At 38.2% G+C, this 69,127-nt stretch overlaps 1 pseudogene across 1 annotated transcript; it reads left to right on the forward strand.

Moving 5' to 3' along the window:
• The first annotated feature begins 27,091 nt into the window (after nt 1-27,091).
• LOC309843268 (tubulin alpha-1A chain pseudogene) lies at nt 27,092-30,139 on the forward strand (annotated as a pseudogene). The gene has a single exon. The product of its transcript is annotated as a tubulin alpha-1A chain pseudogene (transcript).
• The last annotated feature ends 38,988 nt before the right edge of the window (nt 30,140-69,127 follow it).

Genomic DNA, 69,127 nt, shown 5'->3' on the forward strand with positions numbered 1-69,127 from the left:
ATAAGTAGCCTATGAATACCTCAAATATGCACAAAAAGAACTTTTAATTCCTTTGCCACAAATTGACCCATCTTGCTGTGCCCTCTACTTAGGTTCATTTCCCCTGTATGACAAGGCAAACACCAAAAGTCAGCTTTTCTCTGCACTCCATTATCTACCCTCTTCATCCAATGGCCAAGTCCTTTCAATCTGCCCCTACCCCTTGCTTGGTCTTCTTTTTGCCACTTCTACTGAATTAATTCAAGCATTCAATATATTTCTCCGATCCAATGTGATAAACTACTAAAAGGCTTCCTGCTTCCAGTGTTTTTAACCCAACTCCCATTATGCTGCAAATTACTTTCCTAAAATAAAGATAGACTTGTTTCATCAGTTCTCTGCTTAGAAAGTCACTGATGGCTCCACACTGATACAACTCCTCAGTCTGGGCCTAAGCCCCCAGCAGTCTCTCCTATTCCTGTCCATCTATTATTTTCTCATCCTTCTCCATACTAAGCACACACCCCACATACACTTCAAACCCCCTTTATGCCCTGTCCCCAAGGTCCTTGCTCAGGTTGTTCTACCTGGAAAGTCCTCTCTCACTTTTCTCCTCTTTATCCATGTCCCTGTCAATGTCCTACTCATATTCCTTTTTTTTTTTTTAAAAGATTTATTTATTTATTTAAGAGAGCCCACACAGGAGTGTGTGAGCAGGGGCAGGGGCAGACGGAGAGGGAGATAAGCAGACTTCCAGCTGACCTTGTGTCCCCACCCAGGGCTTGATCCCAGGATCCAGAGATCTTGATCTGAGTTAAAATCAGGAGTCAGATGCTTAACTGATTGAGCCACCCAGACACCCAAGTAAGCCTTACTCCTATTTCTAAGCCAGCATTTCTTAACCTATACTCTGGATCCTCAAAGGGGCCAGAGATGAAATTAAGGGAATTTATGGATTAAAGAAAAACTACATCTTGACTTTCACTAACTCCTAACTAAAATGTAGAGTTTGCTTCTATTATGAATTTAAGGAACAAACTACAGAAACATTAGGAGTACATGTGACTTTGTCACATGTAGAAATCAGATATATCCATATCACATTACAGTCACAGCAAATATCTTGGAATTATCACTTGTGCTCATCACTACTTCAAAATCCCTTCAAAATTACAATAGTTACTAGTTCTGCAACTGGAAATTTTTATTTAATCCCTTTAGGAAGAAGTATACTTACTATGATTTCATAATTTTTTTGATATTTCAACAAATGTATTTCAATAAAATTGGTTTCCATTAAAATCTTTTGTGTCTTTTTTACTAAGTTTCAAAACATTATTCTGAGAATGGGAAAATAAGCACAAGAAAAGGTTAAGGATACCCTTGTGGGTTTCTCCCAAACTCTACCTCCTTTAAGTTTTCCCTGATCCTTAAACAGAACAGCTAATTGAAACTCCCTCTGAGGCACTCATCACCCTGCCAGTTATTTATTGGTATTTACTAGGTTTTTAAGGTCCTGAGGATAGGAACATTTATTTCCTGTTTCTGAGTCTCTCCTGGTGTGTGTGTTCATGGTAGGTGATGAACCTGAATTCCGCTGGATGTGTTCCTTTTTCAATGAACATTTTAGGTTAAAGGAATTCAAAATGAGAAAATAGATATGTTGCTGATGTATTTCTGTGACTGATGTGAGCTTGCCAACGTGTAACTCGATCCGAATAGATCTGTCTCCCTACCTGATTTCTGCATCTCTGAGCAAAATGGGGAAGCATGGGCAAGGACAGAAAAGGTAACTCTAGAAATTCTCTTTTAGTAATCCAGACACATGGCAATGTATTATACATGTATATGTATATACAGAAATATAGACATATATAGTGTGTGTGTGTGTGTGTGTGTATACACACAATAGAAGGTTTTTTTACAACTCTATCATACAACTAACATTTTAAATGAGTTGGATTTGAACACCCACAAGATAACAAGAAAACATTTAGAATACTGACCATTCAGCAGCCATCTATACAGCAGGGTCAAAAAAGTATTTTTGGAACAATGATTTTTATTGTTACTTTCTATTGCATGGCCATAAGGTCTTTGTGTGAGGATATAAAATAGTTCCTCCCCAATGAAGGCATTTTACGTGCAGAGATACCCAAATCCATAACCTTAATCGTGTGGTTTAAAGAAATAATGTACCATAACACAGGCATGGGAACCTCAGCTCTCAACAACTAAATGAGAATGATAAAAATCAACACCAAATAAACACCCTTTTGACAATAGGCCACATTATATGACGCTTGAGAGAAACCAAAGATGCAAATAATAAAGAAGCTATTTTTTTTAAATGCTGTGAAGGATTTCAGTTTAACACAGAGATAAATATTACAACTATGCGTTTAACCAACTAATCAGGAATTTGGTCATTCTTTTAGTTTATTACTAGTACAGAGTCTAAGACATAACATATGGCCCCAAAACCATCTGCCAGGAATACACATTTGCATGCTGATATTTTATGATTCACAGTTTGTCCTTACTTGTGCAAATTTCCTGCTCATTTTCTTCTTCCAGTTTTATCTATTTTAGTGTTCCCTGACACATTCTTGCTTCTTTTGATGACTGACAAAGGAACTACTAATACTGGTAATGGCAATAGTAGTAGTAGTAGTAGTAGTAGTAGTAGTAAAAAATACGCCATGTTTGCATGATGTTTTATAGCTGTCAATGTTTTAGCTACTAATATTTCAGCTTAACTCTCATAAGAAAACTGTGAGGAAGACAAGATTATTATACCGAATATATAGATAAAGGGACCAAAACCCATGGAACACAAGTCAGTTGCCCCTGTTCTCACAGCTTCTGAGTAACATAGTCTAAGTAACACAGTCTTGGGCATGTATCCAGGCCTACTGAGTCCAAATTCAGTTCTCTTTCCATGTTTCCATTCTAACTTGGGGAAGCATTGAAAATCAAATAACTCTATGATAACTCTATGATTTCTCAAATAACTCTATGATTTCTGAATTGAATTTCAGCTCTTCATCAATCATTGTGGTTAAAGGTGTGATAGACCACAGGTAAACAGCAGGCACTTGATCATTTGTTCATCTACTTACACAATGAACCATTCGGTGGTGCCTCATATTTGCCAAGCATATAAAATCACTGGGCAATGGGGCACCCTCGGTGGCACAGTCAGTTAAGCATCTGCCCTCGGTTCAGGTCATAATCCCAGGAACCTGCAACTGAGCCTTGTGTCAGGCCCCTGCTCAGCGGAAAGTCTGCTTCTCCCTCTGCCTTGCCCCTCTGCCCTGCTTGATCTCTCTCACTCGCTCACTCAGTCTCGCTCTCTCAAAAAAACAAATAAAATCTTGGAAAAAAAAAAAAAAACACCTGGCAGGCCTAATTGTCCTTAAAGACTCAAGGTATTTACACTATAAGATTGGTATTTTTTAACCTTTCAGGATCACTTTCAAAAGGAAGTCAGCAGGATAACAAATTTTAGTCAGCTGCTTTGTTTCATGTTTGCTCTCAGACTGTAATAGGTAAAGGGTGGAGAAGGGCACCACATGGAAGATGAAAGGCTGTTGTAGTGAAGACCATGTTGTGCAATGGAGATGCCACAGTCTTCCCCACACCACTCCCAATGCACTCACTGACCCCGTTGCTAAGAGTAATGGTGACAGACAGCTTGATGCTGAGTGCAGTAGTGGCTGTCCTTGGTTGACCAGGGCTGATAGTAAGAGATTCAATTATAAATCCAGATCCCCTGATAGCAGCTGGGATGATAAGACACCAAAACAATAGAGGCCAGGTGGTCAAAGATACTCATCAAAAGTAAGGTGGACACAGCAGCAAGATTGGAATAGCAGCCTGGAGGGTTTGATGACCCACAGACCCAAAATAGACATAATTATTAGAACAAAATATTGCTAGGGGCAAGACAGATGGGCAACCAAGAAAGGCACTACTCAATCTGTACAGTCAAAACAACAACAACAACAACAAAAAAAAGAAAATCAGAGACAGGTGATCAGGAGGTTGATAGCACATAAAAAGTCCCAATCCTTTGCTCAATTTCTGAACCTAATCCAGGTAGGGGGTATTATCAAATATTTTGAAGATTTTTGGAGCCAGGCTCCAGGTTGACCTTTATACCAAGGACCCAAGACATCATTCACAGCCACCTGTTGAAGTAGGGGTGTCTGAAGAGTAGATCATTTAAAAAAAGAAAAGAAAGTCCAATTCACAGAAGATCTACTGGGTCACAGACCCATCAATAAGTCCTCTAATTGAAAGAAACTTCCGTGGTGGTTGGTACAACCCCAAGTTGTTTTCCTGACCAGCCAAAATAGTAAACCAAAAACAATATTACTTCCTGAGGAAACTGGCAGAAGTTGGTACCATGTTTAAAGACCTAAAGGACTTAATGGGGGTGGTCCTTACAACATCTCTATTTAATTTGCAAGTCTGGTTCCTGCAAAATCAGATCATCCTGGAGGCTTACCAATAGACCACCACAAACTCAACCAAGCAGTCTCAATTGTAGTCACTCTACCATGTATGTATGTATGAATCTTTGCTAGACCAGGTTAGCACAACCTCGGTTACTTGGCATGTGGCCATTGACCTGGCTTATGCATTCTTTTCCATCTCTATGAGAGGCAGTTCTCACAACAGTGAACAATTACAGTCTTGCCCCAGGGTTATGTTAACTCTTTCACCCTATGTCATACAGTGATCTGAAGGGACCTGAATCATCTGGGCAGGCCACAGAGCATCACATTTGGCCTGTCTTTTCAGTGATAACTAAATTGGGCTGGAATATTGAGAATCAGCAGTAAGTTGGAAGCTTTAGTAATTAGCAGTAAGTTGGAAGTTTAGTAATAAACATAACCCTCGGGTAGGTAAAGATAAACCCTACAGAGATTAAGAGATCTGCAATATCAGTAAAATGTTGGAGGCTCAGTAGTCTGGAAGCATGCCAGGACATTCTCTCACGATAAAGAAGAAATAATTGCATCTCCTACCTCCTACCACAAAGAAGAAAGCAAAATGTCTGGAAGGCATTTTTGAAGGCCTGGAAAAAGCATATTCCATACTTGCACTATTGTTCTGATCCATATACCAGGAAACGTGAAAGATTGCCAGCTTTGAGTATATCCCAGAGCTGCCAAAGGGTGTACAGCAGGTCCAGGTCATGATACAAGGAGTCTTAACACTTGGGCCAGAGGACACAGCAAACCTTGTGGGTTTACAGGTATCTGGTGGAGGGGCAGAGGGAGACACTATACAGAATTTACAACAAACTCCAATATGAGGGTCACCATGAAGAATCCTGGGATTCTGAAGCAAAGCCACACCACTAACAGTAGATAATTAGACACCTTTCAAAAAACAAACAAACAAACAAACAAACAACAACAACAAAAAAAAAAAAAACACAGCTCTGGGGCACCTGGGTGTCTCAGTGGGTTAAGCCTCTGCCTTCAGCTCAGGTCATGATCTCAGGGTTCTGGGATTGAGCCCCACATGAGGCTCCCTGCTCTCTGCTCAGCAGGGACCCTGCTTCTCCCTCTCTCTGTCTGCCTCTCTGCCTAATTGTGATCTCTGTCAAATAAATAAATAAAGTCTTAAAAAAAAAAAAAAAAAACCACCACAGCTCTTAGTGTGCTACAGGGCTTTGGTAGAAATGGAAAGCAGACTGTAGGACCATAGTAATCACACTGTCAGGACTGTCCACCATGAGATGGGCTCTATCCTCTATCCAGCTGCAACAGTGGGAGTTCTGGTTCATTCCATTAACCTCCCTCTTAAAGGGTTCCACTCATGAAAAGAGGCCCACCAAAACCCTGAAAGAGCTATCTTTAGAACTTCTGCAAGGCAAATGGACCTGAGTGCACAAGAAAGGGACTTCAGCTTGCATTTATCGACTGGTCAAAGAAGGTATAAAAGCTCAGTCCCCTTGGCTCACAGCCATTTCAGATCCAGAATTCCTATAGGGTCAGCTGAGGTCTAGTTTTGACATCAGAGCTTCATTTTCCCTCTTCCCCATCCTGCATTCTTCACTCCCCTACAGGTGTTAATCCAAGAATGCTTGGTTTAAGTAAACTTTCTGCATGCTAATCTCAAGAATTTTCTTCCCAGGGAATCTGACTTGGAACAGCTGTAGTTAGAGTGGCAATCTTTCCTTGATATACATCCTTTAACAAGAAAATCTTTTTTTACACTATGGTATTTAAGGAGAGTCTTGAAAATCAAAACTCACATAGCTACCCCTAATGCGTCAATCCACAATTCAAGAATTTAACCTTTCTAGTTATCTTTACAAAACTAAAGTTAAAATTAGGTCATATAGAACATATAAATACCTATACTTTATGTTTTTGTAGCTTTTTATTTAAACAGCTATTTCATTACTTTATACACGTTTTTTCTCGTTGTATGAAATCAACATCATTGCTACATTTTCTTACCTTTATTCTTCCATAAAAATGTAAAACCAAAGCCTTTTATTTCATTCAGCCTCTAAATCTTTCTACTGGGAAATAACTACAAATGCCTAAAACTCCATTACCAATATTACCAGCCCACTAGAGCTAATAATGAAGGTAGACATTACACAAATAATGACATAAATGATCATTTGAATAACAATTGTGATAAGTGATCTAAAAAAAAGAAAAGAAAAGAAAAGCCAAGGTGTATGCACAAGCAACAGCTGACCCTTACATAGCCTGAGGTAGCTAGGTTTGTTTCCTTGAGGCTATGGTATCTAAATTGATCCAAAGAATGGATGAGATTAGCAAGATGGAAGCAAAGTACACCAGAGACAAGAGAATAAGATATAACAGAATTTCAAGATGGGTGGAGAAGATTAATATCTTCCTTGGTGCTTCTTTCTTAGCCTTTCACAGTATGTGTCAAAATGCTGAACACTTAGGCTTAAGGGGCCTCATGAAACTAGTGACCGAGTATTCTTCAGTCTTTGGCTCCATGTGCAAAATGATATGAGTCACCGTTTCCTTTTGAAACACAGGAAATATCCCCATCTTCTTGGGTTTTAGAATATCACTGCCACAGACCACTTTGACCATGTTATTGTTTTGCAACCACAGGCTTTAACTGCTTAATAGAAGAGCCCATTTTCTATACTCTAGTATTTTAAATGCCAAGGAACAAAGAATGTGCATTATACAGATGTGGAGATGTTCCATCATATTTGCATTAAGCAGAATTCCATTCCACGCCCTCTATACACTTTATTTCTTAAGGACAAGAATCACAGAAAAACCAGGCTTTCCCCATCTCTCTATCACCAGGACTTGGCACAGTACCTGAAACATAGTAGATGTTACACCACCACACCTTTAAACCAGCTCTTTCTCATTTTTGTTGAAGTATGGAAACAACTGCTATGTGATTTCAATCATTGTCCTGTCATCACATTCTCAGCAATTTACTCAGGGGCCCACGTGGCCTTTTGTACCACTATATTTTGGCCAAGTGTAATTCTCCCTTTTAGGGACCGCATAATATAAAAAAGTACCACAGAAGATAGCGGTATGACATTATGATTAAAGAGGTTTTTATTTTAAGGGAAAAGAGAAAAATCACTGTGAAAGTGAATACAAACTTTCTTGAGAACAAAACCAAAAGTAGTTATGACAATGAAAACATGGTATATTGACGATGACTTCAGGCCGGACAATTCCACAGAGAAAAAAAAAATCCTATATTAAAATTAACCCTAAATGTGTGTGTCCTTCTTAACCAGTAATCTGGTAAGCAAGCAAGGTCAATTTCTTGCTCTTATGGCTCTTAGAATAGACTATGAAACATCTTTAAAGTTAAATGGTGCTGTAGAGCATAGATCTATGAATGTGTATTAGCACTAAAATCATGGATGGGAAAAACCCAAGTATAGGAATTACCGTGGATGGTCTGTGGCCTACTTAACAAAACAACTGAAAAACATTATTTCTTTTTCTCACTCAACTATAGAATTATATACATAGTAAAACATATAATGTATTGTACGTACATGTGTAATATATACATACTGATTTAATAATTAATGCACAACTTAAAAACATATTGGAAATTGATTTAAGGCGATCTGTTTCAAAACTTTAACATAACATACTTTTAAGACGGGGGCATTTACTCTCACATAGCAATACATATTGAAACACACATTTTTAACACCAGGGCAGAGCAGACAGCTTCGATTAGGAAACCTAGTGGATATTTCATTTGATTGAACCAAAAGATGAAAAGGCAAGAAAGAAAAAGGATGAAACAATTTCAGATGCTTTCAATGCATTTATCAAATCAGAATGAACTGCTTTTGACTGTGGGTGTAATAAGTCAGAAGGTATTCACTAAATCAAAAGGCAAGAACTTCTGTTTCACTGTGACTAATTCAACTTAATGAAATTACTTTTAAAAAAAACTATACATATGAGCTATAAGAAGAAAAGGGAAGATGATCGAAGGGCAAGCAGCAGCGAGTATATTTCATAAGAAGACAATGACCACAATTTTGAACCGATTAATGTTAGAATTTCTGCCTGACCTTGAATTTGACAAAACTCAATATAAAGGCCAAGCTTATAAAAGGACTTCAATTATAAGAGGTTATCTAAAAAGTGCTTAAACTGGTTTTCAAGATGAAATACTCACTGAAGTTTGTATTTATTTCGTAAACAACCATGTTAACCTTGCTATTTGCACTGCCAATGACATCTTCCCAAGACTATAGAATCCCTATACTATAAATCTTTATAGATAAGCAGCTCATTCCTTGTTTGTCAAAGTGTGAAAGGAAGTTGTACAAAGAAAATAATATAGAAATGAATCAAATGCAATACTGTATATTACAAAAACAAAATATATTATAGCACATGCCATATACTTTGTAATAATCCCTTATTACCTAGAGACAAAATTGACACCATCATAACCAACACTTAAACCTCTGAGATGGTCTTAAGAGCTAATAAAAGATAAGAGTATTAATAATCCCTTGCATGTGTTTATTGCTTTACAGTTTACAAATCTCTTTGGCCAGTGTTCTGTGAGTTGTTCTTTACAATGGTCTTGTGAGACAGGTAAGGATCTAAGACTTAGAGAGGTGACTTAATTTGTCCAAGGTCATATGGCTAGTAAGACGCAATCTTCGAATTCAAATAGTCAGTTTTTTCCAAGACAACTGAACTGTTTCTCTGAAGTTATTGTGCCTTTTCTGGGATAGGAGATATGCAAAAAGAGAATTTTACAATGTCAACACTCACAAGATTTTATGTGATCTATTATAAAGAAACAGAAAACCACAATTCTTTCAGGATTTAACAATTCCTCAAATTATCTTCTATAGATTTAAGGTTTCAACCAGGCAATATTGCATAGAATTTCTTATATAGTAGGAGCCTTCTTATCAATTGTAATGGGGACAGTATTAAGTTGTTAATTGAAGGAATCAGTGAAAGTATGAAATCATTAAAAGATAATAAATACTTTAAATATTTTATTTTGTTAAAACATATAAATGTTTTACATGTTTTATATAAAACATGATATAAAATATTTATTCACCAACTTATTAAAATGTAGAACCAAAGACTTTTGTTTGAGAATGCGCCCAGGGATTGTCATTCTACATATCTGTCTTATAATAATCCCATCTATAATTTATCATATATAATTTTCAGTTTCAATTTATTCAATTTGAAGCAAGAACTTAATTATTTGAGGAAAAACTAGATTTGCCCAGCCTCAAAGTGTCTCTCCTGAAAAAGATATTAATTAGAAAGGGAAAGATAGAAACTTTATTGAAATCCAGCAGATACCACCTTATACCACCTTAACCAAGTGATAACATCACCAGCAATAATATACCAACATCATGAACCCTTTGACATGATGCCCTGAGAATGGCAGAACATTATTTTGTGGTATTTTTACCCCAAATGCATAACCTCACTCCATCCTGAGAAAACATGAGACAAACCCAAATTGAAGGGCTTTCTATGAAATAACTGATCGTTTCTTCTTAAAAGAATCAGGGTTACAAAAGACAAGGACAGATTGTGGAGCAGTTATAGATTGGAGAAGATTAAGAAGAAATAACAGCTAAATACAATGTGGGATCCTGGATTGCATGCCAGAACAGAAAAAGGAAATTAGTGGAAAAACTGTTAAAATTCAAATAGAGTCTGTAGTTTAGCTAGTAGTGTTGTGCCAACATAAGCTTCCTGATTTTATAGAATGTGGTATGGTTATATAAGAGTAACACACTAGAGGAAGGTGGTAAAGTTTATACAGGAACTCTCTCTATATTGTTATAAACTTATAAATCTAAAAACAATACACAAAAAACACTTCCAAACACTTATGATGGCGGACCAGTAAGAAGGCAGCCAAAACCTCAGGAGAAGAAGGAAGCAGAGTAGGCAAAGAAAAGGAAATGAACAGCCAACAGTAAACAGGTTCTAAAGAAAAAAGAAAAGAGGTTTTAACTCAGTAGTTAATCAAAGAAACGAAACCTAGAACAATGAGACATTAGCTTTACATATAAAATTCATGTTTCATATGTACTATTCAGTATATAAAGATATGGTGAGAAAGGTATTCACAACCACTACAGGTGAACATTCAAAGTGGCAAAAAATTTTCTGAGAAAATTTTAAAATTTAAATGTATATATCCTGAGGATCAACATTCTGTTTCCTAATATTTTATTTTGAAGGAATAAATGTCAAAAATACAAAATATGTCCATTGCAGTGTTATTTATAATCATGAGAATTGTTAAACAACCTAAATACTCATCAATCAGATGAGATTAAATTATTACAATGCACCATATAATAGAGTATTATGCAATAAATTTTAAATATCTAGACTTATATTCATTGACATAGAGATAGTCATGAATTATTATTATGTGAAATATGGTTATAAAAGAACATTTCTCATAATCAGCAATTATAGTAAAATTTACAGTATAAAACATTTATAGACTATACGACCACATAAAAAATGTGAGCATGTATATGTATGTGTATGTATATGTATACACAAATACATATATAATGTATATATACCTGCTTTTTCTTATTTTTTCTTTTATAGTTATTTCTTTTATATTTTCTATAATCACATGTATTAATTTTACAATAAATTTTTTTTAATTCATGGCCCATCCAAGCTGCAATTACTTTTTAAGGACCTCTGTGTGGGAAGGCTCACTATCTGCATTCAGGGAAGGGATGAAAAACCACCTACGGGGTGCTAGGTGGTACACTGTTCCTCTAGTAGCTATTCAAGACTTTATGTTTTAAGATTTTATTATTTTTTTTAAGTAATCTCTACCCCCAGTGTGGGACTCAAACCTATAACCCCGAGATCAAGAGTTGCACGCCCAACCAAATGAGCCAGCCAGGTGCCCCCAAGACATTTTAATTTAAGGTTGCTATACAGACGTACTGCTGTAATGTGATCCCAGAGAAAATAACCAAGTTCTAAGTTTTTTTATTTCATTTAAAAATTATTTTATCTTCTTCTAAAAACTATTAATTTAATAGTCAATTAAATTCACTTATAGTAAGTACTCCGTTGCCTTAAAGGAGGCACTCAAGAATTTATTGTTGGAAAAATAAGACATAATGAAAAATGTAAATGACAGATACATGAACAATTGAAGAGCCTCTTTGCATCATTTTGTCCTCTTTCTAAAAAAGTTGAACTGGTTTCATGAGGCCTTTAAAATGATACTCTGCATTGTGAATCCAAGGAGAGGATCAGCATTTCCCAAATGTATTTCGATTCCTTTTTTTATAAAGCATCTCTGAAGCAATGGCATTCCAAGGAATACAATTAGGGAAGTCCTGTCCTCAACAGTTGTCTGTCTGGTTTAATGTAATCACCCTAGCATCAACGCAGCTGAAGTTTCAATCTTCCTCCCTCCTTGTTATGTACTTGATCTTGGCGGCATTCATATTCCCCACAGCTATCACATCCCATATTGGAATTGGTGTTATGTTGCTAGCCAGGTGCTGAAGTCTGTCAAATACAAACTCTTTGTACTAAAAGCACTTTTCTGTCACTAGGCTCCTTGCAGATGCTGATTAAGTAGATCCCTTTCCTATCCATACCTGATTTCCGGTCTAAACTAAACTCAATTTAAAAGCAAAAACATGCCTATTCCCCAGTATCTAGTTCATATGAGATACTGAAATCTCATTTCTCTGGAATGCCTTTGAAATAGAACTAAGTAAGGAGCTACCGCTCATCAAGGCACATGTTGAGAATGTTCTCATTATCTAAAGAAAAGAAAAAGTCAACCAGGAAGATAAGCATCCAACATTATACAGAGTAAATGCTAGTGTTATCACTACTAAGTAATGGTTTGCGGAAGCAATTATTATTGCCTAGCTACTTGTGTGTCTCTTCCACTAGACTGCGAGCTTGTTGGGAATAGGAAATATGGGTGGCTCATCTCAATCCCCCCAATAGTTAGCATGGCATCTAGAACATTGTAGGCTTTACTAGATATTTGAAGAATGAATAAAGTAATAAATGAGTAAATGAGCACAAAGAGTGATGTTTGTTAATAAATTTCAAAGGAGCAGCTTAGTTCTAATAATAGCAAAATTAAAAATCTATATGCTAACATTAAAACGGTTTTCTCATTCATTCATTCATTCATTCAAAAAATGCTTATTATGTTCATACTGTATTTCAGACTCTGGGCTAAGGATACAAAGATGGATAAGAATTAATCTTAGCTTCAGGAAGTACACAGTGTAGTGAATAGAAATAACTTGCATTTATCAAATGCTTTTTCAAATACTTTCATGTTTGTTATTCATAACAAACCAATGAGACTATTATCTTCTATAATGCATTTTAAAGCTTTTAAAAGTCATATGTAGATACAAAAGAATCTTTATAAAAATGTGTAAGGCAAAAGGCATAATGATATAAAAGCTTCTTTGTAGACACCGCCCAATTTAGGAATAAGAATATTTAGGACTTCTCTGTCCCCTTGCATTTCCCCTTGGAGGAAAGATAATCCTGAATTTTCTCTTTATCTTTGTCTTATTTTTATTTATACTTAACCATGTTTGTATTATTAAGAAATGTATTATGTCGTTTTGCATGGTTTTTTTACTTTGCTCAAGTGGAAACATACTGGAAACTTACTATTTCCGCTCAATATTATACATTTTGCCTTGTACATGTAAGTTTTAATCCACATAGATTTGATTTTTTTATATGCGGTGTGAGATAGGGTTCCAATTTCATCTTTTCACATTCAGATAACCAATTGTTCCAGTGCCATATATTGAAAAGTGTATATTTTTCTAAATAATTTGCAATGTTATCTCAGTCATAAATAAAATTTCCATTTTTGTATTGGTCTGTTTCTGGACTCTCTTTGCTGTTTCATTGGCCAGCCTACATAGGTCTACACCTAATCCCAGGCCATCTGAAAAAATAGAATTTTATAATAAATTTCTAATTTCTGATAAGGAAGTTTTTCTACCCTGTACTTCTTCATTAGAAACGTCTTTTTATTTGTAATCATCTGCTCTTACATACACATTTTAAGCTCAGTTTGCCATATCACTTTTTTAAAAAGATTTTATTTATTTATTTGACAGAGAGAGAGAGAGATCACAAGTAGGCAGAGAGAAGAGGAAGCAGGTTCCCTGCTGAGCAGAGAACCTGATGCAGGGCTTGATCCCAGGACCTTGAGATCATGGCCTGAGCTGAAGGCAGAGACTTAACCCACTGAGCCACCCAGGCACCCCTACCATATCACTTTTAAATGTAATTAAGTTGAACCTCAAAGTAGCACACAGTGAATTGTGGTAATGTCAAAATTTGAACCAATTCCAGGGCTCCTCCTATATAATACCCAGAATTTCAGAGAAAAACTACTCTTAAATATCCCTATAAAAAATAAAGTCATAAAGATACTTCAGAATGTTATCATGCAACTAACTCATCAGGAGACCCATCAAAATGCAATATTCTTGAAAGTAAGATGTTCCGTGGCCCATTCTGAGGTTCTTTAACGGATAGTATGGCAAAACAACTAGATGTTTATTCAAATCCATTAATTCTCCCATTGTTCCTTACTGGCAGAACATTTATTTTGTTGGACAATGAGGGCAGAGTGCCCAGATAATGAAAACTAAATTCCCCAGCCTCCATTGAAGATAGTCATATACATGGACAGAGGTATCCATATGTCAGGATTTCTGGTCAAGGAGATGTGAGCAGGTATTTGAAGGCAGGAAAAAGAAAAGAGCATTAAAGAAGAGGGGACAGACTCAGTTGAGCTTCCCTTTCTGCCCTTTGTGCCCTTTTTAATTTCTCCTTCACACACCCTCAAGTGCAGGCATGATGGCAAGTACCACAGCGGCCACTTGTATTTTAGCACAAAGGAAAGGCTAAGAAGACCTGCAAGAATCTTAGAGACCTGATGTCCTTGAGCCTCTGTACCATCCCTACCTTTCTCTAGATCTTTTGTTTGATGAAAGAAAAATAAATCCCTGTCTCACTTAAGCCACTAAATACTTGGGTTTTCTATTACACATAGCCAAAGGTAATCCCTACTTGATGAGAGAGTAATCAAATTGTACGTTCACTCAAAATTATATTGGCTTCCAGTTATATCTTCCATAGTATATAGTACAGAGCTTTAAGGTTTCATCCACCCATTATATAAAAGCTCTTTTCCAGAACCCAAAGGAGGCTCTACCTACCAGCCCTCCTACTACTCAGCCTTCATGCTCAGATGGGTTAGCCACCTACCAGAGTGAGAATAGCTGCTGCATGGAAACTTCCACTGCTACTCCCTTTCAATTTCTCTTATGTTGGGGTTTGATACATATGATTATTTTAGCAAGCTCATATCAATACTTCAAATACTTTTCAAAAAATAGACCCTTAGAGGGAGGCAGAATGGTAGAAAGCATTTAGCCTAACTTCCCTAGCACAGATGTCTGTCACTACAGACACTGACCATCTGGCCGAGTGTCATGCTAAAGGATGTAAGGATTCAGATACTAAGATATAGCTCCTATTCAGAAAGACTCTGTAATAAATGTAATAAAGAAAACAGACTTACTTGAAGATTCAGGCTTCTGGCGTTAGGACTCAAATACTTGGGATAAGAGATTGAGTGCCAAAGTTGACGGGAACATGTTTGGTTCAACCAGCTGCCCTGGGCCCAGAAAAAAAAAAAATAACTGTGGCAACATTTTGCTCATCTCAAGTGTCAGAGAGGGCCTATTTCCTTAACTTTATATACAAGTTCTCTGCATATAAATAAAATTGCCCTATTTTGCATAATGAATACCCCCCATGGAACCTATGAGTCCTTGTGAAAAAAAGAACATAAAGGAATTTATGTGATATAATAGAAAGACCATTTGTTTTTGAATCACAAATATTGGTTTCAAGACTCATTAGCTATGTGATCTTTAGCAAGTCATTTAACCTTTCTGAACTGCATGTTTTCCCCCCACAACCTGAGGTTAATGCCACTTACCATGCAGTGTTCTTATGAGGTCAAATGATGAAAATATGAATTCAACAAAAAAAAAAAAACAACTCATTGTGAGTCTATCATGAACAAGCACTATTCAAAATACAGTGAACAACAGCAACAAAAAGTCCCTACACACATGTAGTTAGAATATAGTAGGTGCATAAACAATGAATTCTGTTACGCTGAAAATAAAAATAAAAGAATATAGTGGGTGAAAAATGTATATATAATAGTGTCAGTAGCGAAAGTGTTCATAAGAAAAAGTAGGGTGTGTGATTATCATTATAATTGAAGATAAGGCATTAGGAGGTTAGGAGGTACCTTTTCAGTAGGCTCAACAGAGAGGAGCATTATCTGAGCAAAGTCCTGAATGAACTGAGGGAGGAGAGAATGGGCAAGTGTCTGGAGGAAGGCAGTTTCAAGCAGAGACCAAGAAAGGCAAAGGCCTAGAGGCTGGAATGTGTTAGGTCTGTCAAATCCAGTAGGTATCCAGAACATTAACTCCTTCTCAGAAATGATACTTTCAATGGCCAGAGCTGTACCGCCTCTCAGCTCCTGAATTCTAGATTCTGTGGAGCATGTCACAAGCTCTCTCTTTCTTCTAGAGTCCTGTAACACACACTCTCTCCTTCCTTCTCTTACTTTTAGTCCAAGGCTAGATTCCCCCTACACATGCTTAAAGTGTCCTCTTTTTAAGTTAACATGTCCTGAAAGCTACATGTCAAGCACCTTGCTAAATAGCTTGTGTACTCTAATTTGATTCTCACAGAAATCCACCCATATAGTTATTATAGTACTCCAAATGTGGAAACAGCTTTGAGAGGTTAATATGGTCAAGTGCGCATGGCTAATGAGAGGCTGAGATGGACCTGGGACCCAAACCATGTTATATCATGGCTAACAGACTCACCACAATCCACTGTCCCTTCCTTGTTAATTGGAGAAGGACCCAACAAGCCTACTGATGAATAGGTTCAACAGAGTCTCTTCCAGGGAAAATCAATTTTTTTAAAGGGATGATTCCCAACCTCATTCTTCCAGAACTTCTAGATATTCCTATTCATTCGTTCATTCATTCATTCACTCAACATTTGCTGAGCACCAATTATATGCAGGGGTTATGCTAAGCTCTGGGTATACAGCAAGTTGGAAAAAAAAAAAGACCTCTGTCTAATGAGTTAAAAGGTTAAATTTAAAAAGTTAAAATGTCAAGACCCTAAAAATGAAATTTATTTGCTCTGTTTTAAGAGCACATGCCATTATACAAATAGAATAACAAAATAATTATAAATAAACCATTATCACCAGGATATCTCTGTTGCAAAGAGAGGTTGAAAATCGGATCTCTGAAGAGGCAGAGTCTAATGTATTCTGCCTCTGTTGTAATCAGGTACTATCTACTATCCTCCTGAGAGTTCTTTCTACAATAGATTTTCAGTTATCCCATCCTAACAATGAAGAGTCATTAGGTCCAATGTGTTATTTAACCAACTGAGCCACCCAGGCGCCCCCAAATGTGTTATTTATAAAAGGTTTCCATCTATGTGTATTTTTGCTACTTGGAGGTTGAGACGCTACAAACTAAATTCTTAAACTTAAAAACTTAAAATGCAACTAACTTACAGAGAATTTACTCTTTCATTTCCTGCCTCCTCCACCCTTACTGGAGTTTTACTTTTCCTGTCCTCTGTGCATACTGGGCTCTGCGTGCCTATGAGTGAGTGGCTAGCAATCACGAGGACTAGATAAGTTTTTATGCTCCACAGAGGATTAAGCCCTTCGACTATAGACTAAAGGCTGGCAAAACCAAGAAGCATTCAGAATATCACACTTTGTGAAGCTGCAAAAAATTTTATGAAGTTTAAATGATCTCTAATGACTATGGAGGAGAAAATCCCAGCTAACACCATCAGCCTTGTAGAATAGAATTTTCTGGGATGATAGAAACATTCTATGTCTGTACTGTTCAATACAGTAGCCACTAACAATGGCAGTAGAGCATTTGAAATGTGGCTAGAGTGACTGAGGAACTGATTTTTTAATTCCATTTAATTTTAATTAGTTTAAATGTTAAAGCTCACATTTGGCTGGTGGCTCTCATAATGGTCAGTACAGACACATCAGAGAAAGATTTTTCATTATTTTTAAATATACTTAATGGCATTAAGACTGCTAAATTCCTAAACTGATTTTTTTCATGAAACAGTAATTTCATAATCCCATCTTGGGGCTTCTATTGCTAATAAAAAGGTGGCAGTAATTTGATTTATTATAAAATTACATTTTCTTCTTGAATGGCAATTGCAGATTTTATCTCTTGTTCATTAATGTCACAGAATTAAATGCCCTACTTTAAAGTGTTTACATTTACCAGTGTAAGTTTGGTGGGGGGGGGGGCATTCAGAATTTATTATTCAAGATGAGATTCCACCTAAAAAGCAGAAGAAAAGCATTTCAGTCCATCAATGAATGAATGGCTAAACAAAATGTAGGCTATACATATAATAGAATATTATTCACCCTTAAAAAGGAAAAACATCCTGACAGAGGCTATAATGTGGATGAACCTTGAAAACATTATGCTGAGGGAAATAAGCCAGTCATAAAAGGGCCATATGATTTCACATATAGGCAGTCCCTAGATTCATAAAGACAGAAGGTAAAATGGTGGTTGCTGAGGGCTGGATTGAACAGGTGATAGGTAACTATTGTTCAATGAGTACAGAGTTTCTGTTAAGGAGATGAAAAACTCTGGAGATGGTTGGTGGTGATAACTGAGAAACAGTGTGAATGTAATTATTGTACACTTAAAAATGGTTAAAATGATAAATCCTATGTTATTTTATCACAATAAAACTTTTTTAACAATTCTAAAAAATAAGAAGCTACACAACTATAGCTTTCAGATTTCAACTCTTGCAGAATTTGCACAATGTAGTTACCCCTCAGTCTGACTAAAGCTTGTGAGGAAAAAGAACAACTAGATTCAGCAAACACTAAACCAAGATTCCTGACAATTCAAGATTCCTGCTTGACTTGAGAGCACGTGACTGAATAATTTCTACTTTTTACCTCAGAAAAATCTTCACTAGTAGGATGACATACACAACTATTGAGTTGCCTGCATACAGACCACTGGCAGCACTGGTAGCAGAAAGATTCTGAGCTAACTTACAAAGTTCTGATGAAAGACCACACAAAATATACAATTCACAAATTGATAATGTGGAGGAGGAAAGAGCTCTCACCCATAGTATCTGTTAGATATCATGTAAGTAAGGGTCATGTCAGAGGTGCTCACAGTTGTAACTCTAAGACCCAGAACATACCTTTATGTAGTAGACATTCAAGAAATGTATTTATTGGATAAATAAGAGAAAATAATGAATGATTGAAATCTATGACAGAATCAATAAATAGCAAAGTGTTTTAGTTTGAGCCTAAACTGGATCTTCACATGTTTGGCCTATCAGGAAAACTTATGGGATATAACACATGAAATCTCTTTACACGTGAAACTGAGAAATAGTTCAGGGAAATAGTTCTTCTAAGTGTTAAACATATAAGCTTGATTCAATAACCATGTTTCAGTCAACAGAACAGAAGGATTTTGAGAACATCTAGGTTTACGTTACTCAGAATTGTCTTCCATCCCAACACTCACAATCTTTCTGTGAGTTCTAAGGAGAGAAGAAGCCATGTTGAAAAGTCAGATTTACTTAAATGTCTATAACATGTTGGACATCCTCATCAGTACATCATCAAGACCAAAGAGTGGGGGTAGGAAGAGATTTAGAATGCAGTAGGATGGCTGGTAGCTTCAGTTGATGCCAATGGCTTCAGCAGTAATGGCAGGCATAAGGGTACACTAACAGTTTAGGAGAGAAAGCTTTGAGAGTTACTAGAAATTGCATATGACACAGACTGTAGTGCCCTCAAAACGGACATGAGTGGAAATATTATTTGTAAGACACCTGCATATAATCAAAAGGATTTAAAGTTTCCATTGTCATAGTCTCAAAGAATGTTCACAATTAAGAAACACATCCAAAGAGTTTCAGAAATATTTCAGGGAATTTTTGTGGATTCCTAAAAGTGGATGAAGGTAAAGGTTCAATAATTATTCTCCATTATCATATTGTGCTCCATGATTGAGATTTACAAAGAATGGCATACTTATACTTGAAAACTGACAAAGAATGTCAGTGGTCCCATTTTTGATGACACATAGCCATCAAGGAAAAAGAAAAGGACCACACTTCTCAGTCTCCCGTGCAACTATGAATGACCATATAACTCAATTCTAGTCAAAGAATGTAAGCAGAAGTAAAATATGCCCCCAGCCAGGGAATAATTAGCAGATCTAGAGTTATTTTGGTTGTCACAGCTTGAGGTGGGGGAGGGGAAAGGAAGATGCTGCTGACATCTAGTAGGTAGAGGCCAAGGATATTGCTAAACATCCTACAACACACAGGACATCCTCCCTTCCAACAAAGAATAATCTTGCTCAAAATGTCAATAGTGCCAATGTTGAGAAAGTCTGAATTAAAGGGAAGAGATGTATCTTCCCCTTCTTTACCCCTGTCAGGTTAGCATTGGGTCATAGCAGTGATCCATGTTGGACCACAGGGATGGAAGCCACATGCTGGAGGTGACAAAACAAAGCAAGTGTCTGGGTCTTTAGCGTTTTGCAATGCAAAGTCACCACACCATCCCGGACTTTAAATGAGAGTGGAGGAAACCATCAGTCTTCTTTAATATAGTGTTGAGTCCCTATTTCACACACCAAAAACTATATTCTAACCAATACAGATGCTAAACTCTACTGAGAGTCCTTCAAGGTGGAATGTCAAAAAAGAAAGAAAAAATCAAGGGGAGCAAAAATCTCTTCTTTGCTACTTAGCATCCATTCCCCCATTCATCTAGTAGCAGAACTCTCTTTGGGGAAATCCTCTCATGCCCAATTCTCTGCCAACTCCATTGGGTGGGAGTGATCCCACTTCTCACCTCCATGGAGGACCTTGATTAACTTAAGTAAAATTTCACAACCCAAGCTCCCTGGCCATAGTGATGTTCCACTGGATTTTGTAGCTGAAAATATGCAGCTCAGGAATGCTGCCACCATCTCCTCTTAGTAAAGAAGCAACTCAAAGATGAAGTTAGCACACAAAGGAAGAAAAAGTTGAGAGGTGATAAGATAACCATCATTTGATTCCCCCAGATCAAAATGCATCTATGACAAGTCCTATCTCTAGCCCTTTAAATGTATGAACCGATCAAGGTGATGGTTACACAAATTTGAGTTAGGTATTCTATTACCTAGCAACTGAAAGTTTTGGTTTTTTTTTTAAAGATTTCATTTATTTGACAGAGAGAGATCACAAGTAGGCAGAGGCAGGCAGAGAGAGAGGAAGTGAAGCAGGCTCCCCACCAAGGAGAGAGCCCGATGCGGGACTCGATCCCAGGACTCTGGGATCATGACCTGAGCTGAAAGCAGAGGCTCTAAACCACTGAGCCACCCAGGCGCCCCGCAACTGAAAGTTTTATGGTAGAAAAAGTTCTGATAAGAGAGGGTTCTCTTTTGATTTCACTCAAGGGTTAAGACATCATCTGCAAAGTTTCCTGTGGCAGGAAAACAATTACAACAGAAGCTTTGCTGCTGCCTGATATATATTTACTAGGGGAAGTGTGTGTGAAGAAATTGAATCATTAATGTTTCTTGGTGTGATACACATCTCTTAGACAAAAAATAGCACTACTACCTTCACACAGGACAGACCAGCTTCTCTTCACCATGTCTAACTACAAACAAATTCAAATAATGAGAGGGACTGTTTTCCTGTGCTTTGTCATCCTTGTGATTAATCATTGGTCAAGACTGGAGATTTTGGGTGCCTGGGTGGGTCAGTGGGTTAAAGCCTCTGCCTTCGGCTCAGGTCATGATCCCAGGGTCCTGAGATCGAGTTCCGCATCGGGCTCTCTGCTCAGCAGGGAGCCTGCTTCCTCCTCTCTCTCTCTCTCTCTCTGCCTGCCTCTCTGCCTACTTGTGATCTCTGTCAAATAAAAATTTTAAAAAATCTTAAAAAAAAAAAAGACTGGAGATCTTTAGCAAGTATTCTGATTATGTTTACTCAGTCTCCCTAGGAATCATAAACTGTCAGCCCCAGGTAAATGGAAGTTTGCATGGGGTTTCTTATACTTCCACTTCATTTGCCTTTTCCTTATTTCACAGTTCCAGGTTTCCAGCCATTGCTTGGGGCCTTTTTTATGCTCCACTAGCTGTCGACTTCAAGGGAACACTTGGAAACAATTCAGGCTTTCAAGTCTCAACTCCTCTAATAACGGGATATTAGGAAAGAGCCCTGGCAGGTAACCTTGGCAATGTTTTCAGACTAGAAGACTTGATCCATCAAATGAGATGAAGAATGTGCTTTTGTCCATGATAAGAGTTTGAGTAGCCTTGTTATCCTGTATTGTTAAAGGCAGTAGTCAGCCCATGTGGTTTTTCTTGATCTTCACATGTTCCTGTGGTCATGTTCCTCCTGATTCTAATATGTAGAGACCACTGTTATCCCAGGTCTAGCCTGTATTTGCTTTAGCAACTGCAATTTAATAGCTAGGGAACCTAGGAAAAGGTAACTAGCCTCTCTGCCACGCAGTTTCCTCCTCTTCAAAATGGGAAGAGATGGGAAGTTTTTTTACTGAGTCCTCTGACAATGGCAGGGTTTCAATTCAAAATGCCATGCCTTAAAAACCAAAAGTTTTAGTCTTAACAATCTACTTTTCAGAGGTTGGGGTAAGAAAAAAAAAGACAAAGAGAGCTGCCAGGGGTAGTACAATTCAATCTAAAACTTGAGGCCAAAGGACAGCTGCAAATGGATAAATGGCACACCTTTCACACATCAGATATTCTATGGAACTAGCTACTACTCTGTTCATAAATAATTCAAATGAAGATTTCTCACCTGGCAGAACTGTTACCTTGAAATTTTTGTTGAACTAAATTGACTCTTGCCTCAGGGCCTTTGCACATCGTGTTCTTTCTGCTTGGAACATTCTACTACCTCTCTTTGTCCTGCTACTACCCATACTTCCCATGACACTTAACAACATTTCCCATATTTTCTCATGAAAGCTAAAAGGTCAGACAATCTAGGCATCATTTTTATGGAAAACCTTTCCCAACCACAACCCTACTTGCTCCAACCATCCCAAGGTTCCCTTTTCAAGTATAGTTTTTATCAATTTGAATTTAAGTTGTCTGTGTACTATTTATACAAGCATGTAAGTTCCATGAGGACTGGGACCACCGTAGTCATCATATGCAAACATTAAGTACTTGATAAATACTTGTTGAAAGAAGGATGTGTAAGAGAGATGGATAGTTGAATAGTGGGAAGGATGAACAGATTAGTACAATGAATCTCCTCATTTTTGCCCTTTGCAAATTTAAAAGATGACAGGTCCATCTACGATTGGAAAGCTTTTTTCATTTTCAAAGTATTTTCACACCTATTACTTTATCTTACCTTTCTTTTTTTAATTTAAATTCAATTAGCCAACATGTACATCATTAGTTTCAGATGTAGAGTTCAATAATTCATCAGTTGCCTATTAACATCCAATGTTCATCACATCATGAGCCCTCCTTAATGCCCATCTCCCAATCACCCCATCCACACACCCACTCCTCCTCCAGCAATGAGAAAGAAAACAAGGGAAGATCTCTCTTTTAAAATGTAAGTGTATGATACCGTCCTCAGTGCCTCAGGCACCATGGCTTCTTCTTCCCTCTCTGTCAAAAAGCAAGAAAAGACCCTCTAGACTTAATGCTGTCCACTTCAGATTTCCTGACCAGTGTCTCAGGAGACCAATGAGCAAATTAATGTGCCTTCTTACTCCCATGGACCTCTAGACCTCAAACTCTTCTTCAAAAAATAATGAAGTGTCTCTCTGCTTGGTGCTGAGACTCCATCATTACGATCACTTCACTACAACAAACGATCCTATCTACTCCAGGAGGTTCATACATGGTGACCACATTAGATTCAGCTGTCTCTACCTTTTGTAACGCCCCTTCATGTTCCCCAGCTGACCAATATTGACCAGTTGGTAGAGACATCTCTACACTCCTATTCAGCAGGAATAAGTTACAGAAGATAAGACCCCTGCCTTCCCCAACCTTAAAAAATTAAGGGCCAGATTCTTCAGGGGGGAAATGATGAGGAAGCAGAAGACAAACTGAGGACAAAGCACAACCTGACACCTGGCAACTCCCCTCCCCACTTCTGGGTGGGATATGTGTGACATTCCTCTAGGAAACTTCCAAGTATCATAATGTGAATGCTTTGCTAGAGGGAAAAACAATCTTAGCATGATAATCACAAGGCCTCTAGTATCCTGAGGGTCTTCTTTAGTTTATGAAAGTCCTTTTGGACACCTCCCTTTTTCCTTATCTCCCTCAACCCCATAGTTTAAATCAGCCATTCCTCACAACTCCAGTGCAGCAGCTCTTTCTGCCCAGGGTCCTGTCCCTGTAATTTAATAAAACCATCTTTTTGCACCAAAATAATAATAATAACAACAACATCAACATATAATAATATGTTAATAATATTAATAATAATAATAACAATAACATAACAATAAAATGTGAGTGTAGGGGCACCTGGCTGGCTCAGTCAGAAGAACACATGGCTCTTGTTGGGTGTAAAGATTATTAAAAATAGGGGCGCCTGGGTGGCTCAGTGGATTGGGCCACTGCCTTCAGCTCAGGTCATGATTCAGGGTCCTGGGATCGAGCTCCGCATCGGGCTCTCTGCTCAGCAGGAGCCTGCTTCCCTCTCTCTCTCTGCCTGCCTCTCAGCCTACTTGTGATCTCTCTCTCTCTCTCTCTCTCTCTGTCAAATAAATAAATTAATTAATTAAAAAAATTATTAAAAATAAAATCTTTTCAAAAAATAAATAAAATAAAATAAAATGTGATTGTAAAGATTGTTTAAAAAGTTAAAGAATGCAGAGAGTTTAAAACAACTTAAGAAGGGTGCCTGGGTGGCTCAGTGGGTTACGCTTCTGCCTTCAGCTCATATCATGATCTCAGGGCCCTGGGATGGAGGCCCACATTGGGTTCTTTCCCTCTCTCTCTGCCTGCCTCTCTGCCTACTTGTGATCTCTCTTTCTCTGTTAAATAAATTTTAAAGATCTTTTAAAAATAAAATGAAATAAAAGACTTAAGAAAATATAGCTAGCTATATATATGGAAGTCGGGTTTATGAACTCCAACTCTGTATTTGTTTTGATAATCCACACTCCTCTCAAGTCTTTGAAGCTCAAGTGTCCTAGCACTAAGGAAGGCCACTGAAAAACCCGAGTAGTGTGACTCTCCACATACAACATAAAGTTATTCTACTGCCATCTTAAAATCTTCAATCATTTGCATTAGTAAAAAATGTAGATATATTCAATGATGTTATCAAGAAATAAACTAGGTTAATTGAATTGAATATTACCTACCTGTACATGTACATGTTTGGACTGCACACAATGGCCATGTGTTTTGCATATTGTTGTTTTCTAGGGGAAGATGAATTGCAGTTTTGATTAATTGTACTAATTCTCAGACTCAGACTGAGGACTATGTAATTTTTTAGGCCCCTTTCATATCCTATATAAGCCTTCTTTGGAGATCTTGAAAATGACTTTCAAAAACTGAAATTAGTTTTCTTTCTAATCCCCTAGAGACCAATGCAGTGAATTTTATCATACTATGATGATTAAAAATGCTAAAATGAGTCATGATATAATTAGGAATTTCTTTGTTCAAATCAAACCTCATGAACTACATCTAACACCAGTTCCATTTATAAAAGCAGTCCATCCTTCTTGATGCTGAAGACAAATTTTGGCAAGGGAAAAATATTATAACTTTAGGTGTATTTATTAGTCAGTCAAATCTTTCTTCCTTTCCTTTTTTTTTTTAAGTAAATGGTGATATAGTATCTCAGGTGATTTGGCAACCTATACAAAGACACAGTAGAAGAGAACAAGAAAAATTATGAGAACTAGAGGGAAGCCATTATAGCTGAAAAACAGGTGACAAAAGGAAGAAACTTTTACTGTCTTAACAGCTGGCAAAACAATTTCTCTAAGAGGGTAACACCACATTTTTCAAGAAGTATTTTAACAACCCACTTGGGATGAGAGATGAGACCCCACCAGACATGTCAAGTTAAAAATGATGGCACTGAGCAGGAATGGAATCTCAAAATAGAAGGACACTTTGTTTTGTTGAACCCTTAGATGGAGTTGGGAATGTACATTTATAAAGAGGATCTAGGGCAAAGCCAAATCACTCAGGATAATAAAGAGATGAGTGTAAAGAGATTGGGGAAGGGACACAGGAAGGGGGGGTATAGATCCAGGAAGGCTGTATACCTTGGAAGAAAAGTAGAGACAAAGGAAAAAAGAAATCTTAGAGGAGTGTCAGAGCTGAGAAGGAACTTTGGAGAAGAAATGTCAAATAGTGAGTTGGGGCGTTGCTGCTATACCACACATGCTAGGAGATCCCTTTCATCTTCTCTGTGAATTCTGTGTTTCTTACCAAGACTTTTGTAGAGATGGGCTCAACATAGAGAATGTGAAGATATGCAAAAGTTCTATGTCCATGTGGGTGTAAAATAAAAACAAAGGTTGCTTTCATAGAGGAGACAGCTGGTATCTGGGCTCATATGCAGTGTAACAACAAAGTGAGAAGGGATGAGCCTGAAAGAATAAACAGGATGATTTCATGAGAGGTCATGTGAGACATTTTAAAACATAAGCCCCTTGGAGCACTGGCGTGGCTTAGTCTTAATCTCAGGGTTGCGAATTCAGGCACCACATTGGGCTCCACACTGGGCATGGAGCCTACTTAAAAAAAAAAAAAAGTGTGCCCCTTATCGTAGGGCAAATAAAGAACAGTCACAGAGATTTCAAAAGAAAAATGATACAATCAAAGGTTATAGTTTAGAAAGATGGCTCTAGCAGCAATTCAGAGAATGGGTTGGAGGAAGAAATGCTAGAGGCAAAGGAAAGTTGCAAAACTTTGCAGCAGTCAAGGCAAGACATGTCAATGACCTATGCTGGTTAGAGTAACAGTGAAGATGGGGAGAACTGGACAACCCGGACACATTAAAGTTTAAATCAGTAGGTCTTGATGATTGATTGGATAGAGGCAAAAGGATTATCAACCTTATGGATTGTCCAGGACTAAAGAGGTTCCCAAGACATGAGACTTTCAGTTTTAAAATTAAGACAGCTCCAGGCAAGCCATTCCAGTTTTTATGGAACTGTGGGGGTTCCACAGATGTGAAATTTTTCATACAAACACCAAAAAATATCTGGGAAAACAGGGGTGAATTTGTCACTTTAATGGGGGGTGAAGTTGTGGGTGAGTGAGGTGACACCTAATTTCTGGCTGGGGAATGGAGATACCAGGCAAGGCAGGAAAAAAAAAAAAAAAAAAGGGAAAAAGAAAAAAAAATAGATTCAGGTGGGAAGAAAATGTTGAGTTTTATTTTTGGACATGTCCAGTTTCAAGGACTTACAGAACACCAAAGAAGAAATATCTAGAGGGCAATTAAGTCCTTTTAAGTATCTGGCACTTGGCAGGTTCTCTTATGTCGACCACCTAAGAGTTGTTCTGTAAGAAACAACAACATCTCCCCTTCCTCTCTGCCATCTGCTTGGCAGTCACAAAGCAGCAACCATGCATGAATGCATCTCCATCCATGTTGGTCAGGCTCACGTCCAGATTGGCAATGCCTGCTGGGAACTCTATTACCTAGAACATGGCATTCAGCCCAATGGCCAGATTCCAAGTGACAAGACCATTAGGGGAGGAGATGACTCCTTCAACACCTTCTCCAGTGAGACAGGAGGTAGGAAGCATGTGCCCAGGGAAGTGTTTGTAAACCTGGTACCCACAGTCACTGATGGCATTCACACTGGCACCTACTACCAGCTCATCCACCCTGAGCAGCTCATCACAGAAGAGGAAGATGCTGCCAATAACTATGCCAGAGAGCTCTACACCATTGGTAAAGAAATCATTGACCTTGTCTTGAACTGAATTCGGAAACTGGCTGACCAGTGCAGGTCTTCAGGGCTTCTTGGTTTTCCACAGCTTTGGAGGGGGAACTGGTTCCGGGTTTACCTCTCTGCTGATGGAATGTCTCTAAGTTGATTATGGCAAGAAGTCCAAGCTGGAGTTCTCCATTTACCCAGCTATCCAAGTTTCCACAGCTGTAGTCAAGCCCTACAACTCCACCTTTACTACCCATACCACCTTGGAGCAGTCTGATTGTGCTTTCAGGGTAGACAATGAGGTCATCTGTGACATCTGTTGTAGAAACCTCGATATTGAATGCCAAACAACACTAATCAAAAAAGGTTGATAGGTCAGATTGTGTCCTCCATCACTACTACTCTTAGATTTGAGAGAGCCCTGAATGTTGATCTGAGAGAATTCCAGACCAACCTCATGCCCTATCCTCACATCTACTTCCCTCTGGACACTATGCCCCTGTCACCTCTACTGAGAAAGCCTACCATGAACAGCTTTCTGTAGCAGAGATCACCAATGCATGCTTTTGAGCCAGTGAACCAGGTGGTGAAGTGTGAGCCTCACCACAGTAAATACATGTCTTGCTGCCTGTTATACCATGAAATGTGGTTCCCAAAGATATCAATGCTGCCATTGCCACCATCAAGACCAAGTATACTATCCAGGTTGTGCACTGGTTCCCCTCTGGTTTTCCAGTTGGCATTAATTACCAGCCTCCTGGTGGAGACCTGGCCAAAGTACAGCGCGCTGTGTGCCTGCTGAACACAACCACAGCCATCACTGAGGCCTAGGCTTGCCTGGACTGCAAGTTTGACCTGATGTATGCCAAGTGTGCCTTTGTTCACTGGTATGTGGGGGAGGGCATGGAGGAAGGACAGTGGTTTTTTTTTTGAGGCCCATGAGGACATGGCTGTCGTTCAGAGGATTATGAAGAAGCTGATGTGGATTCTGTTGAAGGAGAGGGTGAAAAAGGAGAAGACTACTAAAGTTAAAAATATCACAAAGGTGCTTCTTTTACAGGGAAGCTTGTTCTGTTTTAAACTTGAAAAGTTGTGCTCTGATGAGCTGATTTGTGCGTAGCAGTGTATAGTCTCATATACAATGCTAACCTATGCTTTAAAACACATGCTCTGTTATAGACCCAAGCTGTCCATTTCTCTGATGGGCTTGAATAAAGTATTCCCAGTCTTAAATGAATAAAAGGAAAAAAGAAAGAGAAAAAATTAGATTTAAAATATAGTGTGGAAGTTACTGGCATATAGATGGCTCCTGAAGCTATGTGAATAAGTAAGACTGCCCAGGGATGGTTTATACCAGAGAAAAGGAGAGAAGAAAGAAAGAGAAGAGAATAATGGAAAATGGGGGGAGGGAAGGAAAGGGATCTGAGGATAGAGTCCTGTGAAATACCAATAGTTTCAAGATATATAAAGGTGACTGAGATGGAGCAGCTATAATGTGAGATAAAAATTAAGACTACATGGTCTAGAATTCAGGGAAAGAAAATGCTGGAAGGATGTGAGGTCAGCGTCAAGTGCTGCACACAGATCAGGTAAGATAAAGGCTGAAAATTATCTTTTGGATTTAACAACATGGTCATTATTGATCTTGGTGAAGGCAGCTTTAAGACAAATGGGAGAGAGGAGCTAGACTGAAGAATGAATGGCAGATAAGAAACAGAGTTAAAGGGTAAAAAACCCAAAAACAAACTCCTTCAAAAAGTTTCCAAGGAAGGAGCTATAAATGGAATAGATGAAGGGAGATATAGGGTTAAGGAAAATGTTTTTATAATGGGTACCTTAGTCGAAGTCTTCCAGGAAACACACCTGAAGTGAGGATTAAAACACTATTCTTCATGGAGCACCCAGATGGCACAAACAGCCAATTCTTGGTTTCAGCTCAGGTCATAGTCTCAGGGTCATGGGATCAAGCCCCATATTGGGCTCAGTACTCAGCACTGAGTCTGCTTGAGATTTTTCTCTCCCTTTCCCTCTGTCCCTCCTACTTGTGCTCTCTCTCTAAAATAAATAAATAAATAAATCTTAAAACAACAAACAAACAGACAAAAACTATTCTTCTTTTGTGAGATGCTAGCCCAGGGAAATGAGGATAAGGAAAGGAGGAACAAAGCAAGGAGAGATGCAAACCAATGTGATGAGTTGCACCGAGCACTGATGGCCACTTCATAATGATCTGTGAAGACGCACAGTAGGATGTTCAGCAGGTGTGTCTGCAGGCCCTGTCAGAGGGCTGTACAAAGCAAGCACACCTCAGAGCAGTCTGCGTTGGGTAAGCAGGAACATTGGGAATTCATCCTTTGCTACTCTTTAATCTCATTGGTCAATATTCATCCTACAAGAAACTTTCTCCTCCACACTTCCAGGCTATGTCATCCAATCCCCTAGCAGTCATCAAGAAGTCAGATTCCATGCCCTGAGTCTAGTCATTAATCCAATCTGAATGAAACAGTCAATGCACCCTGGAACAGAGAGCTCAGTGTGTGGGCCATGGGAACAAGGCAGGCTCAAGGCTCTAACTCAGACTGCAGCAAAGATGCAGTCTGATGGCAGTGGTGACAGACAACACAGTCCAGGGTCAAGCAATATCTTTATTTTTTTTTAAGTGATCAAGAGAGTCTAAGAAGATGCCCAAAATTTGTGTTCAAAATAGTAGAAAAGGTTCAACATACTTAAATGTCACTGGAATTGAATCAATAGAGTAGAAGCTGAAGGTACAGGAGAGAAGGAGTCTTGTTGACAGAAAGGTTTGGTACTAAGAAAGAAAATAGGTAGATAAAAGTAATTTTATAGAAGAGGTGAAAGAGGTTGTAAAATCCCCACATAAACTCTTAAATATCCTCAGTGCTGGAACATATTTATTTCATTTTCATGTCTTGGGCTGGGCATCATGAGAAAATCTACACTGTAGTTCACTAACCTTGATCTAGCCTTCCTCTGCCTTTAGGATTCATATGATGCAAGTTAAAGCCCTGTGCTTTAAGGGGCAGAGAGAGATATAAAAGGTAATAAGCTATAATAATGAAATGGTATCAGTTGAGTCACTATATTGCACACCTGAAACTAATATAACAATATTAGTCAACTATACTAAAAAAAAGGTTTTTTAGATAAATAAAAGCTATGGTACAGAACAAATGGAGCTCTTAGAGTTTTGGCAAAAGCAAACTTGAAACTTTTCACAGGAATATTCCTAGTATCAAGGACTCCCATGAAAAATGGCACACAGGAAAAAGCAATCCATATTGAAGAAAAAAAATTATATTTTTATCTTTAAGAACCAGTGAAAAAGAAAACTCTGAAAGAAACTTTCAAATAAACATATTTAAAATGTTCAAAATAATAAAAGAAGAATAAAATAGGGGAATAAAAGAACTAGTTTTTTAAAAACAGATAATAGAATTTCTGGAAATGAAGAATACAATCATGAAAATTAAATGCAAAATGGATGAGTGGAATTAAGACACTACTGAAAAGAAAACTGACGAATTAAAAGATGGAACCTAGAAAATCAGTCAAAATACAGCTTAGAGAAAAAAGAAACAGAATACATGAAAGCATAATGAAAAGAAATCATGGATAGAAGAAGAAGTTCCAACAGTTAATAGGATTTCAAAACATCAAGAATCAGAAAGACATAATATTTGAAGACATAATGGCAGAAAATGTTCTTGAATTGAAGGAAGATCCATGTACGAAGCATGGTGTTATATGATGCTGGTGTGAATCTCAGTTTTAGCTATCTGTCCTACTTACTCTTGTTTGAGCTAGTGCTACACTCATTAACTTCATGTAGGCAAAAACTTGCTTGTACCTGATCTCATGCCCATGCTGCTCACTTCTCACTTGTTGCCCTGGGGTTTCTGGATTGATATCAAGGCACAGATGCTATGGTACCCATATATGAAAACCTCATGAGTGAAAGGGAATTAACCTTCTATGGGGTGGATCTTTGACATCATTTTGCCTCCACTATCCACAAACTTTCAGTGCCAGGTGCTAAACAACACTCAGAGTGATAGATAACGGGGCATAGGTCCTCAGCCACATTATCAAGTGAGCTGGTACAGTGGGCAGGGGGATAAAGCTAGAAGCCAATTCTATGCCAGGCTAGCTTGTTGCACACAGAAGTGACTGCAAACTATATAAATATACTCAACTAAGTGATTCCCCAATTAAATTTCTTCTTAAATCCCCAAAACATTTCCAATAGCACCCAACTCAAGAGTAATTTTGAAAGAAAGATATTCATCAGGGTTCTCCAGAGAAACAGGTCCAAAAGGATATATATCTGTATAAAAGATTTATTTTAAGAAATTGGTTCACAGCATTGTGGGGGTAATCTCAAGACCCGCAGTCAGAAAACTGGAGATCCAGGAGAAGAGATGGTGTAGTTTCAGTCCAAAAGCCAAGGTTGAAGACCCAAGAGGAGCCCATGTTTCAGACAGCAAGAATGAAGTCTCAGCTCAACACTCAAGCAGGAGCTCCCCCTTACTCATGGGAGGGTGATAATCAGCCTTCAACCAATTGGATGAGGGCCACCTACATTAGAGAGGGCAATCTGCTTTACTCAGTCTACCAACTCAAATGTTAATCTCATCCAAAAACACTCTCACAGACACCCAGAAATATTTAAGAAACTATCTAAGCACTCCATCACCCAGTAAAGTCGACACATAAAATTAACCATCACAGGAAGTCAAAGTTGAATGGTCTAGTGATTTTAACAAATTGCAGGTAAAGTATCCTACTTCTCCAAACTTCACAAAAGCATATGACCATATGAGCATTTTGAAAGGCCAATGCAAGTGAGGAGCCTGAGTCGAAGCTTCATTAGTTTCAACCACTGTTGAGTGAACTAGATAGTGAGTTTACATAAATATATACTCCCAATAGTGTCAAAAGAACACAACCAGAGAGCAGCTTTTCTTCTAAAATTTAGGCTTTGTCTAGTATTTTTACTTTTTAAAAAATATTTTATTTATTTATTTGACAGATAGAGATGACAAGTAGGCAGAGAGGCAGGCAGAGGGGGTTGGGGGAGCAGGCTCACCGCTGAGCAGAGAGCCCGATGTGGGGCTCAATCCCAGGACCTTGGAATCATGACCAGAGCTGAGGACAGAGGCTTTAACCCACTGAGCCACCCAGGCACCCCATTGTCTAGTATTTTCAATACTTGGACTAGAACATTCCAGGAATCTTTGCTCCCACCCAGAGCCTAGGGCTACAATACCCATCTGATCATGTAAGAAAACATTTAACTATCCAAAGTTTTCTTCATTTCATTTCGTTCATCACAATAATTGCTAAAACCCTTCCATTCCACTTGAAACAAATAGCACCTCTTGGGTGTTTGGACAATACTAGATTCCTGATCTTTATCAGAAAAAAAATAACCCCATTGTCATTTGAGATTGTAATTGGTTGAAGGATTTTATGCTACACTACAGGATACAATATAGTCCTTCTGGATTTTTAGTTAAACTTGATTTTATTCTTAAAGGAAAAATCAATTATAATTTTATATTTTCTTTTTCAAGAAACAAGTTTATACTGTTTCCACAAGATCCGCTATCAAGCTAGCTCTGATAGCCAGGATACAAATTCCCATGTGAATCAGCACCACATACAGCATTGAGCTAGGAAAGTCACTTTCTGGGTTTCCAGGGTCCTAACTTTACAAGTCCTCTCAAGGAAGAGGTAGGGAAAGGGATATGTTTACTCTTTGTGTACATTAGGGAGAACTAGAAGGAAGGTTTCTTCCTCTTGCTCTTTCTCTCCTCTTCCTCCCCCCACTCCCGCCCTCACCACCAGTTCTACAAGATGGAGATGTTGGTGATCTGGTAATCCCAAAAGTTCTATTAAAAAAAAAAAAAAAACAGACAAAAACTCTGAATTACACCCCATTATACTCTCAGTGGAAAGTGTATCCTCGGAAAAAGGGTTACAAGTCAAAATCTACTGAGAGGATTCCAAACCAAGACACAAAACAATCCTACTTTTAATTCTCTACAATCTCAGGAACAAGAAGGCCTCCTCCCTTTCTCAAGAATATCCCAGAAGAGGGTACTATCTAGGCTACTGAAATATTTCCATCCAGTTCTGCCCTTGTGATAGAATCTCAGGGAAATTGAAGGAAAAAATTAATATGCAGAAGACACAAAGACATGGGTGGGAAGTTTAGTATGTTAAAGGAAGTATAATAAATCTATGTAAGGACACAAAAAAATAAAATTTGATTTTCTGGTGAAAGACTCAAAACTAAATTCTAGGCTGGTTTTTTGTTTTGTTTTGTTTTGTTTGCCGCTTTCCCTAAACTCTCTTAGCTGGCACAGCAGATTAATCTATGTTCTCTTTCTTCCAAAATACAAGCCTTATGTCCAAGTATGCCTAATATTCCAGGTTAAGACTATATTTTAGCATACCTATACTTTCTTTTCTCACCAGTCAAGTTGTATGCTTATCAGAAAATCAGTTTGTGATGTGTTTTCATTATTTTAATTTCTTTATTGAGTTAAAAATTTTATAAACTGATGAAATATGTGTGAGAAAAGAGAGGTAGATTTTTCATGAAAAACTGAATGCTTTGGTAAAAACGAGATAAAGGCATTTGTTTAAAAAAAACTGCTGTGAAATTAAGTGTGAGTGAGATAAAAAAGAATGGTGAAAAAAATTAAAATCTTAAGGGACACTGCACTAAGATTGCTCTGCAAACAAATGTCTTTAAACTTTTGTGCAGCTTTCAAGAAACTAAAACTGAAAATCATAGACAATGAATTATGATCAAGATTAAAGCAAAAATAAAAACAACTTACAACACTGAGTGGATTCACATCTAAAAAATAAAACAAGGCATTAGCCCAATATCAAAACATTGGTATATGTATGTACATCGTGAAGCTTAATATAAAATAGAATGTCAATCCTAAATGTGTCTGATTTTGAATAAGTCCCCTGCTTTGAGTCTTTAAACTGATCCCCATTCTCTAGAGTCTTCCACTGTGCAACACTTCCATGCTTATCTTCCAAATGCTGTGTGTTCATTGGTTTCCCAGTGCTTGCCCTACAAACCAAACTCTGTGGTCTTAACAAATTCTACATAATTTTACTGAACTTAATTTTCTAATTTTATTATCTAGTCATATAATTTACCGGTAGCCCAACTGGACTCACAATTCTCTGAACCTATGTTGTAATTTTACTCTCATCCTAGTCTCTTTAATTGGAAGAAAGAGAGGAAGGGAGAGAGGGAGGGAAGGAGGGGGAAAGCAGGAAGACAGGCAGGGAGGGAGGGAGGGAAAGAGAGAGGAAGAATTAACTTCTTAATGAGGTTACTCCAGTGACAGGTGTGAGGCAGTGATGGTTTTATCCCATCACAGATGGTCCCAGAGCATTTGACCTCCCACTCAGTTCTAGCTAGCCCACTTAGTACATGGATTCACAGTGATGTGTTCAAGTGCTGTTAAATGTGGCAAGTTTGGGGAACACATCAACATTCATAAATGATATCAATCATGTGGAAGAAAGCAGAATTCAAAAATTCTATAAGCAGAATGTAGGTAGCAAACCTTAAAAAGAACAGATGTAAATTTTGAGTGATGTAGAGAAATAATGTTCATTTGACTGTCTTGGTCTATAAATTTGCTTAAGTTCACAATGAAAAGAAATTTATAAACATATACAAAATGGGGGCACCTGAGTGGCTCAGCTGGTTAAGCATCTGCCTTCAGTTCAGATCATGATCCCAGGGTCCCAGGATTGACCCCAACATTGGGCTCCCTGCTCTGTGGGAAGCCTGCTTCTCCCTCTCCCACTCCCTGTGCTTGTGTTCCCTCTCTCGCTGTGTCTCTCTCTGTCAAATAAATAAATAAAATCTTAATATATATATATATACACACACACACACACACACACACACAATGTTCTACAAGCAGAAGAAGTACACACACACACACACACACACACACACAAAATGTTCTACAAGCAGAAGAAGTTAGTTACAAAGTGAATCAGGGGAAATTAAAGTACTCTGGGCTGGAAGGAAAAGACAGGACCATTGGTTAGCAACCAGTTAAGTCCCAACCTGGGAGTTCTTAAACAATTAACAGACTATGTGACTTCAAAATAATTTCTAAAATAACACATATTGAATTTTTTTAGTCCCTTAGTTTCTTCCTCATTCCTGAACCAAGAGGGAATTAATAATTCAATTATTTTTCTATCCTTTTACATTCCTTTTCTGGCTGTAATTTTATTTTTCACTGGTTCAATTAAGTTTTTCTTTAAAAAAATGACAGAATTATGAAAACTCTAAGCTAGAAAAGACCTTGAGCAATTATCTTCCATTTCCATACTTAGCTAGCATCACAATAATGCTATCCCAGGCAGATGATGTGCTGTGTTATTTTTTAAACCTCCAGAGGAAAAGATTCTACAATCTCCCAACATTAACTACTCTCACCATCAGGATATTCTTCCATATATAATCTCAGTCTCTCATGCTGCTGTTCAAATCAGTTTCCACTTGGCAGAGCTGAGTTGATATTGAGAACAGCTGGTCTTCAGCCTCCATGTAGCAATTCCTCATTTGCTGCCCCTGTAATGTAATAAGATTGAATTTCCTGTATAACTTTGATTTAGTCCTTAGCTTATATCCTTCTCCAAGCTGATTAACCTCAGCTCCCAACCTATCCAGAGAGTTCATTAGTACTCTTATCTGTACTCCCACATCACTTTGTAAGTATCTCTACCAGAACATTTTCACAATTTAGTGTGATTATATGTTTGCCTGACTGTCTCTCTACGCCTTCTTCTGTCTTATTTGCTTACCTAGCTCTGTGACTGGCATATAATAGGTCCTCAATAAATGACTATTGAATGACTCAGTGAACTGATGAAATGGCATCCAGATAAACCACTTTCTTCTAACCATTCAATTGTGGTTGTCTTCTGTTAGTTACGTTTCTTTTGACGACAAGGAGCAGAGATCAACTGCAGTAGTTTGAGCAAAAACAGGGAATTTAGTGCAAGATTAGTGGAATACCTTACCAAATCTAAGGGAGAACTAAACCAAGACTCAGAAAGGGTAAGAACTAGTGCAATTCCATGTATTTCTTAAGCAGGAGGTGGTGGGTCTTCCTTCCAGAGCAACTTCCAATAACAATGATACTCCTTGGGCAACATTTCCAATTGACGACAGTGGCAAACTGATTGGCTTATCTTAGATCAGATGATAGGCCTAAGCCTGTAAGCCATGGTCCAGGAGACTCTTTCCTAACACTGAGATGGCAGTCAGGGTAGGGGTAAGGAGAGCACATACCTGTGCACATCGCAGCTCCTTGGAGAAGGGAAACTTTGCAACGTGGAGCCATCGTATGAGGTGCCTCCTGCAAATACTCACAGATCCTTCAGGCCAACTGTCTCTGTTGAGTTCTTGTGAGGGTGTCAGAATGCTGAATAAACGAGGTCATTCAACCTTACTTTTTTTCTGCCTGACTATTTTTCTCCCAGCCTCCAGTACCATGATTTAAGAAGATAAAAACCTGTCTTACTCAGTTGAAGTGTAAATTTCCTTTGAACTATGGATCAGTGCTTGAGCTAATGACAAATATTATCACAAGATTTATGGCACACAGAAAAGTCCTTCTTTCTGAAATTCAGTGCACTTTGTATGTCACTGAATTGGTAGCAGACTCATACAGGAGAGACTGAAAAGCCACGGATAAACAGGTGGTGGCCAAGACCCCACACACCCTTCCAGTCGGCTCAGCAAGGTTTCAGCAGTTTATCTTGAGCTTCCTCATAAGAATATCTGCCCCAAAAAACGATCCTGGAGAAGGAGGGAAGGAACAGTGGGCCAGCTACGTACTAATAACTCTTGGCAATAATTTAGCAGTTTTCAATTGAGGTCTCTTATCTCATATCTCCTTTTATAGTTGAGTTAAACACCTACAGTAGCTGAGAAATAACCACAAATTCTCTGTAGCTCCTCCTATGAAGAAGAGTCCATTCCCAGCCCTTGAACGGTGGCTGACCTTGAGATTTGGTTTGACTGAAAAAGGAAGATTTGACATTGTGTGAATTCCAAGTCTAGGCCTCAAAAAACCACATAAGAGGACAAAACCATGCAAGAACTTCTAAGTTTGGGGGCGTTCGCTGCAAAGAAATACATAATCTATGCATCATCACGACACAGCTAATTTCAAACTATAGTAGAAGAACAGGGATCCAATAAGGCATTTATAATAAATACATATTTTAAAGTGACTCTTGCCTTTTATTGGTATGACATAAATCTCTAATCTTCCTCAAAAATTTTATTATTTAAATATATACATACACACATCTATATACATATTTTTATAGACCATCAAATTTATAAGCATGTCAACCTTGATTTCCTAACATTTTTGAAATAATGTTCATACTTAGAATTTGGCCAATCCAGGATCATTCTTCTCCAGGTTTTTTTTAAGACATTCAGGCAGTCTATAAAATCTCCTTCCAAATGTTAGACCATTTTCAAAATTCTCACTACTCTTTTTGCATCATTTACTGAGAGAATTAAACTTATGTTTTATATGTTTCCAGTTCTGTTCTCCTGAGTGAGTTGTCTGAAAGTTAACTGGGTAGTGGGAATCTATGGACTATCTCCCTGGTTGTGGAGATTTGGCTTTGTTCCACTTCATCTTCCCTGACTTCTTGATTTGGAGATCTGTCACAAGCCCCTGCTGTGAGATCTTTATTCTGTTTTCCTTTTATCTTTACCCAGAGACTTTCAAGAATTCTTCTTTGTTCTTCCTATTTCCATAGTTACTCTGGTATTTGAATATCTTCCTAGGTCTCATCCTGCTAGATAGAGAAGTTTATGGATGCTTAGTTTTGAATATGGAATGAGAGCTGGGATACTTAATAAGTAGCACAGAAGACAGACTAGAAATTCCTGCAGCTGGCCATATCGTATACCCTTCTGTACTCATTACTTTACTACATTTTTAATAATACTCTGCTTCTCAAAGATGAAACAAGTCACCATTTCTTGCCTTAAAAAATGATATTCACTTTGTATGCGTCCACCTTTTATTTGTTTTTAATCCAAAGCTTTATTGCCCTATGTCGGTTTCCAGTTTCTGATTTTCTTTTCTCCCATTACAATTATTTGCTTTCTATTCCCCACTCACTCTACTCCCATTCCTCCAAGACTGGTATCTCCTTTTACCTCAGAAAAGAAATAGTAATCACCCTGATAAAACATAGACCAAACAAACAAACAAACAGACAAAAACAAAAACAAACAAACAAAACCTAAACTCTATGGAACAAGTGTTAGAACATTATTTTAGGAGACTTCTTCAAATCCTACCATTCCTCCAGCGATGGGTATACCACAGAACTAGCTGCCTCCATCCACATTCATAACTTGCCTTTTTTTTTTTTTTTAAGATTTTATTTATTTATCAGAGAGTGAGAGGGGGAGAGAACGAGCACAGGCAGACGGAATGGCAGGCAGAGACAGAGGGAGAAGCAGGCTCCCTGCTGAGCAAGGAGCCTGATGTGGGACTCGATCCCAGGACGCTGGGATCATGACCTGAGCCAAAGGCAGCTGCTTAACCAACTGAGCCACCCAGGCGTCCCAATAACTTGCCTTTCTAAAAAAAAAAATAATGCTTCTCTGGAAGAGGAAATGGGAGAGTGCTCCATGAGAGGATGGAGATACTATTGACTAAAAACTTCAAAAAAGAATTCTTCTAATTCTTTTTATATGGAGCTTAGATGGCAGGGGGGAGGGGAGAGAAGGAAAGACAAGCATTTGATCCCATTCATCAAAAGGCATGACGGAGCACCTGGCTAATACACTTGACATCCACATGCCTCAGTTTCCAACATGCTTTGCATAAACTACCCCATGCAAAGAGAGTAGGTAGATAATAAATGAACGCTGTATATGAAAAATGACTTATAATACACTATACAAATATAAGGAAAATTATTTCCATTTTACAACTAAGCAAAAGGGAGTCTGGAAGTTGAAGATTTGCCTAATCTCATACTTCTGATCTCCTGACCACTGTGAACTTTTGTATCACACTTTCTTCCTGCAAGGCAAGGATTTATGGAAATCTCTGACTTGAAAGAGCTTACAAATCAGTTATGGAAAAATGTCATACACACAAAAGAGCAAATTACATCGTCATCATCATCGTCACTGCTATTATTTAGAGCTTAGATTGTGTCAAACATTGTTTTACACACAGTGATTCATTTAATCCTCTCTGTAGTCTTGCCAGACAGGCATTATTTTATCTACAATGTAGAGTAGAAGTAACTTCAGCACAGAAAGGTTTAGTGACTTGACGGAGGTCAGCAGGAAGGCAAATGGTACTACCAGGATTTGAAGTCAGTTGCCTAGTTCCGGAGTCTATGTATTGGACTACTGTATTCTCCTGCCTTTCTACTTAACAGTATACAGAATGCATTCCATATTCATGATTTAGTAAGTGTGGTAGAGTGTCAGGGAAATTCATAATGAGGGAAAGAGAGAAGAAAGAAAGAAAGAAAGAAAGAAAGAAAGAAAGAAAGAAAGAAAGAAAGAAAGAAAGAAATAGGAGTGTATTCATCTCACCAAAAACAAAAACAAAAACAAACTAGTATAGAACAAGAAACTGGGATAAGATTTATTTAACTGGAAGAAGCAAAGAAAAAGATCATGGGAGAAAAGGAAAAGAAAGTCTGTGCTTGGAATTTTCGGGAACTGCCAATGGAACCATTCTGACCAAAGCTGAAGATTTGGGTAGAGGCGGAAGAACAGAGTGTTAGGTATGAATATGTTGCAGCTGATCTACAATGAAAAATTAGGTTTAGACACAGTAATAAACAATGGGAAACCACAAAGGCTTTTTAGTAAGGAGCTAAAGTCCAAAAATTTGTTTGCTGCAATAAACAGACTAGATTAGGGAGGCGAGGACACAAGATCTGCAGGAAGAAGTTAAGCAACTCTTGCAATTGTCCCAGTGGCATGAGGTAACAAGGACTTGAACCAGAGTGATGTGCAGGGGGAGGGGAGGACAGAGAGGCCATAGCTGAAATTATTCACAAAAAATCCATAGGTCCTGGTGACAGGATGGGGGAAAATGCCAGATTTCCAAGATATGACCCATAGCCTCACACAACAAATACTCTTCTCTATATGGCTCCTGTAGCATTAGAATTTGCAAACTCTCAAACATGTAGCAAAGCCATTTGCCCATAGGAGATGGAAGACCAAAGAACTGTAGCCCTACCCTAAACTGACATGCTATAAGAAATAAAAAACGAAGGGCATGGGTGCCTGGGTGGTTCAGTGGGTTAAGCCTCTGCCTTCCACTCAGGTCATGATCCCAGGGTCCTGGGATCAAGCCCCGCATCAGGCTCTCTTCTCAGCAGGGAGCCTGCTTCCTCCTCTTTCCCTGCCTGCCTCTCTGACTACTTGTAATCTCTGTCTATCAAATAAATAAATAAAATCTTTTAAAAAAAAAAAATGAAGGACATGCCCAACAACTGAGAGAGGACTTTTTCAAGAGAAAGGAGCTTTAGCCACAGTGACACCTCGGACAAACAATTTATATTTTCTGAAACTCAGCTTCCTGGTTTGTAAAATGAAATGAAATTGTTGCTGCCATTTAATGAGTCATGCTATATAAAACCCTTAGGACAGTGCCTTGCACTGAATTGCTATAAAGTAAATGACAATAATTATAATTGTAGGTATTCTTTTCTGAGGCAATCACAAACTTGAGGTGCAGATGCGAGCTAGTATTTCTATATTATTTTATTCATGCATGTTTGTTGGGTACCTACTAGCTCTGTGGGAAGCATCAGAAATATATAAAGCATAAACATAGTTTATGTCCTTGAGAAATTCCTCGGTAAGAAGTAGAAGAGTTAGAGCAAATGTATTAACAGGAGAAAAGTGTTTCTGAAGTGGACAATATCATCTAAGAAGAAAATTTGTAAATCAAAGACGCGGAAGAGACAAAATTGAAGACCAGAGTAAAGAAGAGCATGTATGGGGGAAAATGTCACAAAAGTGAAAGTGAAAGAATAAGTTTTAGATTATCTTGAATTTGAAATTTCTGGAAAGACACAACATTTCAGGCTCCATAGAATACTAAGTATCCACAAATAATAACTCTATAACAACTAACTCATGGACCACTTACTACATACCGAGCACTATCCTATGAGCTTTATACATAGTTCACTTAATTTGCAGAACAACTTTTGACTTAATTTTTATGCTTTCCCTTGGACAAATGAATAAAGGCACATAGAGGTCAATAAATTGTCTAAAGTTATTCAACTACTAAATTTTGGAGCTACGACTTAAAACTCAGCATCTCCAGCTCCATAGTCCAGGCTCTTAGGAGCATCTACAATTAGCTTCTGGAGAAAGGAAGGTATTTCATGGCAGACAGGTTTCTAAGAGTAAAAGAAAATACACTCTAATATGGTCAACCCAGTGTGCTATTTTCCTGGAATAGGTATCTAAATAACTTCAGGGAGTCAGTCCTTCCACCTTTCTCATCAAACTTTGCTATCAGGAAAGACTAAAACAAAACTATGGTTTTGAAGTTCTGAGGAGAAAATTAACAAACCTTGGGCGTGCCTAGGAGCAAGACACGCCATCTTTGCTTTCCAGTGACTGCTGTGATTCTGGGAGACAAAGCTGAATTTGGGAAGTGTAAGACTGACCATACAAATCTTGTTGCAGAATGGGATACGGGTTGCCACTGCACTTAAGATATTGCAATGAAGGGGGCGCCTGGGTGGCTCAGTGTGTTAAGTCTCTGCCTTCGGCTCAGGTCATGATCCCAGGGTCCTGGGATCGAACCCAACATCGGGCTCTCTGCTCAGTCGGGAGCCTGCTTCCCTTCCTCTCTCTCTCCTGCCTCTCTGCCTACTTGTGATCTCTGTCAAATAAATAAATAAAATCTTAAAAAAAAAAAAAAAAAAGATATTGCAATGAAGAGACCCTCCCAGAGCAAGAAAAACTTCACTGAGTCAAGGAAGTGAGAGGGTCCCAATGGCATGCCAAAGGGATACCAGACTACATGACACAATTCAATTCCACACAAAACAGCATCAAGAAATCCTGAATACACAAAATAAAGTCAGGAAGAATACTGGGGAAAGTTTTTTGAGTACTTATTCTGCGTCAGATATAGTTCCAAGTGCTTTCCATGCAGTATCTAATTTAATCTCACAATTTATGTGAAGGGTAGTGTGTTTTTTATTTTAGAGTTGACGAGACTGAGATACAAAGGCCATACAAGTGCTGCTGTCGGAAACAAAACCCAAGTAGACTGATCCAGAGTCCCTGCTAACAGGAACAATTTTCTATATTCAGGTACACATGTGATCTTTATTTTTCTCATTTCTTTTACACCTAGAAATTTGTATGCCTTAATGTCCTTCACTTATTGACTGGATTGATATTTTTCATACAATTCAGAGCACTTTTCAGGTCATATTAAGGCCTGAGTCAAAAACTCATGCTCTTAACTGTTGGAGAACTAATCTCTTCATTAGCCTTTCTCTCCTATTAATTCAGGGTAGGCCTAAATTTTCTTACACTCTCAGGATGATAAATACATTTTCAGGATTAAAAATACAGTTATAGGTATAGATATCAACACTGCTGCTGGTTCCTCGACTTACTGAGGAAGAAACAATGATTTGAAATTTGAGCTGGTGAGCAAATATGTCTTCAAGTTTATGAGATTCATTAAGTAGCGATTTTTTCTTTTTATGTGGAGTATTCTTCTGTTAATGTATGTGGAACAGTAAGACAGGGAGTCTATTAAATTTTTTTTCTACCTACCAGAACAAAATTTGAATAAAATCAGCATGAGAAACTAAAAAGCTCTTCACTAAAGTCATATAACGGTTCACCACTAGATGGAGCAACTAAATTTTAAATTTTTCACTCACAGCAAAACTTTAAGCTTGTTTTGAATTTAGTCTTAATTTTAGGTCATTTATTTCTTATCTGCTCCCTTTTTTTTCCATCAGATGTTTGGACATGTATTATAATCTCTGCCAGAGAACATTTAATAAAAACATCGTTGCCATTAGTGGATTTCATCTTGTAAACTTAAAGCTCTGTGTGAAAAGATGGACCACAGGCAAATAAGAATTCAGAATTTCAAGTAAAATAAATTAGAAATTCAACCTACACATTTTAATATGCTTCACAACTACATTAACTGCTCTTGTATCTATAATCTACTAGTGAACAATGTGAGCCATTCCATTGGAAGAAGCAAAAATTACCTCTGACTGACCAAAACAAGTGTCACACCATTTGTGTAGAGATGTCCTCATGTGTAGATGATTTTTTGTATGCATTAAACAATGCAGGCCTGGCTGGAAGAGCCAGTATGATGTTTGATAGTGTGGCATAGGAAACAAAACAGTCTAGGGTCAATAATTTTTGTACAATTGGGGGAAGTTTTTCTAGATCATGTGCATTATTCTCTTTCAATGAAAGCCAGAGCAATTACTCATTCATTTAATAAATATTTATTAAGAGGTTATTAAGGAGGGTGCCTGGGTGGCTCAGTCATTAAGCATCTGCCTTCAGCTCAGGTCATGATCTCAGGGTCTTGGGATTGAGCCCCACATCGGGCTCTCTGCTCAGCAGGGAGCCTGCTTCCCTGCCCCTCTGCCTGCCTCTCTGCCTACTTGTGATCTCTCTGTCTGTCAAATAAATAAATAATTTTTTTAAAAGAGAGATTATTAAGGTCATCATAATCTGTACTCACTTTCATCTCACGGACAGAATTTTTCTCAGAATTAGGCTGAGGCTGACTGTACACTGGAAAGTTCAGCATTACATGAGTCTATTCTGGAAAAACAAAAAAGAAGAATAGCTAGAATGAGTGAAACAAGTGTTGAGGCTTGTGATAACCAGGGTGATGGAGGAAGGGAATCAAAACCAAATGGGGAGAGACACTTTCCCTTTATCCACTACTGACTATGGGTGTCAACAATCCTAGACATAGAGTACTAGAGATCCATGTCAGAACCACACAGAACATTCAGCTTCATTCTGAGCACCATTGTGTTTAATACAGCTGCTTATTAGTCATATGTCCATGTTTCAGGCTAAGCCAATTTTTTTTGTCATTATAAAGACTTGAATTAAAGAATACTTTTGCTCCTGCAAAAACCAACCAACCAAACAAACAAAAACAGTATGAAGGTTCTTCAAAAAGTTAAAAATTGGGACACCTGGATGGCTTAGTCAGTTAAGTGTCTGACTCTTGATTTCAGCTCAGGTCATGATCTCAGGGGGCGTGAAGCCTGCTTAAGATTCTCTCTTTCCTTCTCCCTCTGTCTCCAACCCCACTCCAGCTCATGTGCTCTCTGACTGACTTACTCCACTTAGCATTATGCTTTCTAGCTTTATCCATGTCTTTGCAAATGGCAGGACTTCATTCTTTTTTATGGCTGAATAATATTCCATTATATATATATATATATATATATATATATATGAATATATATGTGTGTGTATATGTATATATATATACACACATACATACACACACACACCATTCATCAATCCATGGGCATTTGGTTTCTTTCACTAGTTTGGCTATTATAAATAATGCTGCTAATAAACATGGGGGGCCATATATCCCTTTGAATTAGTACTTTTGTGTTCTTTGGGTGAATATCCAGTAGTGCAATTGCTGAATCATAGTGTACTTCTACTTTTTAACTTTTTTGGGGGAGGTTGTGTTGTTTTTTGAGAGGAAGAAAGAGAGCACATGAGAGAGAGAGAGAGAGAGAGTCAAACCGAGACACAGACTCTTAATTACAGAGAACAAACTGGTGGTTACCAGAGGCAAGGTGGGTAGGGGGATGGGTGAGAGAGGGATGGGAATTAAGAAGGGCACTTGTGGTGATAAGTGCCTGGTGATGTGTGGAAGGGCTGAATCACTGTATTGTACACCTGAAACTAATACTGCATTGCATGTTAACTGGAATTCGAATAAAAACTTAATTTTTTTAATTTTAAAAAATAAAATAATAAAGAGTATTTTTGTGTAACATTAAAATTCTCTGCCTAGACCAATAACAGGAGTCAAGATTCTGTTGATTAGAAGAAGCAAGTCAGGTGAGCAGCCATCATCACAGAATGAGGCCTCATTAAAACTTTTCCTGCCTGAATGGGACAGCTGCGTTCATGCTCAAACACTTTCCACGTGAGCTAGCTGGGTAGTTATTCACCCAAAGGCCATTTAATTTTATCTTATATAGAGTTTGAATAAGCCTGATGATTATCTGATTTCTTAGTCCTTAGCAGATTTGAGATAACAATTGAGAAAGGGAATGACAATAAAAAATATTTATCAAGCACCCATTATTTTCCAGGCATTGTTCTAAGCAGACTTATTTCACCTAATCCTCACCACAACCTCATGAGCAAGGTGCTATTATTACCCACCAGTTCACACTTGGAAAAAAACTGAAGACCAGCAAGGCTAAGTAACTTTCCCAGGGTTACATATGACAGATCTGAGGCATCCCCCCAAACAGCTGAGCTTCAAACTTACTTTCAAAATCACTAACTACTGTGAAGAAGGACTGGTAACTTACAGGCCTGGAACAGCAGTAAGAAATGACCATAACTAATCTAACAGCAAGAGAAGAGAGAATGTGTAAAGAGCAGTAAAACAAATTTAAAATGCATAATAATCTGGGGTCATTTAAAGCGTCAGCAAACTGCTGTTTCATTACATACTTTCTGAAATTTTTAGGACACTTTAGACCTTAAGCATTTATTCCCATAACCCCATAGGGGCACTCAATATTTTCATATGGTTTTCCCTAATTTTCGACTCAGAAAATAGCTACCCAAATATACCTAAAACTTACTCAGCATTAAATACAGTATAGCAATGATTATAATACAGCTCTGCAATCATGAGAGCCAACTGTGAATGTGTCTGTTTCATGTCCTCTGAGTCATGTGTGCTCCAGGAATTAGAGTCTACAATATAGGGACCAGGATTTCTTCTGGAATCTAAAGACCATATGCATATGGCCTCTGCTAAGGGAAAACTTAGAAAGAAGCTGCCATAAATCTCATTAGAATGGCAGGACATGTGCCCAACCCTCGGGAGAGCCAGAGATACTGGAAGTATGGGGGTATTAGTAAGAAGCCAGCTCTCACAGCCAGTGTCGAAGCTTTGCTCAGACCATACATATCTCTCAGATGAGAAATGGGGAGAGCTGTCGTAATACACACCCTCACCCCACCTGTAAGTTAAGTGGACACAAGAGATCCCCCACAGAATGCTGCCTGTCTCCACTGGGATCAAGAGCCTGAGTCAAATTTTCAGGGTGTTTCCCTTTCTTCCAAGAAAGAAAGAACTAGAAAGTCTTTTGGGGAGCTCTGTCAACTTTATATAGGAAGACAGAAACAGTTATTTTATTATTAAAGATTTTATTTATTTATTTGACAGAGACACACAGCAAGAGAAGGAACTCAAACAGGGGTAGTGGGAGAGGAAGAAGCAGTCTTCCCACCAAGCAGGGAGCCCAATGTGGGGCTTAATCCCAGGACCATGGGATCATGACCTGAGCTAAAGAAAGAAGCTTTACAACTGAGCCACCTATGCACTCCCAAAACATATTTTAGGGGAGGAAAAATGATGGCAAAGAAGTAGGAGACAGAAATAGCATTAGGTCCCAGGAGTTCAGCTAGATAGTTACCAAACCATTCTGAACACGTACAAACTCAACAGGAGATAGAAGAGAAGAAGAGCAACAATTCTAGGAACAGGAAATCGACCACTTTCTGGAAGGTAGGATGTGTGGAGAAGTGAATCTGAAGCAACAGGAAGATAGACCACAGGAGGCAGGGCTGGCTCCCTGCAGGTGGTGGAGCAGTGGAGCCCAAAATCAGAACTTTTAAACATCTTCTCCACTGAGGGATGTCACTCAGAAGGCTAAACAAGGGGTGGAGCCCTCGTGAGGACAATGTGGTCTCAGGACCCGCGGGGTCACAGAAAGACCAGGGTGTCTGAGTGCAGCAGAGCTACGAGGTATCAGAGTGGGGAAGCCAGCTGCAAAGACAGAGCCAAGGAGTGGGCTTTCAGCTTGGGGTTACTTTAAACTGTGATTCAAGGCATAGTCAGACCACTGCTCTTTGAGCAGGGACCCCACAAGTGGCAGATCTGAAGAGACCCCCTCCTTCCAACTCAGTGAGGAGTGGCACTGGAGTGAGCAGCAGGAATCTGCTGGGTTTGGAGACTCCAAACAAGGCCCAGTGCCAAAGATAGAAACCCTCGGTCATGGGCCGGGTGAGCTCTGAGTGCGGCCGGAGAACAGGGAGATGAGAAGGATTGACTGCTTCTCTCTGAGGGTGCACTGAAGAGTGGAGCCCTGGCTCTCAGCTCCTATGGGGTTGGAGATTGGAAGATTACCATTTTCATTCCCATCCTCCAAAGCTCTACAGAAAGCATTCAGGGAAAAAAAGCTACTGAGAGTGAACCACAGCAGATTACTTTGCCTGGCCCCTGGCAAGGGTGGTGCAATTCCAGCTCTGGCAAAAACATTTGAGAATCACAGCAACAGGCCCCTGGCCCACATCAGCAAAAACACCCAGCCAAGATGAAGATCACTTATAAACGAGAACTGCGGAACTCCAGAACTAGGGGAAAGTAACACATAGAATTCATGGGTTTTTTTTTTTTTTCCATGATCCTCTACTCTTGCAAAGTTAAATTATTTTCTTGTTCTATTTTTTTAATTTTCCATCTTTCCTCTTCTAACTATTTTAAACTATTTTATCTTAACAATACCTTTTTAAAAATTTTTTTAAAATATTCATTATTATAGTCATATTCTTATCCATTTGTTGTATTTAACCTTATCTTTTGTGTATATATAGATTTTGTTTCATTAAAATTTTGGGATAGAATTTCTTCTAATAGATCAAAATATTTCCTAAATCTAGCTCCAGCCTGATCATATTCTCTTTTTTTTTTCTTTTTCCAACCAATGTATCTTATCAATTCCTTTTTTAGAATCTTTTAAAATTTTCATCTTTACAATCATATTTCATCCATTCATCGTGTTTACTCTTATTTTTGTACATATATTAGTTTTTCGTTCTTTAAAATTTTGGGAGGCATTTTCTTCTAAGAGACCAGAATACACCCAAAATCAAGTGGGCAGCTCTATTCTATCCACCAGTCTAATATACATATACATACATATATATGAATGTATATTTATTTATTATTCTTTTCTTTTTCCTCCTTTATTCTCTCCCTGGTTTGGGGTCTCTTCTGACTTAATTAGTGCATATTTTTCTGGGGACTTTGCCATCCTTTTATTATTATACTCTCTCATTCATATATTCTTATCTGGATAAAATGACAAGGTGGAAAAACTCACCACAAAAAAAAAAAAGAACAAGAGGCAGTACCAATGGCTAGGGACCTAATCAATGTGGACATCGGTAACAGGTCAGAAATAGAGTTCAGAATGACGATTCTCAAGGTGCTAGCTGGGCTTGAGAAAAGCATGGAAGATATTAGAGAATCCCTTTCTGGAGAAATAAAATCCCTTTCTGGAGAAACAAAAGAACTAAAATCTAACCAAGTTGAAATCAAAACACCTATTAATGAGGTGAAACAAAAAATGGAGGATCTTACTGCTAGGATAAATGAGGCAGAAGAGAGACTTAGTGATATAGAAGACCAAATGATGAAGAATAAAGAGAGAGACAACAACTACTGGACCACGAGGGGAGAATTCAAGAGATAAGTGATACCATAAGATGAAACAATATTAGAATAACTGGGATCCCAGAAGAAGAAGAAAGAGAGGGGAAGAAGGTATATTGGAGAAAATTATAATAGAGAATTTCCCTATTATGGCAAAGGGAACAAGCATCAAAATCCAGGAGGCACAGAGAACCCCCCCTCAAAATCAATAAAACTGATCCATACCCCATCATCTACTAGTAAAATGTACAGGTCTTAGTGACAAAGAGAAAATACTGAAAGGAGCTCGGGACAAGAGGTTTGGAACATAGAACTGTAGAAATATTAGATTGGCAGCAGACTTAACCACAGAGACCTGGCAGGTCAGAAGGGACTGGCATGATATATTCAGAGCATTAAACAAGAAAAATATACAGCCAAGAATACTATATCCAGCTAGGCTGTCAGTGAAAATAGAAGAAGAGATTAAAAAAAAAAAAACAAAAAACAACTTCCAGGACAAACAAAAATAAAAAGAATTTACAATCACCAAACCAGCCCTACAGGAAATATTGAAAAGGGTTCTCTAAGCAAAGAGAGAGCCTAAAAGTAATAGACCAGAAAGGAACAGAGACAATATACAGTAATAGTCACCTTTCAGGCAATACAATGGCACTAAATTCATATCTCTCAATAGGTACCCTGAATGTAGATGGGTTAAATGCCCCCAATCAAAACACACAGGACATCAGAATGGACTAAAAAAAAAAAAAAAAAAAAACAAGACCCATTGATATGCTGTCTACAAGAAACTCATTTTAGACCCAAAGACACCTCCAGATTTAAAGTGAGGAGATGGAAAACAATTTACCACGCTAATGGACATCAAAAGAAAGCTGCGGTGGCAATCCTTCTATCAGATCAATTAGATTTTAAGCCAAAGACTATAATAAGAGATGAGGAAGGACACTATATCATACTCAAAGGGTCTGTCCAACAAGAAGATCTGACAATTTTTAATATCTATGCCCCTAACATGGGAGCAGCCAACTATATAAACCAATTAATAACAAAATCAAAGAAACACATCCACAATAATACAATAATAGTAGTGGACTTTAACACCCCCGTCACTGAAATGGACAGATCATCCAAGCAAAAGATCAACAAGGAAATAAAGGCCTTAAGTGACACACTGGACCAGATGGATATCACAGATATATTCAGAACATTCCATCGCAAAGCTACAGAATACACATTCTTCTTGACTGCACAGGGAACATTCTCCAGACTAGATCACATCCTGGGTCACAAATCAGGTCTCAATCAGTACCAAAAGACTGACATCATTCCCTGCATATTTTCAGACCACAATTCTCTGAAACTAGAACTCAATCACAAGAGGAAAGTTGGAAAGAACTCAATACATGGAGGCTAAAGAGCATCCTACTAAAGAATGAATGGGTTAACCATGAAATTAAAGAAGAATTGAAAACATTCATGGAAACAAATGATAATGAAAACACAACTGTTCAAAATCTTTGGGACACAGCAAAGGCAGTCCTGAGAAGAAAGTATATAGTGATACAAGCCTTTCTCAAGAAACAAGCCTTTCTCAAATACACAACCTAACCTTACACCTAAAGGAGCTGGAGAAAGAACAGCAAAGAATGCCTAAACTCAGCAGGAGAAAAGAAATCAGAAAGATCAGAGCAGAAATCAATGAAAGAGAAACCAAAAGAATAGTAGGACAAATAGTAGAAACATATCATAGAAACAAATAGTAGAACAAATCAATGAAACTAGAAGCTGGCTCTTTGAAACAATTAAGATTAATAAACCCCTGGCCAGATTTATCAAAAAGAAAAGAGAAAGGACTCAAATAAATCATGAATGAAAAAGGAGAGATCACAACCTACTCCAACGAAGTACAATTATAAGAACATACTATGAGCAACAATACAGCAGCAAATTGGACAATCTGGAAGAAATGGATGCATTCCTGGAGACATATAAACTACCACAACTGAACCAGGAAGAAACAGAAAACCTGAACAGACCCATAACCAGTAAGGAGATTGAAGTAGTCATCAAAAATCTCCCAACAAGCAAGAGTCCAGGGCCAGGCGGCTTCCCAGAGGAATTCTACCAAACATTTAAAGAAGAATTAATTCCTATTCTCCTGAAACTTCCAAAAAATAGAAATGGAAGGAAACTTATTTTATGAGTCAAGTATTACCTTGATACCAAAACCAGACAAAGACCCCATCAAAAAGAATTACAGGCCAATATTCTTGATGAACTCAGATACAATAATTCTCACCAAAATACTAGCCAATAGGATCCACCAGTACATTAAAAGGATTATTCACTATGACCAAGTGGAATTTACTCCTGAGCTGCAAGGTTGGTTCAACATCCACAAATCAATCAATGTGATACAATACATTAATTAAGGAAAGAACAAGAAACATATGATACTCTCAATAGATGATGAAAAAGCATTTGACAAAGTACAACATTCTTTCTTGATCAAAACTCTTCACAGTGCCATCAAAGCCATCTATGAAAAACCTAAAGAGAATATCATTCTCAATGGGGAAAAACTGAGAGGTTTTCCACTAAGGTCGGGAACATGGTAGGGATGTCCACTAACACCACTGCCATTCAACATAGTACTAGAAGTCCTAGCCTCAGCAATCATAAAACAAAAAGAAATTAAAGGCATCCGAATTGGCAAAGAAGAAGTCAATCTCTCTCTTTGCAGATGATATGATACTTTATATGGAAAACCCAAAAGACTCCACTCCAAAACTGCTGTAACTCATACAGGAATTCAGTGAAGTGTCAGGATATAAAATCAATGCTCAGAAATCAGTTGCATTTCTATACACCAACAGCAAGACAGAAGAAAAAGAAATGAAGGAGTTGATCCCATTTACAATTGCACCCAAAACCATAAGATACCTAAGAATAAACCTAGCCAAAGAGGCAAGGAAATTGTACTCAGAAAACTATAAAGTACTCATGAAAGAAATTGAGGAGAACACAAAGAAATGGAAAAATGTTCCATGCTCATGGATTGGAAGAACAAATACTGTGAAAATGTCTGTGCTACCTAAAGCAATCTACACGCTTAATGCAATCCCTATCAAAATACCATCCATTTTTCTCAAAGAAATGGAACAAATAATCCTAAAATTTATATGGAACCAGAAAAGACCCCAAATAGCCAGAGGAATGTTGAAAAAGAAAACCAACATTGGCGGCATCACAATTACAGACTTCAAGCTCTATTACAAAGCTAGCATCATCAAGACAGTATGGTACTGGCACAAAAACAGACACATAGATCATTGGAACAGAATAGAGAGTCCAGAAATAGACCCTCAACTCTCTGGTCAACTAATCTTTGATAAAGCAGGAAAGAGACAATCTCTTCAACAAATAGTGTTGGGAAAATCAGACAGCCACATCCAGAAGAATGAAACTGGACCATTTCCTTACACCACACACAAAAATAGACTCCAAACGGATGAAAGACCTCAATGTGAGAAAGGAATCCATCAAAATCCTTGAGAAGAACACAGGCAGCAACCTCTTCGACCTCAGCCACAGCAACTTCTTCCTAGAAACCTCACCAAAGGCAAGGAAAGTGAGGGCAAAAATGAACTATTGGGGGGCACCTGGGTGGCCCAGTGGGTTAAAGCCTCTGCCTTTGGCTCAGGTCATGATCCCAGGGTCCTGGGATCAAGCCCCTAATTGAACTCTCTGCTCAGCAGGGAGCCTGCTTTCCCCCCGCCTTTGCCTGCCTCTCTGCCTACTTGTGATCTTTGTCTGTCAAATAGATGGATAAAATCTTTTAAAAAAATGAACTATTGGGATTTCATCAAGATCAAAAGCTTTTACACAGCAATGGAAACAGTCAACAAAACCAAAGACAGCTGACAGAATGGGAGAAGATACTCGCAAATGACATATGAGATAAAGGGCTAGAATCCAAAATCTAGAAAGAACTTATCAAACTTAACACCCAAAGAAAAATAATCCAGTCAAGAAATGGGCAGAAGACATGAACAGATATTTTTCCAAAGACTTCCAAATGGCCAACAGATACATGAAAAATGCTCAGCATCACTCAACATCAGGGAAACACAAGTCAAAACCACAATGAGATACCACCTCACACCAGTCAGAATGGCTAAAATTAACAAGTCAAGAAACGACAGATGTTGGAGAAGATGTGGAGAAATGGGAACCCTCCCACACTGTTGGTGAGAATACAAGCTGGTGCAGCCACTCTGGTAAATGGTACAGAGGTTCCTCAAAAAGTTAAAAATAGAGCTACACTATGAACCAGCAATTGCACTACTGGTTATTTATCCTAAAGGTACAAAGGTTGTTATATGAAGGGGCATGTGCACCCAATGTTTATAGCAGCAATGTCCACAATAGCCAAACTATAGAAAGAACCTAGATTTCCTTCAACAGATGAATGGGTAAAGAAGATATGGTGTATATATACAATGGAATATTAAGCAGCCATCAAAAAACTGCAAATCTTGCCATTTGCAGTGACGTAGATGAAACTAGAGGGTATTATGCTAAGTGAAATAAATTTATCAGAGAAAGACAATTATCATATAATCTCTTTGATATGAGGAATTTGAGAGGCAGGGCAGGAGGTCATGGGGGAACGGAGGGAAAGAATGAAACAAGATGGGACTGGGGAGGGAAACAAACCATAAGAGACTCTTAATCTCAGAAAATAAACTGAGGGATTGCTGGGGTGTGTGTGGGGGGGGGGAGGGTTATGGCTGGGTTACAAACACTGGGAAGGGTATGTGCTATACTGAGTGTTGTGAATTGTCTAAGACTGATGATTCACACACCTGTAGCCTTGAAGCAATAATACATTATATGTTAATTTTTAAAATCAGGAAATAAATAAATAATAAAATCAGCTTGGCTGATCTTCAAAATATCATAAAATGATGAGCTTCTAAGCAACAGAAATTTCTTTCTCACAGTTCTGGAAGCTGGAAGTCTGTGATGAGGGTCCAGCAGGGTTAGTTTCTGGTGGGAGTCCATCGTAGACTGTAGACTGCTGATTTCCAGTTGAGGCCAAGAACAGAGAGGAAGGAAGCTCTGTCCTGCTCTAAGGGCATCAACCCATCCAGGAGGGCTCCATCCTTATGTCCTCATCTGACCCTGATTATCTCCTGCAGGCCCCATCTCCTAAGAGCATCACATGGGTAGGGGGGTTCAACAAATGAATCTCGGGGGACACAAACATTCAGTCCATAACAAGACTCTTTAAAAAATAATAACCACCATAATATCTCTATCATACTTTTGAAATCAACAGTAATTCTGTGACATCAAGAAATATCTAATCATACACTTCCTTTATGGATGAAAAAAAAAAAACAGAAAACTAAACAAGTTTAAAACAAGAAGCCCAATGAGCTGACAGTGAAAAAGATTATGTTTAAATCTTAGTTTTGCCCAGTTGATGACCATGACCAATTCTGGACTTTGATTTACCTCTCCTAAAATGAAGAAAATGTCCATTAACTTTCATTCTCTCATCATTGGTACAAAGAGCAAGGTACTTAACTTCTCTGAGTTTTAGTATCTCATGTATAAAATGGGAGTAATACCAACCACCTTATAAGATAGTTAAGAATATTGAAGAAGACAAAATGGATGAAGTAGTTGACATAAGACCATCACTCCAGAAAATTACATTACTTCTCTTTCTCTTTTGAATCCCAAATTCAGCTTAAAACAACACTGCTCCATTTAATAGTGTACAGTCCATGCTTTGATTTCTTTTCTCATGTATTCACAACAACCTGGAAAAGTAAATAGCTGAGGTTGTGTGTAATCCAAGCCTCAGAGAGAAAGATAGACTTAACTCCAAGAACATAGTTGTTAAATGGCAGAACCAGGATTTGATTAGAAAAAGCTTCTGACTTCCCTTTGTTCTTCTGAACCTGTGACATCAAATGAAATCTAAGCTTTATTCTGAATATTCTGTTCACAGATGTAGGAGAACATGTAACAGTCCAAAGGAAAATTTCCATCTAAAATGTTACATATTTTAGGTTGTTTGAACGAATGGGGAAAATTAAGCTATCTCAATAACTCATTTCTTTAGGTGTTCAGGACACCAGAGGTTTCAGTGAAAAAGAGTCATATGAAGGTTTTAAAAATTAACTACATTGAAGCTCAAATGTCCAATTTATTGCACATTTACAGTAAATTTCTAAACCTAATGCTGAGTGCACTCAAATAAATGATCACATTTAAAATCTATCAGTGAAAGTTCACCATGTTTTTTAATTTCTTTTTTTAAGATTTTATTTATTTATTTATTTTAGAGAGAGGGCAAAAGAGAGAGAGCATGAGCAGGGAGAGCAGCAGAGGGGGAGAGAGAGGGAGGACTCCAAGCTGAGCCTGGAGCCCCGAGTGGGGCTCAATCTCTCAACCCTGAGATCATGACCTGAGCTGAAACCAAGAGTCCACTCTTAACCAACTCAACCATCTGGGACCCCTGTTTTTTTTATTTCTAAACAAAAATGCCTGTATTTTTCTCAGAAATGAAACTAGAAACCATTGCCTGCAAGAAACAAGGCAACCTGACCAAATGCTCATTGTAATTGGTGTTCCTATTGTAATTCAGGTTACAGATGACACCACACCCTCCAAGTACCCTTGATTTTGTGGGTTTAAAAGTAAGAAAAAAAAAAAATCACAGTGTTGTGTCACTTCACTCACTCAACATAATACCTTCTGGGAGAATGCTAAGTCCTTCTCAGCTACCCAGGAGAATGCTAAGTTTTTCTCAGCTATAAAACCTGTGCAAAAAATCGTATTGTAGCTCAGTAGTTTTGTATGTTGGTTTATACGAGCCTCTTATGTTTCTTCTTAAGTTGGTATTTCATGTAGTTAATTGCTATTGTGGGTAAAACCCCCTCTTTAGATTTTCTTACTGATACATAAGTAAACTGTTGTGAGTCTCATATAAACCTGGATGAGAGGACAGAAGCTATGTTGTCAAAAATCTCAAGTAATATCAAGAAGCATTATCCACAAGGCTGCATCAGAATTCAAAATGACCTTGGACAACTGGAGAAGAGTTGGAAACAAAGAACACAGTATTGAGTGGGGCCAGGTACAACACATATAGCGAGGACAACCTAAACTATCAAAAAGGAAAGGCAGAAAGGGACTGTGGCTATATATCGGCGTTCCGCTTAGTCTCACGAGGCAATCCTAACCTGGCAACTAGCCAGGCGCCATCTTTTAATGGCAGAGGCCACCCTGGCCAGGGGCCTGCCTCCGACAGCTATACAGACATATGGCAGCAAACTGTGTAGGGTCAAAGTGAATCATTAGCTCATCACAGATGAGCAAGGAAACTGCACTTTTTTCTGGTATGAAAGGACCATCAGGCCAGTTTCCTTGTGTGTTCGATGTTAGTGGATACTCTACCAGAACACTGGCCAATTCCACCACTTTTTTTTAAAGAGTTTTTAATCCATTTTATTTCCAAATAAACAGTGATTGATGCCACTAGAATTGTAACTTAGTAACCCTCCAAATGTTTTAACTATAAAGGACAGGCACATTTTATCCAAGTCCTGTCTCCTACTCAGTAGACAGAGGATATGCACCTAAATCTGCAAGTTTGTTCAAGTCTTAGATACCCAGGGGAACAAACAAACAAACAACAGCAACAATAAATATCCCCAGGGGGATATTTGTACCTTCTCTTCACACCTGGACCTTATTGGTGAATGACCTTCCTTTCTCACCATGACCTCTATTGTTGGAAAAACTCCCCATGCACTCTCGGTATCCTGTGTTAGCTACTGCAGTTCCGTTCCTGGCTCCCATTCAGGTTAATCCCTTCACGGTATTCTCCCTGCCACCAAAATCGCCTCATACAAAATTTTCTGAAGTTTAGTAGGCATTAGTCCGTACGTTGGTAAGCACTATATTTTACTAGTTGACACATTAGCTATGTAAGATATATATTACTCTTTTTTTCACCCGAAGACATTTTGTCAGAGAGGTTTTTTTTAATGTACTTAATTCCAGCATAATTAACATATAGTTTCAGATGTACAATATGGTGATTCAACAAAACTCTACATTACTCAGGGCTCAGCATAGTGAATGCATTCTTGATCTCCTTCACCTATTTGCCCTTGCCTCACCCACCGCCCCTCTGCAACCACCAGTCTGTTCTCTATAGTCGAGTCTGGTTTTTTGTGGGTTTTTTGATAGGGACCACTTTAAGAGCAAAGTAGAGATTTTAGAACCTAAGGTGACATGAGAGCTATAAAGAAGCATGTAATGTTTAAAAAAAAATAAAAAGGAAAATGGAATTACAGACATGATAAAGGAAAGGCTCTATAACAACAGCATAGTGGCCAAGAGTGGCCATGTACACTGATGACAAAACAAGATAAAATGGGTCCATCCTGTCACTTGAAGTCATGCCATAAATGGCAATGTTTTTAGACAGCAGATTTATTAATCACTAAAATGGATTACCACATGAGGTTGTCAAATTTCCTGTTCTGAAAGTATAATTTATTAAATTTTTCTGTTGTGCTGCTTGATTCTAAGAATACTGCCAACTTCTGTGACCTCAGGCTGTTTTTGAAGACACTAGTGGCTAAGCCATCCACAGCTGAGAAGTAAATAATTCACCTTACTCCTGAGTACAAACACAAGGACATTATAGTCCAGATAGTGAGCAGCTGGGAACAATGAGAATGTTTATCTTATAGTGCTTGGTAGAAGAGGGACACAGAGTGTTTATTATACCCAGCAACCATCCAGGACTAGCCTGTGGTGTCTGCTGTGTTTCATAAAAGAAGACAGGAGAAGAAACTTGGAAGGAAGGTAGGATCTTGCTGGATCAAATTCAAACCTATCTCTTAACCAGCTCTGAGAACGGGTACAGAAGAGATACCCAGCATATGCAAAACAAGTCTTTACAAATTTCAAACTGATGCTGGTAGAGAGGGACAAATTCACTTGGTTTGAGATCAGGTACATGAATTTAAGGTTAATATAACCTCTTAGAGAAAACACTAAGAAGCAGTGGTGAAAGACAATAGCAGTGCTAAAGATTATAGTAGAGCTGCATAGTATTCCATGCAGCCATCAAAAGAAATGAAATCTTGCCATTTGCGAACGACGTGGATGGAACTAGAGGGTATCATGCTTAGCGAAATAAGTCAAGCGGAGAAAGACAACTATCATATGATCTCCCTGATATGAGGCAGTGGAGATGTAACATGGGGGGTTAAGGGGGTAGGAGAAGAATAAATGAAACAAGATGGGATCGGGAGGGAGACAAACCAGAAGAGATTCTTAATCTCAAAAAACAAACTGAGGGTTGCTGGGGGGAGGGGGGTAGGGAGAAGGTGGTGGGGTTATAGACATTGGGGAGGGTATGTGCTATGGTGAGTGTTGTGAAGTGTGTAAACTTGGCGATTCACATACCTGTACCCCAGGGGATAAAAATATATTATATGTTTATAAAAAATAAAGAAATTTTTTAAAAAGATTATAGTAGAGCCTAAAGAATTATTCCGTGCTCCACTTAAAAATTTAAAAAGAGTATAGCTTTTCTTTGATGGTGTACTCAGGATTATTTGAGCTATGGCCTCTTGAACTGCCCTTGATCAGTGTAACATTTTTATTCTCTCCCCTCTAGATTCCCATGATGACGATTACCCAGTTTTTTGTATCACCAGTATATTTTTTCCTTTCCTGTAATCCTATGTTCATTCTTTTGTAATAGGCTTTTCTCTTACTTGAGACATTTTTTCAATTTATTACACTTATGCTAGTGACTGCTTCCTATTGTTTTAAAGTGAACTTAGTCTCATGAAATTTGCAGACAAATCTCTAATGCAAACAGACTTTTCCTAGAGTAGCTTTCTTATTCTTTTCCCTTTTTGATTCTATCATTTCTTGACCTATAAGATCACTATATGAGTGATACAGAGCAGTAACACTAAGGAAGGTTGGATGCAAAATTGGAAATACATGCGGGAGGGTCAGTTGAATATTATAGAAGGAATGCCTAGAATTCTTATAGCACAAGGGCTTGAGTCCATGTGGGTTTGAGCAAAACTCGTGCTTCCCTCTTTAATATAAATATTTTTTCAATTTTCTTTTTCAAACTTTTTGGGAAATATGCTTAGAGTATCAGATTAATCCTGATCTGTGACAGTAGAGAAATGCTGCCATTTTTTGCATCTTGCTGAGAACAGATCTTCGCACATAGGTAAATTATAGGATAAATCAACCTACCTTTTCTGCATAGATAATGGTGACACACTTGCTCATATTCATGGTGAGTCCTTGGTTTGGTTAGGCTTTAATAGTTTTTTAAACATTTTATGAAAGTCTCCAATTTTACAGTTAATAAACACTAACAAGATAATTTTTAGAATGATTATCAAAAGATGAAAACAATGCAATATTTAATAGTTCAATGAAAGCTAAAACTATTAGATCTGAATCATGGGATTTGGCAGGAAGAGCAAGAGATCATTACTCTGAAAAGTTAAACCAGATTACAAAGGGCCTTGTATGTTATGCGAATGGTTTGGACTTTATCTGGGAGGTAATAGGGAGTGGACTTAGGAGGGCTAAAATCCGATTTGCATTTTAGAAATGTACCTCCAATGTGTGAAAGACAGATTACAAGAAAATGTGTGAAAGACAGATTACAAGAAAAATGAGACTAGAGACAAAAGCCTCTTAAGGAGGCTTTTTCAAAAGCCCCAAAGAGATGACAAACCTCTAAGGGAGGACCCTAACTAACACAATGGTCATGAGGATTATGAGAAGAAAACTCATCTGAGAGATGTTTGAAAAGTAAGTTCACGGGCACCTGAGTGGCTCAGTCAGTTAAGCACCTGCCTTCAGCTCAGGTCATGATCCCGGGATCCTGGGATTGAGCCCTGTGTCAGGCTCCTTGCTCAGTGGGAAGTCTGTTTCTCCCTTTCCCTCTACCTGCTGCTCCCCCTGCTTGTGCTCTCTCTCTCTCTCTCTCTCTGTCAAATAAGTGAATAAATAAAATCTTAAAAAAGAAAAGTAAGTTCAATACACACTAAGTGATGAGTTAGATGGCAGGTAGAACACAGAGGTGAGGACAGTTCTGAGTGTCGTGGTTTGATCAGGTAGGTGGCTTGTGATGCCATGAACTGAAGTGGATAATATAAAAGGAAAAGCAGATTTGGGGAAAGCAATAAAAATGAGCTTTAAGATCTGTAGGGTGTTAGGAAGAAATAATTCATTGTTTTTTAGAAGTATGGTGTTGATTAGGCCAAAAGTTTGAGGAGAATAGACGCACAGGTGATTGCCTGACTGATGGGAGTTGGGGAGTTAGTTTGCAGACATGTGGAACACTGAGTCCTGACCATTTCCCAGCCCAGCTCACCCATGAGATATGTTGCAACCTCATCAGTAACTGTGACAATATGGTGATTTTTGAGAGATGTGCTCTCAGCATTCTCCCCCACTTTTTTAAAAAATGATTTTATTTATTTATTTGACAGAGAGAGAGATCACAAGCAGGCAGAGAGGCAGACAAAGACAGAGAGAGAAGCAGGCTCCCCACTGAGCAGAGAGCCCAATGCAGGGCTTGACCCCAGGACCCTGAGACTGTGACCTGAGCCAAAGGCAGAGACTTAACCCACAGAGCCACACAGGTGCCCCAGCACTCTCCCCTTTGAGCGTTGAGATACAGACTCAGTGACAGAATCCCTGAGGATTGTAATATTTACAGCAGTACTATTTAAACTTCAGCATGCATAAGAACACCCAGCAAGCTCACAGGAATGAAGACGTCTGGGATGCACCCCCAGTGACCCAGATTCAGTGTGTGCTGTGGGGCTCAGGAATCTGCATGTTGCAAAACCAACAGGCAGTGGGGTGCCTGAGTGACTCAAACAGCTACCTTCAGTTCAGGTCATGATCTCAGGGTCCTGGGGTCGAACCCCATATGGGGCTCCCTCCTGAGCAGGGATCCTGCTTCTCCCTCTTCTCCCTGCTTGTGCTCTCTCTTTCTCCCTCTCTCAAATAAATATATAAAATCTTAAAAAAAAAAAAAAAAAAAAGCAACACCTCGTGTTTTTCATATACTCTGAAGTTTAAGAGTTTCTTTTGGAAGGTTTAATAAAAAGGAAGAAGAGAAGAGTAGTCAGAACTTTATGTATGTGAAGTTTGCCTTAAAAACAACCATGTGTTTGGGAGGACATTGGGAAGAGAGGAGAAGTGATTTGGGGGAAATCAGAGGGAGAGATGAACCATAAGAGACTGTGGACTCTGAGAAACAAACTGAGGGTTTGGGAGAGGAAGGGAGTCAGGAATTGGGTAAGTCTGGTGGTGGGTATTATGGAGGGCAAGTATTGCATGGAGCACCGGGTGTGGTGCATAAACAATGAATTTTGGAACACTGAAAAAATAAAATTAAACAACAACAACAACAACAAAACTATGTGTTTAACTTGAATCAGATCATTTAATTTGGTTTTAAGTCCATGGTTTTGGCCCAAACCTAGAGATTTCATTTACCTGAAAAAGATTATAACTAATATATTTGCCTGCTTTGAGTCATAAGAGTCTATCTCCCTAGGCTGAACAAGGGAAAAATATAAAGTTTAAAACAAAATAAAAAAGTGAGAAGCAACTGGTTTGCAAAATTTGAAAATGACTAATTTAAAATGGTGGATCATTATGCTTAATGGAAAGGGCCCTGGACTAAAATTCAGAAAGTCTGCATTATTTGGCATTACTATGAACTTTGATCAAGTTCTTTGATTTCTAAGCCTTCTTGTTCTCATTTATCATGAGAAAAGTGTTGGGCTAGAAACATAAGATTCTGGATAAGATAGATGTGTGGTCTTTTAACTTGTATATTAGGTTGAGCCAAATGAAAATGATATTAAGCCAAAGATGGCAATTTCATATGGGCAAACATATCTAGGCCAGAGCTGATCCTTTAGGCATGACCATCCAGGGGCTGTATCCTATTCCATCACACAGTCAGCTTGCTTCATTTTGCCCAACTACAACTTGCCTTTCTCTAGGGCCAAAGCAGACCCACCTTCATGTCACTCATTCAGGCTCTGTGATTTCCATGGGTGATTACCCTTTTCGCCTCTATGTTGAAAAATCCTGGAGCAGGACTCAGGTTGCCATAGCTTGAGTCATAGCCTCACATCAGCCCAATGATTCCATCAGAGTACAATTTTTGACAGAAAATGGATCATTTTCCTACACCACTGCACAGAAGTATGGAATAGCGTGAATGGCAGCTGTCAGTTCCCTAAGGAGGTGTGGTGCTGAAGGGACAAAAACTAGATATCCCCTCACATCTGGATGTCTCAGGCTGTGCGTGACTTAAAATATACTTTATTCATTGGAAGGAGACATTATGACTAAACTAAACCAGAAGGAAGATTTGGATTCAACATCTTTGTGACTCAGGAAGTTATTTTCTTCTCTTGAATCTATTTTCTCATCCAAAAAACACCTCAAAGGGTTATTATGCGATTCTATGAAATCATGTGTGTGAAATCTCTTTGAAAATTGTAAAGCACTGTGCAAGTTAAGAAATTTTTCATTCAATAAACATGTATTGAATGCCTCCTGTGGGTTGTGGACTTTATTAGGTGCTGAGAAAATTAAGATGAATACAATATGATATTGTTGCCTCTTATAACATCACATAAGATCTAGATAACATCCAGTATGTGAATAAGCTCAGGGCATCTTAACTTTTTAAATATTTAAAGTTGACAAAATACTTGGCAGAGTAGTTTAAGAAATGCAGGAATGGGAGAGCAGTCAAGATGGTGGACGTGTAGCAGGCTAAGATGACATCAGGTCACAGGACTTCAGTTAGTTATCAAAACATCCTGAACACCTACAAACCCAACAGGAGATTGAAGAGAAGAAGAACAGCAATTCTAGAAACAGAAAATCAACCACTTTCTAAAAGGTAGGACATTTGGAGAAGTGAATCCAAAGCAACAGGAAGATAGACCATGGGGGGAGGGGCCAGCTGCCAGCAAGTGGTGGAGCAACAGAGCACAAAGTTTGTACTTTTAAAAGTCAGACTTTTAAAAGTCTGACTGAGGCACATCACTCCAGAGGCTAAGCAGGTGTGGAGCCCTTGCAGAGACAGTGTGGCCTCGGGTCCTGTGGGGTCACAGAAGGATCGGGGGTGTCTGAGTGTAGCAGAGCTTGCAGATATTAGAGCAGGGAAACCAATTATAGAGACAGAGCAGACAAGTGACTTCTTAGCTTAGCGTTGCCTTAAACTGTGACCTGTGGCACAATCAGTTCACTGCTCTTTGAGCAGGGACCCTGTAAGTGACAAATCCAGGGAGAGCCACCAGAAGAGCAGAGCAGCAGGAATCTGCTGGGTTTGGAGACTCCAAACGGGGCTGTGTGACAGAGACAGAAATGCTTGGTCACAGGCCAGGTGAGCTCAGGGAACAGCTGGAGACCAGGGAGATGGAAGTGATTGAATGCTTTTCTCCAAGAGCACATGAGGAGTGAGGCCCTGAGCTCTTGGCTCCTCCAAGCCGGAGATTGGGAGGCCGCCATTTTCATTCCTGTCCTCCAGAGCTCTATGGAAAGCGTTCAGGGAACAAAAGCTCCTGAGAGTGAACACCAGCAGATTACTTAGCCCAGTCCCTGGCAAGGGTGGTGCAATTCCACCTTGGGCAAAGACATTGAGAATTACTACAACAGACCCCTCCTCCAGAAGATCAGCAAGAACATCCAGCCAAGACCAAGCTCACTGATCACGGAGAACAGTGGAATTAGGGAAAAAGCAAAGCATGGAATTCATGGTTTTCTCCCCATGATTCTTTAGTTTTGCCAAGTTAATTAAATTTTTTTAATTTTACTTTTTCTTATTCTAATTTTTTAAAACTTTTCCTCTTTCCTCTTTTAACATTTTTAACTAGTTTATCTTAACAATACCTTTCTAAAAAAATCTTTTTAAACCTCCTTCATTATTATGGTCATATTTTATCCTTCATTGTATCTAACTTTATTTTTTGTATACATATAAGGTTTTTTCTTCTCAAAAATTTTTGTATACAAATTCTTCTAACAGATCAAAATATATCCTAAATCTAACACAGGGCTTTGTTTTAGTCTCCAATGTGAGCAAATTCTCTCCACTTTCTTTCTTTTTCTAACCAGCTTATCTTATCATTTCCTTATTTAGAATTTTTTTCAAAATTTTCATCTTGACAGTCATATTCCATCCCTTCATCATGTTTACCCTTATTTTTGTATATATATAAGTTTTTCTTTCTTTAAAATTTTGGGAAGTAGTTTCTTCTAAGAAACCAAAATATACCCAAAATGGAGTGGGTGACTCTGTCTAATCAGCAATCTACTATATATATATATACATATATATATATATATATTTTAATTTTTTAAGAATTTCTTCTTACTCCCTTTCTCTCCCCCTAATTTGGGGTCTCTTCTGATTTGGTTAGCATACATTTTTCTGGGGTCATTGCCACCCTTCTAGTATTTTATTCTCTTGTTTATATATTCTTATCTGGATAAAATGTCAAGGCAGGAAAACTCATTCTAACCAAGCTGAAATCAAAAAAGCTATTAATGAGGTGCAATAAAAAATGGAGGCTTTTACAGCTAGGATAACTGAGGCAGAAGAGAGAATTAGTATTTGGTATTATAGAATACCAAATGATGGAGAATTAAAAAGCTGAGCAAAAGAGAGACAAATAACTACTGGACCACGAGAGGAGAATTTGAGAGATAAGTGATACCATAAGATAATCCCAGAATAACTGGGATCCCAGAAGAAGAAGAAAGGGGGGAGCAAAGATATATTGGAGCAAATTATAATAGAGAATTTCCCTATTATGGCAAAGGGAACAAACATCAAAATCCAGGAGACACAGAGAACCACCCCTCAAAATCAATAAAAATAGGTCTACGCCTCATCATCTAATAGTAAAATTTACAAGTCTTAGTGACAAAGAAAAATCCTGAAAGCAGCTCTGGACAAGAAGTCTGTAATATACAATGGTAAAAATATTAGATTGGCATCAGACTTATCCACAGAGACCTGGCAGGCCAGAAAGAACTGGCATGATATATTCAAAGTACTAAGTAAGAAAAACATGTAGCCAAGAATACTATATCCAGCTAGGCTATCATTGAAAATAGAAGGAGAGATAAAAAGCTTCCAAGACAAACAAAAACTAAAAGAATTTGTAAACACCAAACCAGCCCTACAGGAAATATTGAATAGGGTTGTCTAAGCAAAGAGAGAGCCTAAAAGTAGTAGACCAGAAAGGAACAGAGACAATATACAGTAATAGTCACCTTTCAGGCAATACAATGGCACTAAATTCATATCTCTCAATAGGTACCCTGAATGTAAATGGGTTAAATGCCCCCAATCATAACACACAGGGTATCAGAATGGATAAAAAAAACAAGACCCATCAATATACTGTCTACAAAAACTCATTTGAGATCCAAAGCCACCTCCAGATTTAAAGTGATGAGGTGGAAAACAATTTACCATGCTAAAGGACATCAAAAGAAAGCTGCAGTGGCAATCCTTCTATCAGATCAATTAGATTTTAAGCCAAAGACTATAATAAGAGATGAAGAAGGACACCATATCATACTCAAAGGGTCTGTCCAACAAGAAGATCTAGCAATTTTTAATATCTATGCCCCTAACATGGGAGCAGCCAAGTATATAAAGCAATTAATAACAAAATCAAAGAAACACATCCACAATAATACAATAATAGTAGGGGACTTTAACACTCCCCTCACTGAAATGGACAGATCATCCAAGCAAAAATCAACAAGGTAATAAAGGCCTTAACTAACACACTAGACCAGATGGACATCACAGATATATTCAGAACATTCCATCCCAAAGCTACAGAATACACATTCTTTTCTAGTGTTCATGGAACATTCTCCAGACTAGATCACATCCTGGGCCACAAATCAGGTCTCAACTGGAACCAAAAGATTGGGATCATTCCCTGCATATTTTCAGACCACAATACTCTGAAGCTAGAACTCAATCACAAGAAGAAGGTTGGAAAGGACCCAAATACATGGAGGCTAAGAGCATCCTACTAAAGAATGAATGGGTCAACCAGGAAATTAAAGAAGAATTGAAAACATTCATGGAAACAAATGATAAAATGAAAACACAACTGTTCAAAATCTTTGGGACACAGCAAAGGCAGTCCTGAGAAAGTTCTCAAATAAACAACCTAACCCTACACCTTAAAAAGCTAGAGAAAGAATAGAAAAGAAAGCCTAAACCCAGCAGAAGAAGAGAAATATAAAGATAAGAGTAGAAATCAATGAAATAGAAACCAAAAAACAAACAAACAAACAAAAATCAGTACAACACATCAATGAGACTAGGATCTGGTTCTTTGAAAGAAGTAATAAGATTGATCCACCCCTGGCCAGCCTTATCAAAAAGAAAAGAGAAAGGACTCAAATAAATAAAATCATAAATGAAAGAAGAGAGATCACAACCATCACCAAACAAATACAAACAATTATAAGAACATATTATGAGAAACTATACACCAGCAAATTTGACAATCTGGAAGAAATTGATGCATCCCTAGAGAATTTGTTCCTGGAGAATTCCTAGAAGTTGTGGTATAAACTACCACAACTGAACCAGGAAGAAATAGAAAACCTGAACAGACCTATAACCAGTAAGGAGATTGAAGCAGTCATCAAAAATCTCCCAAAAAAACAAGAGCCCAGGGCCAGGCAGCTTCCCAGAGGAAGTCTACCAAACAATTTTTTTTAAAGATTTTATTTATTTATTTGGCAGAGACAGATCACAAGTAGGCAGAGAGGCAGGCAGAGAGAGAGGAGGAAGCAGGCTCCCTGCCGAGCAGAGAGCCCAATGCAGGGCTTGATCCCAGGACCCTGAGATCATGACCTGAGCCGAAGGCAGAGGCTTTAACCCACTGAGCCACCCAGGTGCCCTGCCTACCAGACATTTAAAGAAGAATTAATACCTATTCTCCTGAAACTCTTCCAAAAAATAGAAATGGAAGGAAAACTTGCAAACTCATTCTATGAGGTCAGCATTACCTTAATCCCAAAACCAGACAAAGACCCATCACAAAAGAGAATTACAGACCAATATCCTTGATAAACACAGATGTGAAAATTCTCACCAAAACACTAGCCAATCTACACGTTTAATGCAATAGGATCCAACAGTATGTTAAAAGGATTATTCACCACAACTAATTGGGATTTATTCCAGGGTTACAAGGTTGGTTCAACTTCTGCAAAGCAATCAATGTGATACAATACATTAATAAAAGAAAGAACAAGAACCACATGATACTCTCAATAGATGCTGAAAAAGCATTTGACAAAGTACAGCATCCTTTCTTGATCAAAACTCTTCAAAGTATAGGCATAGAGGGTACATACCTCAATATCATCAGAGCCATCTATGAAAAACCTAAAGAGAATATCATTCTCAATGGAGAAAAACTGAGAGGTTTTCCACTAAGGCCAGGAACACAGCAGGGATGTCCATTAACACCACTGCCATTCAACATAGTTTTAGAAGTTCTAGTCTCAGCAATCAGACAACAAAAAGTTGTCTGATAAAGTACTCACAAAAGAAATTGAGGAGGACACAAAGAAATGGTAAATGTTCCATGCTCATGGATTAGAAGAACAAATATTGTGAAATATGTGAAATATTGTGAAAATGTCTATGATACCTAAAGCAATCTACACGTTTAATGCAATCCCTATCAAAATACAATCCATTTTTTTTCAAAGATATGGAACAAATAATCCTAAAATTTATATGGAACCAGAAAAGACCTCAAATAGCCAGAGGAATGTTGAAAAAAAAAAAAAAGCCAAAGTTGGTGGCTTCACAATTACAGACTTCAAGCTCTATTACAAAGCTGTTGTCATCAAGACAGTATGGTAATGGCACAAAAACAAATACACAGATCAGTGGAACAGAATGGAGAGCCCAGAAATAGACCCTCAACTCTATGGTCAACTAATCTTCAATAAAACAGGAAACAATGTCCAATGGGAAAAAGACAGTGTCTTCAAAAAATGGTGTTGGGAAAATGGACAACTACATGCAGAAAGATGAAACTGGGCCATTTCCTTACACCACACACAAAAATAAACTCCAAATGGATGAAAGACCTCAATGTGAGAAAGGAATCCATCAAAATCCTTGAGAAGAACATAGGCCACAACCTCTTTGACCTCAGCCACACCAACTTCTTCCTAGAAACATCACCAAAGGCAAGGGAAACAAGGGCAAAAGTGAACCATTGGGACTTTATCAAGATCAAAAGCTTTTGCACAGCAAAAAAAAAAAAAAAAATAGTCAACAAAACCAAGGACAGCTGACAGAATGGGAGAAGATAGTGGCAAATGACATATCAGATAAAGGGCTAGTATCCAAAATCTAGAAAGAATTTATCAAACTTAACACCCAAAGAACAAATAATCCAATCAAGAAATGGGAAGAGGATATGAACAGACATTTCTGCAAAGAAGACATCAAGATGGGCAAGAGACACATGAAAAAGTGCTCCACA

The sequence above is a fragment of the Mustela nivalis genome (assembly GCF_964662115.1).
Source record: "Mustela nivalis genome assembly, chromosome: 10".
Lineage (NCBI taxonomy): Eukaryota > Metazoa > Chordata > Mammalia > Carnivora > Mustelidae > Mustela > Mustela nivalis.